Source organism: Equus przewalskii, chromosome 10, assembly GCF_037783145.1.
Source record: "Equus przewalskii isolate Varuska chromosome 10, EquPr2, whole genome shotgun sequence".
In the NCBI taxonomy this organism is placed as follows: domain Eukaryota; kingdom Metazoa; phylum Chordata; class Mammalia; order Perissodactyla; family Equidae; genus Equus; species Equus przewalskii.
This window is the reverse complement of record NC_091840.1, coordinates 33563446-33624675: the sequence shown is the minus strand read 5'-3', so window position 1 is coordinate 33624675 and position 61230 is coordinate 33563446. Positions and strand designations below refer to the sequence as shown.

At 37.5% G+C, this 61230-nt stretch overlaps 1 protein-coding gene across 1 annotated transcript; it reads right to left on the bottom strand.

Moving 5' to 3' along the window:
* Positions 1-1554: 1554 nt before the first annotated feature.
* DHX40 (DEAH-box helicase 40) lies at positions 1555-51373 on the bottom strand. The gene is made up of 18 exons (XM_008541445.2): positions 50510-51373; positions 49506-49673; positions 48302-48447; positions 46179-46298; positions 45756-45983; positions 45473-45539; positions 44385-44516; positions 34211-34310; positions 32057-32143; positions 31741-31923; positions 27515-27595; positions 26714-26871; positions 8179-8293; positions 7549-7657; positions 6749-6843; positions 4492-4561; positions 3991-4219; positions 1555-2838 (listed from the first exon to the last, which is right to left on the bottom strand). The coding sequence occupies exons 1-18, from the start codon at positions 50619-50621 to the stop codon at positions 2699-2701; spliced, it is 2340 nt and encodes a 779-aa protein (XP_008539667.1). The 5' UTR covers positions 50622-51373; the 3' UTR covers positions 1555-2698.
* Positions 51374-61230: the final 9857 nt, after the last annotated feature.

Below are 61230 nucleotides of genomic sequence, written 5' to 3'. Positions count from 1 at the left end.
CCTCTCATACTTCTCAAACAGCCCTCTCAATGGAAATCAATTCTTCTCATCGACACCATTATCATAATTACCTTTAAATACATATACTGTACAAAATAAGTCCAAATTCCATAGTTTGGCTTTCAAAGCCTTCCATAATGTGTCTTCAACCAACATTTTCAGGCTATTACTCTTCTGTGTATACTCTATGCACTAAAAATAAACTGGACTGTTTGCCATCCCTCTCAAATACCCCCTGGAGTTTCTAACTCTGTCTTGATGTATGCTACTCCTAGCAGCCATCTGTTTATTGGAAATTCTTCTTCAAAGAAAGCTCTTCTCTACAAATATAATGCCAACAAATAAATATAGGAAAGAATTAGAAAAAAATCATTTTGCAACCCTAACAATAAAACTGATTCAGGCAAGAATTATCAGTTGATGATAAATCTATAGGGTGATAATTTATGAGGAACATGCTATAGTTCACATAATCTCAAAGTATCCCCCCCAAAATTACTTATTAATTATACAAGTAACTAGATTGAAGAAATCAAAAAATACCCTAACCAAGTAATCAAAATTAGTACCACCAATAAGGGGCAATTACCATATACCTCCAGATTTGATGCCTTAGAAAAGACACTATCACTTATGCAGTATTCCAGTCAAAAGTGCATAACCATGAGGAAACATCAGAGAAACCCAAATTGAGGACATTCTATAAAATAACTAGCCAGTATTATTTAAAAATGTTATTCAAAAATGATTTTTTTTGTTTTTAAGGAAGATTAGCCCTGAGCTAACTACTGCCAATCTTCCCCTTTTTGCTGAGGAAGCCTGGCCCTGAGCTAATATCTGTGCCCATCTTTCTCTACTTTATGCGTGGGACGCCTACCACAGCATAGCGTGCCAAGCGGTGCCATGTCCGCACCCGGGATCCGAACAGGCGAACCCCGGCCCACTGAGAAGCGCAATGTGCGAACTTAACCGCTGTGCCACCGGGCCGGCCCCTTCAAAAATGTTAAATGTGAAAGACAAAGAAAGACTGAGGACCTTTTTCAGATTAAAAGAGATTAAATATAATACATGATTCTTGAATGGATCCTGAACTTGGAAAAATGTTATAAAGAATATTATTGAGACAACTCATAAAATTTCAGTATGGACTAAAGGTTTAGAATGTGTGCTTAATAAATATTTACTGAAATAAAAGAGCTTTAATTCCAAGAATCCACATACACCCCCACCACATCTAAGGAAATGCACTGACACATATACCTGGGGAGAGAAACTAATAGGACTAATGTCTTAAACAGTGTCTAGAGTACTGAAGATTAAAATGAACAAATTAACAATGTTAGAAATGTTCAGAGAAACCATCACCACTCACCTTACTTTAAGAACAAACACAGGGGTCCTCATGTGATTTTTCAATATAGGCTTCAAGTTTCTAATATTGAACAGAAACTGTTTAGATGCCAAAGGAAATAACTGCAAAAGAGTCAGTAGCCTATGAAATATTTAGATTCTTAATTTTTACAAAAAATATCTAAAAACACACAATATACTGCCTTTTGAATTTTAATGACACTAATAGCTTTATTTAACAAACATTGAGTGACTACTATGTGCAAAGCACTGTGCTAGGTGCCATGAAAGATACAAAGATGAAAAAGACACAGTCCCTGCCCAAAGGAGCGTATAATCTAGTGGGGGAGACAGACAAATACACAAATAACTAGAATACAAGGCAGTAAACAATAGAGTGAGCAAGTGCTGAGTGTGGCCTGAGTGTGATACTAACTAGCCTCAAGGTTCCAATTTGAAACACTGGTGATGTAGTGTTGGCTGCTTTGAAAATCCCATCTCAAGATCGGCATAATGGATGTTTAAATGGTCCTACCCAAGCAGCTGGAGGCAAGAGTAGGCCAGGTGGAGGGGCTGTCTGAAACACTGTCACACCTACATACATGGTGCTGATACAAGTATGTAGGGACAGCTAAAAAAGAACATATATATATCATCTGTCCTTTGGTTAATGGCTATAGCTACTGTTTTAAACAATATACTTTTATATAAAAAGGAATTTGTATAATCCCAGAAAAATCAATTTAAGGATTAATATTAATTCAACAAAGAATCTTGCCATAGGCAATTTTCTTATTTACTAACTGATTAAGTCTTTTCTCTAAATATCTATAAAGCTCTGTAGCAATTAAATGGTTAGACATCTAAGTATTGCTGAGTAAAAACCTCTTATGTTCAGCCTTCTGAAGGAAATGGTCACATACCTGATAACCTGATATATTACTATTCTAATAGCAACAGGAAGGCCTTAAAGAGATTTAAGGAAAATAATTTTTAATGCTTCAATGCAAATGGAATACACGCTGATTAAATACAATTTGACGTTCTTTGAAAATATCTCGATGACAGCATCTGATACCAGTTAAGGCCAGCAAAATAGAAGTGAGGAAAATATCACATGTATTGTCTTTCATTGGTTTCATACGTCATTGCCTGTGACTATGGCAATCCAATCTTTTCTTTGAAAATTCCACTTCTTGGTACGGATGAGCTTTGATTTGCTTTTAGCTGTTATGCTAATAAGAGCTGCTGACCACTTCCTCCTGGTAGTGCTGTCAGACATAAATGGCAAAGTAGAAGCACATTTCCTGGCTGCTTTTCCTACTTCCTGAATTGGAGGGTTCACTGCTTAGCCTGTTTCCTTCAGTGTGTCACTGTGATCCTGGGACCTCTGCTGCTTTCTCTCAAGGAAACGAGCACGTGCATCTGATATGGATTTATCATCATTTCTTCTTTGCATTTTCTTTAGGACTTCTTTTGATATTCCATCTGAAAACATCACAAATTAATCCAGTAAAACTTTTGAGTTTTGAGATTCACTACTAAAATTGTTAAGAGAAAGATATGGCCTGATTTTTCAATGTTAAGGGGAAAAAAGGGAAATTAAATTTTGCCCTTTCAAAAGAAATGATGTAGTCTATGGTTAAAAAAATAAGAGCATGGGGGACGGCCTGGTGGCGCAGAGCTTAAGTTTGCACGTTCCACTTCTTGGCGGCCGGGGTTCGCTGGTTCGAATCCCAGGTGCGGACATGGCACCTCTTGGCAAAAGCCATGCTGTGGTAGGCGGCCAACATATAAAGTAGAGGAAGATGGGCATGGATGTTAGCTCAGGGCCAGTCTTCCTCCAAAAACAAAAAAAGGAGCATGGTGGCCTAAGGAGTCAGAAAAATTGGCCCTAATTCAAGCATAAAGTACAGTTATAAACTGAAACAAAATACATAGTGACTAACATTTCTAAAGGCTCTTCTATCATCTTGGGCAAAATTCCTCACCATTCTATTTCTTAGTCATGTTAAATAAGGAAAATATAACTTGCTCCATCAATCAGCTTCAAAAAGCTTTAGTGAAAAGCTGTTTCTGCTCCTAACTAGGGAGATCTAACATTTCCTGGGAAAATTCTCTTTAAAAAAAGAAGATGTCCTGAGGTAGTAATTCACAAAACTTTATAAACAAAATAAAAATAAGCCACCACTGGGAAGCAGTATGGCATAATGGTTAAGAGAAAGGCCACTGAGTCAGCTTCCTTGGATTCAAAGTCCAGTTTCACCAATTATTAGCTATGGGATTTTCAGCAAATTACTGTAAACTGCTAATTATTTCCTCATCTATAAAGAGGGGTATGTGCTTATTTCATAGGGTTATTGTGAAAATTCCATGGGGTAATGCAAGTTGTTAGCACATAGGAGAAGCTCACTAGATGTTGTTATTAATAATGTTGGACAGAGGGGTTAAGGAAAACATGATTCATTGGAAGGCAAGAAGGAAAGCAAAATAACTAAGTCTGAGACTCATGACAACTCGTTGCTTTCTAAGGAGACAGAGCCCGACTCTAAGCCTCATAACAATATTTCTGTAATTATATGAGAATTTGGACACTTATGATCCCTGGACTTACATCACTACAAGAAGTAATTCACTCACCCTTTAGATGCTTTACATTTTCCTTATTTGTCCATCTCCTTCTTGCGTCTTCTCTCACTTCGCGTCGGGCCACACTACTCAAATCATGTGCATTAAATTCATGCAACTTGGGTAACAAGTCTCTCACCCATTCATAACGGATTGGACACACAATTCTTGCGTAGACTTTGGTGGTAACTAATACCTCATGAAAAATGATCCATTCAAGTTTGGTTTCCTGTTCATGAAGCTATATAAAAGAATTCATTTAAGGATGATAACTCATTAACCTGCCTTATTCCACATGAGACCAACCAAATACTAATAGCCCAAACTCTTCTGCATTAATTCCTATATTCTTCAATCAAACAGGAGTCACGGAGTAACCAATACCTTTACAGCTTTATGTAATGTAGATATATGCTAAACTTACCCTCAAAGTAAAAAGCAGAAGACATCTGTATATTACTTATTCCCATACCTTTACAAATTTCTTCGCTTTATTAAAAATAAGGTACTTACTGCTGAGGAAGGATGAATGTGAACTGGGCTTCCACGCCCATCCATTGTGCAAAATGTTCTCCCAACAGATCTAAAATCCAAAAAACCAAAGGATAAAGACAAGAAGTAAAACAATGAAATAAGTAGTCTAACAATGAGCAATTATTATATGTTCTACCACAAAGAGTAGTATAAGCAGAGGTTTAAATTTATTCATCTGACAATTAGAACATTTCATCTATCATTTTTCTAACTCATATTAACTTCAAATTCTTATCCTCTTTTCTAGACTTCCCTACATAAATGCTATACCAAAAACCTGTCAAAATAATAGCCCTAGTTCAATCATTACCACAACTGACTTCCTATAGTACTTTATATATATTCCTATTATAACCCAGATCAGACTGCATTATAATTATGTTTACATATCTGTACAGTACAATATATATTTGTACAGTAAAAAACCTTTTTTACTTGAACCATTTGAGAGTTGCCATCATCCCCAAATACCTAGGTATGCATTTCCTATAATCAAGGACATTCTCCTACATAACCATAATACGACTATCAAAACCAGGGAATTAATACTGACATATTACTAACATCTAATTCTCAGACCCCACTAAAGCTTTACCAAATGTCCTAATAATATCCTTTATATCAAAAGGATCTAGTTCAGAATCATGTATTGCCTTTACTTTTCACGTCCGCCTTAGTCTCCTTCATACTGGAATACTCCTCTAGTCTTTCTTTGACTCTTCATGATCATGACAACTTTAAAGATTACAGGCTAGTTATTTCACAGTACGTTCCTCAATTTGAGTTTGCTTCCCCAGTTTTTGACCTTCATAATCACGACACCTTTAAAGATTATAGGCTAGTTATTTCCTAGTACCGTCCTCAATTTGAGTTTGTTTCAGGATGCCTAGATTCACCTTATACATCTTTGCCAGAAATATCATAGAAATGGTGTTCTGTTCTCATTATATCTTATCAGGAAGAACATGATTTTGACGTGTTTTATTACTGATGATGTTCACTCTGATTGCTTGATTTAAGTAGCAACTGGCAGGCTTCTCCACTGAAAAGTTACTTTTTCCCTTCGTAATTAACAAAAATTGTGTGGAGAGGTGCTCAATTATGTAAATAATTCCATTTGTCATTACACTTTTAATTTACTCATTTATTAATTTATATGATTATAGACCCATGATTTCACATTTTATTCAGTGGGTTATATAGTCCATTACTACCATTATTTATTCTGATGCTCAAAATGTCTCATATTTTATCAGTTGGGGCCTATTCAAGGTAGCTTCTGTGTACTTCTGACATGGCCTCAACCTTCGTTGATCACTTCTTTGCTTGCTGGCAAAATAAGATCTTCCAGGCTCATCTTGTACTTTTCCAGCCCTTTTTCTCCAAAGAGCCCTTAGTCCTTTATGTGGTCGGGGGCTGTTCGAAGTCAAGATGTGGGCGCTAAGTATATTCACTGATATTATGGTGTCATTGCTCTGAGTCCATCTCAGAGCTAGGTTATATATGTATATAAGTATTTACACACACACAAATAAATATATATACACAGTAACATCTATTTTTATTCCCATATCTACCTATCTATTCATCCATCTAATTATATTTAAAACTGTAAGTTCACAATGATACCCTGAAATTCCAATCTAACACCATTGAGCTCATTCTCATTTTCTCCCTTTCAGTATTTCTAACTCCCTTCATCATTATCCTTAGGTACATTTATGTGGTCAATTCTTCTGTATATAATGAATCTCCTCTACCACCACTGTTACCCACCCTTTTCCTACAAAGATGCCATCCCTGGCAACACTCAGACTCTGACACTCAACAGCAAACAACTCCCATGTGAGTGCCTTCCCCATCCTGCTCAAGGTCTGACGTGCCACACCAAATCACCCTTCTTCAGGGATGCCATCTTCAATCTGTTTGGCTTTCACACTCCGTATAGAGCTACCTCTCTGCAAGAAAACCCTTGTCCTCAGCTTAGGCACTGATACCCCATGCTAGATAGCTGTCCTACAAGACTCCTCTCCTATTCCACTTGAGCTCCAATATCCTACTCTGAGCCACTGTAGTTCCCCCTGTACAAGTGACAATTAAGAAAAGGGTCATTGTAATTGACATCATCATAATCAGAGCTTAAATCAAACCATCAATCTTTAATATTAAATAGTTCAATACTATAGTCAAATACAGTGGTATTTCTTTATCCATCTCTCAAGCTCATATTGCCTACCTTCGAGCCACATTTTTGAAATAGCCTGCACAAAGACATCTTCGTAGTACTTCATGTTTAGGGCCTTCAAAGGTCTCTCTTGGGAAATCGCTTTGCTATAGAAAGAACATATATACAGTGGTAAATCTCACAGAACAATTTCAAATAATCTTTTATTGTGAAAAATTCACATTTCTAAAGACCTGTTTCTAGCTCATATGGATTAAGAGGGACCACATTTACCCTTGTGCTTGAAAAGAACAAAAACCAGACAAAACATATGAAATAATGATTTCCAAAACACCGTATATTAAGCAATAAGAGATAGTTATGTCTAAGAAATAAATGAAGTAAGGGAAATAAATGAAGCAAGCGCAAAAACTGCCCCAGCTTACAATCAACTTTGAGAGATTCTGGACCAAGGCACAGGGAAGGAAAAACCCAAGTGGAACCCAGAGAACTCCCTGAGTCAAAAGAGACACAGCTGAGAGTCCAGGAAGACCAAGATAGAGTTCACAGGCCAGAGTTCAGGAGAGAAGAGAAGTGCATAGGGAGAGAACTCCGGAAATCTGCAGAAGGGCCTCCTTTAGTGTTCAGCTGCATGCTGATTAGCATATGAATGTGAGGAAATTACCCAAGGCCAGGAAAAGAACCTCCCAAAAGGATGAGAGATAACAATGCTTGGTACTCACACAGGGTTAGGAATGGTGCCTGTTCCTATAAGCCAGACTAGAACACCTCATAACTCACATGGTTTTGGGTAGATTACTCAAAGGGTTTTGTCAAAATGCTACTCAAGAAAAAAACATTACAGCAATCACCTGTTTTAGCTTCCTGATCAGTTCTCGAAGTTGAGCTTCAACACGAAATGCAGAAAATAAGCACCTCCAATGAATCCAATGTTTTTGGCACCACGAAGCTGGAGCTCCACTGCAAAACAAAAATACTGGTATCTTAAAAATATCTTCTAGAAGTGAAAGATGGTCTAACATTGTCATTTCTATTACCAAACTAGAAACCCATAAGCAATTGTCAGCTCTTTTATGAGACCTGTGCAATCACTGAAAAAGCACTTCAAGGAATTTGAAAAAAAATTAATGTAGGTGCTTCTGAGTGAATTAAAAAATAATTTGTAAATGGATTTCTTTTTATACATATATCCTTTAACAAATATCCAATAAGTTTCTCATCTAAGCTACTTATATAGAACCAAAATTCTGTAAGGTCATTTTCAGGATAGGTTTAGGGAGAGAAGAAAGAACTAATATTATATAATAAATGCCTACTAAGAATAGTCACCTGATCTAGATAAATCTCACTAATGTTCACAAAAATACTTTGAGGTCAATATCATCCCCATTGAACCATACTGTCTAAAGTCACATAGTAAGTACATATTGGAGCTATATTTCAAACTGACACTTTCCAGTACATAGAACTATCTGACATACCTTGATTTGCACTGTTCAAAAATGACAGCTAAGGTTGCAAAGTCATTAAATCCTCCAGCTTTAGCTGCCAATTCTCGATGTCTCTGTTCTGCCTCCTTCTGGTACTCTGGATCAACTAAAATGACAATTGGAGAGGCAATTTTGTTCTACTATACCAAATGCCTACGTTTACTTTGTTTACTCAAGCTCATTAAAAGCTGCCTCACCCTCTGGGGTGGAGTAAGGATGGAACTATATTAACTCTTCTAGGGGGGCTCTAATTACTCCTGCGACCCCTTTTCTTCTTTTAACCACACTTCAGAGATTTTATCAGAATAGCAACATTACTTCTCCCAATCCATTTGCTTTTAAAATAGGATGTGGTATTTACTTTTTAAATTCATTTTTATCATAAGAGTAACCCATGCTCTCAGTAAAAAAAATTATGCACAAGTTCAATGTTCCCCACTTTGTCACATTACCCATAAACCAATCCTCAAGGCTAACCACCTTTAATTATTTAGTGTGTGTCCTTCAAGATATTCTCTATGTATATACAAGCATATGTATATAGTGGTTTACTTTTACATAAATGGGATATATATTCTAAAACTTCTTTTATTTAATAAGACCTCCATATCAGTAAATACAGAGTTATTCATTCTCAAAAATACCTATACTGTATTCCCTAGGGGTATAAAGAACATAACACAATTTAACCAGTCCCTCTTTATCCAATTCCTAATTATGGGCAGTTAGGACCACCATACATGCAGAACTAAACTACTAGAAACTTTTTCTTTTCTTTTTTAACTTTGTATGTATTGACATGCATACAGAAAAATACATAGAGGCCAGCCCTGGTGGCCTAGTGGTTAAGTTCAGCACAGTCTGCTTTGGTGGCCTGGGTTCGGTTCCTGGGCACAGACCTACACAATCATCTGTCAGTGGCCATGCTGTGATGGTGGCTCACATACAAAAAGAGAAAGACTGGCAACAGATGTTAGCTCAGGGTGAATCTTCCTCAGCAAAAAAAGAAAGAAAACTACATAGGTAATAAGTTACAGCTTAATGAATGTTCACAAACATAACATACCAATGTACCCAACACCCAGATCAACAAATAGAATATTATCATCATCCCAGTGGCCCTCATTTTGCTCTCCTTCCAATAACTTACCCGTTCCCCTCCACAAGGGTAGGCATATCCTGACATTCTAACCCCACAGAAGGGTTTTGCCTGTTTCTAAACTTTGTTTAGGTTTATGCATTTAGTTTCTCTTGCTCTTTATGTGTCTACTTTCTTTTGCTCAACATTATGTTTTTGAGATTTGCTAAGTTTGTACTTGATCCCTCTCAGGACTGGTATGCTCTCTGATTGCCCAAGTCCCTCATATAGCTCTTTACCCAGAGCTCTAATCTTCTTTCAGAGTCTCATTTTTTCAAAATTTCCTAGGGCTCCTTCCTTTATTTATTGTACCACATCATACCACAATTCCTATTCCTTTAGTATACCCATCACAGCTAGATTTAGCAGAGACACCATGTTGCCTGATTCCAGGGAGCAGCACTTATATAGACTACAATTTGAGTCTGCAAAGCAGCAGTTCCTGGTATTAGGAGGAAAGCAATTGATTAAAGAACACACCAATGAAGACAGAAAGTCTTCCACCCCAGGCTTTAAGTAGCTTCCACCTACGTTACCTAGGTAACAACCGAAAGGAGCAGCTAGGGACAAAAAGGGAGATAATGTGATTTATCACAGATCATACAAATGGCCCTACCAAGGTAAAGATAAAAGGCCCATCTTTTTGTGGTATATATACACAATGGAATACTACTCAGCCATAAAAAAAGACAAAATTGGCCCATTCACAACAACGTGGATGGACCTCGAGGGTATTATGTTAAGCGAAATAAGCCAGTCAGAGAAAGATGAACTCTATATGACTCCACTCATAGGTGGAAGTTAGTATATTGATAAGGAGATCTAATCGGTGGTTACCTGGGAAAAGGGGGGGTGGGGGGAGGGCACAAAGGGGGAAGTGGTTGTTGTGACCAACCATTTTGTTGTGACCAACAAAAATGTACAACTGAAATCTCACAAGGTTGTAATCTATCATAACATTAATAAAAAAAAAAAAAAGCAGACCAAAAAAGAAAAAAAAAAAAGCCCATCTTTTGGACCACTCAGGGATACTGATTTTTAAGCCAAAATATCTAATTTCAAGCACCTAATCACCACTGCCCAGAAGGTACTATGCCAAAAGTCAAATTGCACCAGACGTGAGCATCAACCCTGTCCTGGCTCCCAACATTAGGAGACAAGCCTACCTATCAGCCAGGGGCTCCTGGATCCCTGAATTGTGGTGTTCCCTGTCATAGAAATGCAGAGGCCCAGCAGCCTCGGACTCCTGGACTATGAAGCCTCAGAGAAGCTTCCTACTATGGTTCAGTTCCTCCCGTCTCTGCCTGCAAATGTTCGATTTGGCTATAATATCTACTACGGTAATTTACATAGATGGCTTACCATCTCTTAGTCAAATGTTGGAATAAATGAGCAAATTTTAGTGGATTACAATTTTAAACTCAACTCATATTTTGTGAAGATTAACTCTACATGGTTAGTGTTGGGTCTCTGTTTAGAGTGGCTAACCTGCTCACACTTTAAAAAATGTAGAGTACATTTCTTCTCTGTCTGTCTCCATATTGCTACTTTCTCTCTGTCTCTGTCTCTCTTTCCCCCCATTATTCTCAAAGTCAAGAGAAAAGACTGTGCATATTTTTGTAACTCTTCCCTCAAAAATAACTAAATTAATTAAAGTTAAAACTGGCAGAAGTCCTAGAGTAAATTCAGGATATGTACAGGAAAATTGAAGCCCATGTCACACACAGTTCCTACAATCTCAGCAAGTTTATTCTCTGACTAAACAACAGTTTGGCTATCCAACTACTTTTCCAGTAGACTTGTCATTTTCTTTTATTATTATCTTTCCCCAGATGAAATTCTATTATCAGTTTTACTTCATGCAAATAAGTGGATGCTACTGAGGCAAAAACTATAAATAAGAAGCTGAAGCAGCAAAACAAGTCTATATCAGCTGACCTTCTCCCTCTGGGAAAATAATTCAATACTTTTCTACACAGTAATCAATCAGAAAACACAACTGTTCCACAACAAGGGTTTCAATAATAACATTCCTCAGAGGAATAAGGCTATTAAGTGTTACATACACATAAAATCCCTTTATTTCTAAAAATATCACATTAAAATTAAAATTAAAACTTTAAAACAAACTCAATGCTATTTTAAATGTATTCCATTTTAAGGCAATGCTGTTTACCATCTAAAAAATATATAACAGGCCTCACTCCACTGTCTGACTTCTAAAGCAATATCTCTACTAGTAGACATCGTGTACACTATTTGCTACAGCAAAAGAGAGATTATTAAACGTGTTGACAGTATCACCATTGTGATGTTTAAAATCTTTATTCAATGTTGGATCTGAGAATACTAGCCAGTTTTACCAGTAAGTATATAATAAACTAAATCAAGTGATCTACAATGACTAAGACCCAAGTGAGAAAGGATTGCTTAACCTCTAAAGATTATAAATACACTTAGAAGCAGCTGGAAAGCTAATACACATTTTGGGTGTAACAAGATCTCAGCAAGTCACATGGTCAAAAACTAAAGCTGCATTTTGCAGCAGCTGAAGTTCTTGATGATCCAGGTTTAAAAATTAAGCCTATGTCATATATGTATATACTGTAAGAGTATCTCTCTAAATATGTCTAAGAAATTGGTAGCAGTGTTGCCTCTAGGAATCAGACCTGGGGACATGTTTAGGAGGGGAAGCCTTACTTTTCACTTAATTCCTTTTGTAGTGTTTGAATTTTTAACTATATACAAATATTGGGAATGGGGGTGTGAGGAGTCAGGTGAAACCTCTCTCCCAGACAGACATCTACTAAACTAATCAAAATTGCCCAAGACAAGCTCTGTGTGTGGAAGAACTATTCCAGGGGGCTTGGCAGACTGGAAGTGGCACCCTTCTCCTCACCCCCAGCTCCTACTCTGTAATGAGTACAGTAATGAATGGGGTAATAGCTAGTGACAGTGCAGTCCCCCATTCTCTTACAGCTGTTCCAGTGAGTTCAGCAGCCAAGCGGTGGCTCCCACTACTCCCAGTTTCCTAGAGCTATCCAGGTATTTTGGGTGGCAGAGGGGGAAGAGGGGCAGCTGGTGAATACTCACAGATCCCATCCTGCCAGACTTTGTGCTGAGAAAGATGCATACTGGGCAGTAGTGGTAGCTGAAGCACCAGTTCCCACCACCTCCCACCCCAAGCTTCTGCTCTATAGGGAGGATCCAGGTAGGGTAGCCACTGAAGAGCAAGTTCCCAATCAACACCCTGTTCCTGCTCCGTATAACAGAGGTTCTTCCCAGGGGAGGGTAGAGACAAGCACTGTCAAAGACAGGTAGTGCTTTACCCTGCCACGGTGCCCAACTTTATTTGGGTCAGACTATGGAGCAATTTATGCCCCAGGGCACTGTCAAAAACAAGACAGCAATCAGCTAGCAATCAGTAGAGACTAACAACCTTGTGTGATACCAGCAGAGGCAGACTAGCAAAAAACTTAGCAGAAATATCAAAGAAACCTGTTAAAACTATAGCTGTCCTGATGTTCTAGAAGACTGTGCAGATGCCCAAGGTTGTACCTTCTGAGGAGCAAAAGGAGAGGGAACATCTGAGCCTCTGGCCTTTGGTTGAACATAGGACTAACCCATAAACTCCATGAACTGTGAAAATAGTCTCCAAACCACAGAACACAGATCCAACAGTAAAGGCTGAAAACATCACTGGCTTAAGGGGCTTAGACACAACCTCTCACCAATCAGTAGCTGACTGCTGGAGTTGAAATATACAAGAAACAAAATAAAATCTTGCCTAAGTGAGGCTCAACAGATTTGGGCTGGCAGAAGAAAGAGTCAACGAAATACAGATCAAGAGAGATTATGCAATCCAAAGAACAGACAAAAAAAAGAATGAAGAAAAATGAGCAGTCTCAGACAAAAGTGGGACACTATTAAACACACCAACATGTGCATAATGGGAGTGCCAAAAGGTGAGAAGAGAAAGAGGAAGAAAAAATTTCAAAGAAATAATGGCTGAAAAGTTCTAAAATTTGATGGAAAACATTACACATTCAATAAGCTTAGTGAACTCTAAGTAGGATAAAAGCAAAGAGATCCACAGACATATAGCAGCCAAGACACTGAAAGCAGCAAGAGAAAAATGACATTGTGCACACGAGAACTCCAACAAAATCAATAATTGATTTCTCATTAGAAATGATGAAGGTCAGAAGGCTGTGGGACGATATATCCATAGTGCTGAAAGAAAATAACTGTCAATTAAGAATACTATATCCAGCAAAACTATCTTTCAAATGAAGGCAAAATAAAGACATTCCCAGGTAACAAAACCTGAGAGAATTCATTGCTAGCATACCTGCCTTACAGGAAATAATAAAGTTATTCAGGCTGAAAGGAAGTGACATCAGATAGTAATTTGAATGACAGTAAAAAAGAGCACTGGTAAAAATAAATATGTAGGTAAATGAAAAAGAGAGTATAATGATTATTTCTTCTATTCCTTTATATGATTTAAAAAGAAACTGCATGAAACATTATCTATAAAATTGTATCGTTGGGCCTACAACATAGAAATGTAATGTATGTGATAATAACAACAGAAACATTTTCTATTTTTTAAAAAAGAGACCTACATCACTATCTAAGGAAAATAAACCCAATCCTGGGTCTGATATAACAGTAGAAAAGGTCACTGCTTTACAGTTTATATTTTCATTGTGTGGAATTTAGAAACACTGATAAGTCTCTGACCTTTGGGCGTAATTCATGTTTCATATCCATTAATATCACTGACATCAAGTGCTTCACAAAGGCAAGACCTAATTAAAAGTTTTTCATCAAATCAAAGCACAGAATACAAGACATATTCCAATTGGCTATTATCTTAATATTATAAAGAATGAGATTGAAAAAAAAAGATTGGCAACAGATGTTAGCTCAGGTGCCAATCTTTAAAAAAAAGATTTAGATTGACCCATGTCCATAGAAATCTAAGGCCAAGTATTAGGCTAGCAAAAGGAAGTTTCCTTTTTCCTGTGCCTACAAATGTATTCCACTTTCAAATAATGTTTTGCTAGAGTGTAAGTCCCAAATAAAAGCCTTCAAGATACCAAAATCCACCTCAAAAACCCAAGAAAAAAACAAAGTACACATAATTAAAACCAAAGACCAGAACAACCTAAAAGACTAAAATAGTAAGAGTTGACAGACCATCCACAGACAGAGGATTCTAAATAAAACTTTAAAAACCAATACCTGGACTTCTACTTGCAGCTCTAGAAAAGACTTAATTTTTCTTTTCTTCTCTTAAATTCTTTCAAAGACATATGAAGGTTTAAAGGAAAAATTATAATACTGTATTGTGGGGTTTATAATACGTATCAGTGAATATACGACAACGATAGCACAAATGATGGAGTAAATGGAACTGAACTGTTGCAAGGTTTCTTATATTTACATGAAACAATGAAATATTAATTTTGAGTAAATTGTGATTGGTTAAAAATGTATATTATAATCCATAGAGAAAGCATATGTTAAGAGATAGCAAAAAGCCAATAAAAAGTTCAACACAATCCCTATTAAAATTCTAGGAGGTTTTTTTTGAAGAAACTGATATGCTGATTCTAAAATTCGGATGGAAATGCAAGGAACACAGAATGACCAAAACAATACCAAAAAAGAAACACAATGTTGAAAGGCTTATACTATCTGATTTCAAAATTTACCATAAAGCTATGTAATCAATATAAAGTGGCACTGACATCAGGATAGACAAACAGATCAGTGGAATAAAACAGAGTTCAGAAATAGACACACACATATACAGTCCACAGATTTTCAACAAAGGCAACAAAGCAATTCAATGGGGAAAAGTAAATCTTTTCAACAAATGTGCTGGAACAAGTGGATATTCACAGAGAAAAAAAATAGCCTGGACCTCTACCTCACACCATATACAAAACTGGATGGATCACTGTCCTAAAATTAAAAGCTAGAAAGTGTGAAGCTTCTAGGTCAAAACATCAATAGAGATATGAGAGAGAAGTAAATTTTCACAATCTTGGGGGAGAAGAGATTTCTTTTCTTTTTCTTTTCTTTCTTTTTTTTTTTTTTTTGAGGAAGATTAGCCCTGAGCTAACTACTGCCAATCTTCCTCTTTTTGCTGAGGAAGACTGGCCCTGAGCTAACATCCATGCCCATCTTCCTCTATTTTATACGTAGGACGCCTGCCACAGCGTGGCTTTTGCCAAGCAGTGCCATGTCCACACCCGGGATCTGAATCAGCAAACCCTGGGCCGCCGAGAAGCAGAGCGTGTGCACTTAATCGCTGTGCCACCAGGCTGGCCCCAGGAAAAGATTTCTTAACATACAGAAAGTAATAACCACACACACAAAAATAATAATTGATATATTAGACTTCATCAAAATTCAAAACCTCTCTCATCAAAAGACATTGTTATAAGAAAGTAAACAGAAAAGCCACAGACTGAGGAAAAAATATGTGAAATCCACATCTAACAAGTAAGTTGTACCCAGAACAAATAAAGAACTCCCATATTCAGTTTTTTTTTTTTAAAAAACATAGGTAGAGGCTGGTGTCAAGATGGCAGCATAGGCAAACTCTGAACTCACCTCCTCCCATGAACACAAGTAGGATACAACCATTTTTGGAACAATTACCCCTGAGAGAGAACTGAAAACTGGATAAAAAGAACCCCCAAAAGGGAGAGTCTTGACTGAGGTGGAAGAGGCAGAAATTCCTGTCTGCAGAGAAAAAAGCCACCTTCACGAGCCATGGAGCTTCACAGCTAAGCGAAAGCAATCCTAAAGTAAGAAGCCTTCCCTGGAGGAGTGGGGGAACTGAGCGGGGCAACATTACCACTAAAAGCATCCTTCAGACTCAGCACAACTGAGACGAGGGTCATAATATTTGACTTTGCTGGCTATTAAACAGGAAATACCCCTAAAATGCTATTGGACATAAGCAGAAAAAAGCCAGCTCTTAAAGGGTCCATGAACAAACTCACTAATTTCAGAAAGCAACCTAAAATCACCAGAAGAAAAGGTGCATGGTCCTTTGGTGAAGAGACTCACCTGAGAGACTCTGGGTGCATCTTGGTGAGAGGTGAGACCTCTCCAGGGACTGAGACACTGGTGACAGCCATTATTGCGACCTAGTACAGGCATGCTGACACACACGCTGGCAGACGCCATTCAAGTTCTTCCCCTTGGCCTCTTAGCCCGGGGTCTACCCCACCCACTAGAGCACTAATTTAATCCAGGTCAGCCAGGACAGGCAGCCCACTCTAGGGACTGGCCACACACAAAAGCAAGCCCTCAGGGTACTTTTCAGCCTACACAGACTGGCTGCCTGGATCCTCTGCAGGCAGGCAAGTGAGTCCACCTCTGTGGGGCAGGGTGGGCATGAGAAACTGTGGAGTGTGTGGGGCATTGGTGCAGTGTGTGGGGGCCTCTGCAGTGGGGCGACTGGGTCCACTCAAGGGGGTTGGGATGTGTGCACAGGCCAGGACTTTGTTGACAGTGGGTGTGGAACTGTGGGCCATGGGGCTTAATAGAGGCAGAAGACCTGTGCTTCTCAAACAGCCACATAGGGGATCAGCCCCACCTTCCAAAGCCTGAAACAATTGAGCACTCCTGTGCCTAGGGCTGGCCCCACTCAGCTGCAATTCTGAGGGAGCAGACAACAGCCTTGCAGGCCAGAGGCCTACAGAAATTGTAAGCCCCTGAACCTAGCAATCAGCCACACTGGGGGCCTAGCCACTTAACAGAAAAACTGCAACAAGAATGTGCTATTAGACCTTGCAGCCAACTGTGTTGGGGCTCCCCAAACCCAATAAACTGACTGAAGGGTCTATAGCAGCAACACACAGCTGAGCATTACAACCAGCTGACTGGGGGAATAGCTCAGACTCCCTGGGCACCTGCAGCAATAGCAACCCTGCTACAACAGAATGACACACATAGCCCACACAGGGGTCACTCCTGGAACATTTGGAACTGGTGAAGAGAAGGAAGCACACTGCTGGGCCTCAAAAGGGGTCTCCTACATAAGGCCGCTTCCCCAAGATCAGGAGACACAGCTGACCCACCTAATAGAGAGATAAGCACAGAGAAAGAGGGAAAATGAGGAGGCAAAGGAATATGTTCCATGCAAGGGAACAGGACAAAACCTCAGAAAAAGAACTAAATGAAACAGAAATAAACAATCTACCTGACAAAGAGTTCAAGCAAAAAGTCATAAGGATGATCACTGATTCTGGGAGAAGAATGGATGAACTTAGAACATCAACAAAGAATTGGAAAATATAAAAAAGGACTGATCAGAAATGAAGAACACAATACCAGAAATGAAAAATGCGCAGAGGGACTCAATAGCAACGCAGATGATACACAGAAGAACGGATCAGCAAGCTGGACCAAAGACTTCAGGAAATCACCCAAGCTGAACAGATCACAGAAGCAAGGATTAAAAAGAAAGAGAACAGTCTAAGAGACCTCTGGGACAACATCAAGCACACTAACATTCATATTATAGGTGTCCCAGAAGGAGAAGAGAGAGACAAAGGGGCATAGAATCTATTTGAAGAAATAATAGCTGAAAACTTTCCTAACCTAAGGAAGGAAGCAGACATCCAGGTACAGGAAGCACAGAGCACCCAAACAAGATAAACCCAAAGAGGCCCACACCAAGACACATTATAATTAAAATGTCCAAAATTAAAGATAAAGAGAGAATCCTAAGAGCCTCAAGAGAAAGGCAACAAGTGAAATACAAAGGAAATGCCATAAGGCTATCCGCTGACCTCTCAGCAGAAACCTTACAGGCTAGAAGGGAGTGGCACGATATATTCAAAGTGCTGAAAGGAAAATATCTATAGCCAAGAATACTCTATCCAGCAAGGTTATCATTCAGAATGGAAGGAGAAATAAAGAGTTTCCCAGACAAGCAAAAATTAAAGGATTTTATCACCAAGAAACCAGTTTTACAAGAAATGCTAAAGGGACTTATTTAAGTGAGAAAGAGAAGATCATAAATAGCAATAAGAAAATTATCAAAACAAAAAAAAGGCAATAAAATCCCCGTAAAGGCAAAAATACATTAAAGGTAGAAGATCAACCACCTATGAAGATAATATGAAGGTCAAAAGATAAAAGTACTAAAATAACCTATTTCAATAATAAGAGGGTAATGGATACACACAAAATAAGAGGTTAGATATGATATCAAAAACATACAACATGGCTGGTCCTGTCTATCGCATCCTCATCTCTCCCAGACCACGGCTTCCCACTAATAAAGTGCCAGGAGTCAGCAGAAAAAAAAAAAACATACAACATGGGAGGAGAGGAGTAAAAGAGTAGAGCTTTTAGAAAGAGGTCAAACTGAAGAGAGCATCAACTCAATACAGAGTGCTATATGGGTAGACCTTTATACATGAACCTCATGGTAATCACAAACCAGAAACCTATAATAAATACACAAATAATTAAGAGAAAAGAACTCAAACATAATACTAAAGAAAGCCATCAAACTACAAGGGAAGAGCGCAAGAGAAGAAGAAAGGAACAGAGAAAAACTACTGAAATACCCAGAAAAAAAGTAACAAAATAGCAACAAGTACATATTTATCAAAAGCTACTTTAAATGTCAACGGACTAAATGCTCCAATCAAAAGGGATACAGTGGCCGAGTGGATAAAAAAACAAGACCCTTATATATGCTGCATACAAGAGACACACTTCAGACCTAAAGACACTCACAAACTGAAAGTGAAGGGATGGAAAAAGATATTCCATGCAAATGGCAAAGAAAAGAAAGCTGGGGTAGCAATACTTATATCAGAAAAAATAGACTTTAAAACAAAAATTGTAACAAGAGACAAAGAAGGACACTACATAATGATAAAGGGAACAATCAAACGAGAGGCTATAACACTTCTAAATATCTATGCAACCAACATAGGACAACCTAAATACATAAAGCAATTATTAACAGACATAAAAGGAGAAATAGACAGTAACACAACAATAGTAGGGGACTTCAACACTCCACTTACACCAATGGATAGATTATCCAAACAAAAGATCAATAAGGAAACATTGTGTTTAAATGACACGTTAGACCAGATGGACTTAGTAGATATATATAGAACATTCCATCCACAAACCACAGAATACACATTCTTTTCAAATGCACATGGAACATTCTCCCAGACTGATCACATATTAAGCCACAAAACAAGTCTCAACAAATTTAAGAAGATTGAAATAATACTAAGCATCTTCACTCAGCACAAAGGTATGAAATTAGAAATCAACTACAGGAAGAAAATCAGAAAAGCTGCAAATATGTGGAGATTAAACAAAATGCTACTGAACAACAATTGGGTCAATGAAGAAATCAAAGGAGAAATTAAAAAATACCTGGAGACAAATGAAAATGAAAATACAACATGCCAAAATCTATGGGATACAGCAAAAGCGGTTCTAAGAGGGAAGTTTATAGAAATACAGTCCTACCTCAACAAACAAGAAAAATCCCAAATAAACAATCTAACAGTGTACCTAAAGGAACTGGAAAAAGAAGAATAAACAAAGCCCAAAATCAGTAGAAGGAAGGAAACAATAAAAACCAGAGCAGAAATAAATGAAATAGAGACTTAAAAAACAACAGAAAAAAATCAATGAAACCAAGAGCTGGTTCTTTGAAAAGATAAAACTGGAAAACCTCTAGCTAGACTTACCAAGAAAAAAAGTGAGAAGGCTCAAATAAATAAAATCAGAAATGAAAGAACAGAAATACAAAAGATTATAAGAGAATACTATGAAAAGCTATACACCAACAAATTGATAATCTAGAAGAAATGAATAAATTCTTAGAATGATACAAGCTTCCAAAACTGAACCAAGAAAAAACAGAGAATTTGAGCAGACCAATCATCAGTAAAGAGATGAAAACAGTAATCAAAAACCTCCCAAAAGGGGCTTGCCTAGTGGTATAGTGGTGAAGTTCACAGGCTCCACTTCGGCGACCCAGGGTTCACTGGTTCGGATCCTGGGTGCAGATTTACACAGCTTTGGTCAAGCCATGCTGTGGCAGGCGTCCCACATATAAAATAGAGGAAGATGGGCACGGATGTTACCTCAGGGCCAATCATTCTCAATAAAAAGAGGAGGATTGGCAGCAGATGTTAGCTCAGGGGTAATCTTCCTCAAAACAAAAAACCTCCCCCAAAATAAAAGTCCAAGACCAGACAGCTTCTCTGGTGAATTCTACCAAACATTCAAAGAAGACTTAATACCTATCCTTCTCAAACTCTTTCAAAAAATTGAAGAGGAGAGGAAGCTTCCTTATTCATTCTAAGAAGCCAACATTACTCTGATACCAAAACCAGACAAGGACAACACACAACAAAGAAAATTATACGCCAATATCACTGATGAACATCGATGCAAAAATCCTTAACAAAATACTAGCAAATCAAGTACAACACATTAAAAAGATCATATACTGGAGCTGGCCCGGTGGTGCAGCAGTTAAGTGCACACCTTCCGCTTCTTGGTGGCCTGGGGTTCACCAGTTCAGATCCTGGGTGCGGACATGGCACCGCTTGGCAAAAGCCATGCTGTGGTAGGCATCCCACATACAAAGTAGAGGAAGATGGGCATGGATGTTAGCTCAGGGCCAGTCTTCCTCAGCAAAAAGAGGAGGATTGGCGGCAGCAGTTAGCTCAGGGCTAATCTTCTTCCAAAAAATAAATAAATAAAATTAAATTAAAAAACAATAAAAAGATCATACACCATGACCAAGTGGGATTTATTCCAGGGATGCAGGGATAGTTCAACATCTGTCAATTAATCAACATGATGGACCACATTAACAAAATAAAGAACAAAAACCACATGATCATCTCAATAGATGCAGAGAAGGCATTTGACAAGATAGAGCATCCATTTATGACAAAAATGCTGAATAAAATGGGTATAGAATGAAAGTACCTCAATATAATAAAGGCCATATATGACAAGCCCAAGCTAATATCATTCTCAATGGAGAAAAACTGAAAGCTATCCCTCTAAGAACAGGAACCAGACAAGGATGCCCACTTTCACCACTCTTATTTAACACAGTATTGGAAGTCTTAGCCAGAGCAATCAGGCGAAAAAGAAATAAAAGTTATCCAAATTGGAAAGGAAGAAGTGAAACTATCACTATTTGCAGACGATATGATTTTATATATAGAAAACCCTAAAGAATCCACTAAAAAACTTTTAGAAACAATAAATGAATACAGTCAAGTAGCAGGATACAAAATCAACATACAGAAATCAGTGCATTTCTATACACTAATAATGAAGTAGTAGGAAGAGAAATTAAGAATACAATCCCATTTACAATTGCAACAAAAAGAATAAAATACCTAGGAATAAATTTAACCAAAGAGGTGAAAGATCTGTACATTGAAAACTATAAAACATCATTGAAAGAAATTGAAGAAGATGGAAAGAAATGGAAAGATATTCCGTGCTCTTGGATTGGAACAATTAACATAGTTAGAATGTCCATACTTCCTAAAGCAATCTACAGATTCAATGCCATCCCTATCAAAGTTCCAATGACATTTTTCACAGAAATAGAACAAAGAATCCTAAAATTTATAGGGAACGACGAAAGATCCCAAATAGCCAAAGGAATCCTGACAAAAAAAGAACAAAGCTGGAGGTATCACACTTCTGATTTCAAAATATACTACAAAGCTATAGTAACCACAACAGCATGGTACTGGCACAAAAACAGACACACAGATCAATGGAACAGAATCGAGAGCCCAGAAATAAACCCACACATTTTTGACAAGGGAGCAAAGAACACACAATGGAGAAAGGAAACTCTCTTCAATAAATGGTGCTGGGAAAACTGGACAGCCACATGCCTAGAATGAAAGTAGACCACTATCTTACACCATACACAAAAATTAACTCAAAATGGACTAGAGACTTGAATGTAAGACCTGGAGCCACTAACCTTCTAGAAGAAAACACAGGCAGTATACTCTTTGACATCATTCTTAGCAGCATATTTTCAAGTACCATGTCTGACCGGGCAAGGGAAACAATAGGAAAAATGAACAAATGGGACTACATCAAACAAAAGCTTCTGCACAGCACAGGAAACCGTTAACAAAACGAAAAGACAATCTAACACCTGGGAGAAGATATCTGCAAACCATTTATCTGATAAGGGGTTAATATCCAAAATATATAAAAAACTCATACATCTCAACAATGAAAAAGCTAACAACCCAATTAAAAAATGAGCAAAAGATCTGGACAGACATTTCTCCAAAGAAGATACACGAAAAGATGTTCAACATCATTCACTATCAGGGAAACGCAAATCAAAACTACAATGAGATATTACCTCTCTCTCATCAGGATTGCTATAATTAACAAGACAGGAAACAACAAGTGTTGGAGAGGATGTAGAGAGAAGGGAACCCTCATACACTGCTGGTAGGAGTGCAAACCGGTGCAGCCACTATGGAAAACAGTATGGAGATTCCTTAAAAAATTAAAAATAGATCTACCATATGATCCAGCTATTCCACTGCTGAGTATTTCTCCAAAGAACATGAAAACACAAATGTATAAAGACACATGCACCCCTATGTTCATCGCAGCATTATTCACAGTAGCCAAGACTTGAAGCAACCTAGGAGCCCGTCAAGGCACAAATGGATAAAGATGTGGTGTATATATACATAATGGAATGCTACTCAGCCATAAGAAATGATGAAATCTAGCCATTTGTGACAACATGGATGGAGCTTGAGGGTATTATGCTAAGTAGAATAAGTCAGAGGGAAAAAAATCAAATACCATATGATTTCACTCATAAGTAGAAGATAAAAACAATGACAAAACAAATACATAGAAACAGAGATTGGATTGGTGGTTACCAGAGTGGAAGTAGGGAGGGAAGAGGGTGAAAGGGGTGATCAGGCAGATGTGTGTGGTGATGGATTGTAATTAGTCTTTGGGTGGTGAACATATTGTAATCTACACAGACATCAAAATATAAAACGATGTACACCTGAAATATATATAACGTTATAAACAATGTTATTGTAATAAAAAAGGAAAAATTTAAAAATTTAAAAAATTAAAAGAACATGGGCAAAAGATTTTAACAGGCACTTCACAAAAGAAGACAAACAGCCAATAACCACATGAAAAAGTGCTCAAAATTATTACTTATCAGGAAAATGCAAATTAAAGCCACAAAGAAGTATCACTTATACATATCAGAACGTATACAAAGAAAACGATTGGCAACACCAAATGTTAAGGAGGACATGTAATGCAAGCTGCACTCTCAGACATTGCTGCTGGGATTTTAAAACGGTACAGCCACTTTAGGAAAAGGGTTGGCAATGTCTTCAAGTTAAACATACACCTACTCAATAATGCAGCAATTTCTTTCCTAGGTATTTACCTAAGAGAAATAAAAATACACATCTACAAAAGACTTGCTCAACAATGTCTGAAACAGCTGTATTCATAAATAGCACCAAACAAGAAACAATTCAAATGTCCATCAATAGGATAATGGATAAACTAACTGTAGTATGTTCACAGAACAGAATGCTACTCAACAATAAAAAGAACAAAGAACGGATACCTAAAACAACATGGATGAACCTCACATACACTATGTAGACCAAAAGAAGTCAAACACAAAAAAGTATATATTGTACAATTCTATTTAGTTTAAATTTCAGAAGATGCAAAATTAACCAAAGAAAAAATCAGACTTTTCAGAGGTGGGATGGCATTTGACTGGGGAGGCCAACTGAGGGAATTTTCTGGAGTAATAAAACTGTTCTGTATCTTGACAGCGGTGTGGGTTATATGGGTGTATGCATTTCAGAAAATTCACTGAATTATACACCTAAGACTTAGACATTTCACTACATGTAAAGTGAAATTTTCCCTCAAAAAAAACCTGTAAGCAAATATTGAACTCCAGTTACATATGGCTTCCTTTCACAGTGGTATAGTGTAGCAATTCTGAAACCACTTCTGTATATCCTAGAGAAAATGGCCAATTTGAATTACGGACTCTGGACTAAATAATAGTATTGTATCAATGTTAAATTTCCTAATTTTGATAAATGTACTATGGTTAAATAAGAGATTGCCCTTGTTCTTAGTAAATATACATGTAAATATTTTGTGTTAAGGGAACACACATGTTTTCAATTTACTCTCAAATGATTCAGAAAAAGAAATCAAATGCATATTTATAAATATATATATATATACATAGAGAGAAAAATAAAACAAATGCAGCAAAATGTTAAAAACTGCTGAAACTAGATAAAAGGTATAAAAGAGTTCCTTCATTATTCTTTCAACATTTGCGTAAGTTTGAAATTGTATTACAATAAAATGTTACCCCTCCACCAAAAAAAGGCTAACATCAGATTGGTTTCATCTATTTAAATAATCCAACAAGGAAAAACATGTCCTTTTTTTAGCCCTGCAACACTACTAGAGTTGAATCACCTTAATCTAACTCTCTGGCTTTACAAATGAAAAAATGAAGTCGAGAAACACTAGGTCAAAAGTCAGATAATGGGGCCGGCTCCGTGGTCGAGTGGTTAAGTTCGCGCGCTCCGCTGCAGCAGCCCAGGGTTCAGATCCTGGGCGCAGACATGGCACCGCTCGTCAGGCCACGTTGAGGCGGCTCCCACATCCCACAACTAGAAGGAGCCACAACTAAAAATACCCAACTATGTACCGGGGGGCTTTGGGAGAAAAAGGAAAAATAAAATCTTTAAAAAAAAAAAGAAAAAGACAGTCTTTTGACAAATGGGGATGACACAAATGGACATCCAACTCCTAGAAGATAATATAGGAAAAAATCTAGATGACCTTGAATATGGCAACTTTTCAGATATAACACCAAAGGCATAAACCATGAAAGAAATAATTGATAAGCTGGACTTAATTAAAAGTAAAAACTTCTGCTCTGTGAAAAGACAGTGTCAAGAGTAGGAGAAGATAAACCATAGACTGGGCGAAAATATTTGCAAAAGACATAGCTGATAAAGGACTGTTATCCAAAATACACAAAGAACTCTTAAAACTCAACAATAAGAAAACAACCAACCCAATTAAAAAAGACTTGACTTCATCAGAGAACTGCAAATTAAAACAACAAGATACCACCACACACCTATTAGAATGGCCAAAATCCAAAACACTGACAATACCAAATGCTGGTGAGGATGTGTAACAACAGGAATTCTCAGACTCACTCCTGGTGGGAATGCACAAATGGTGCAGACACTTTGGAAGATAGTTTCACAGTTTCTTACAAATCTAAACATATTTTTATCCTATGATTCAACAATGAGTTGAAAACCAGTGTCCACAGAAAAACACGCACATGGATGTTTACAGCAGCTTTACTCATAGCTCCCAAAACACGAAAGTAATCAAGATATCCTTCAATAGGCGAATGGATAAATAAATTCCATACAATGGAATATTATTCAGCAATAAAAAGTAATGAGCTATCACGCCACAAAAAGACACAGAGGAACCATAAACACACATTGCTAAGTTAAAGCAGCCAATCTGAAAAGGCTATGTTTTTTTTTTCTTTTATTATTTTATTTGATAAGTATTTTTTGTTTTTTTTTTTTTAAGGAAGATTAGCCCTGAACTAACATCTACCGCCAATCCTCTTCTTTTTGCTGAGGAAGACTGGCCCTGAGCTAACATCTGTGCCCATCTTCCTCTACTGTATATGTGGGACACCTGCCACAGCATGGCCTGACAGTCGGTGCACAGGTCTGCACCTGGGATCCGAACTAGTGAACCCCGGGCTGCCAAAGCAGAACGTGCGAACTTAACCACTGAGCCACCGGGCCAGCCCCTGAAAAGGCTATGTTCTGTATGATTCCAACTCTATGGCATTCTCGAAAACGCAAAACTTTGGAGACAGTAGAAAGATCAGTGGTTGCTAGGGGTTTGCAGGAAGGGATGTAGGGATGAATAGGTAGAGCATAGGGGATGTTTAGGGCAGTGAAACTACTCTGTAAAATACTGTTAATAGTGGATATGTGTCATTACAGCTTTGTCAAAACCCACACAATATATAACACAAACAGTGATCCCTTTAATAATGTACCAATATTGGCTCATCAACTGTTAACAAATTCACTACACTAATGAAAGATGTTAATAACAGGGGAAACTGTGTATCTAAACTTTCCCTCAATTTTTCCATAAGCCTAAAACTGCTCTAAAAAAGTAGTTTATTAACTTAAAAGAAAAACTCATCAATAAACTTTTTACCAGGTCTAATGAAGACGTTTTCCACAGACAACATTGCTGCTATTGGAAGCAGTAGATCTTCACAGTCCAGAGAAGCAGCCTTTATTACTGCACATGTCAGATGTGGAGGAAGAGGAAATTCCACCATGGACAAACCCAATCTGGTCACATGGCCACTCCTTAAGAGAAAGAAAAAGTTCTTAAGTCTTTCTACCTTGAGAGTGTACAAATGAAATGTTCATCATTCAGAATAAATCAGATATAATTTAGATTACCTTAAATCACTTCCAGAAACTCAACTTAATATGAGAAACATGATACACTGTGGTCATTGATAAGAGAAACATAAAGACGATAAACTCCCTGCGGTCAAGAGCCAATACATCCAAAAAACTAAACAACAAGGCAGAATAAAGCAGTATAATAAAAGACACAAAATGCTACAGAAGCATAGAGGATGTCCTTGAAGAAATCAGAGAATGATAATTATCAAATCTTTCCCTATCACACAATCATGAGAACAAAGACTCTTGGCTCTCTGATCATTTTGATTTACCCAGCATAATGCCTGGCACTGAAATGGTTCTCAGAACCTGCTTGTTAAATAACAGCAATGTTTAACAAAAATAGTTTTATGGTACAATTTTTAAATTCAGAATTGTGGTGAAGAAAGATTAAGATTAAGGACAAATTCTAACTTCAGTTAAACAATCCATTCAATGCAAACAAATCGTTTTACACTGATAAATCAAAGTATTAAGAATCCTATTTTAAAAAGAAATTAACATCCGCTGTGGTTGGGTTTTTGGGGGTTTTTTTTACCTGTCAATAGCATCACACTGGTAAAGTTGTTTAAGAGCTTCCAAAATAAGTCTCTCATTAGGTGGATCCAAATAGGGAAACCTGTGTATTTAAATGAGATATGAAATGAGATTCATTTCTTGAACATGGTAACATTTTATACAGACTTGAAAACCTATTCAAAAGGTTTTACTTCTACTTTTCAAGTTCTCCTACTCCTTTTTTTTTTAAGCATTCTATGATTATGACCAGCACTCAGCAAAGGAGGAAACAATATTTTCTGAATCACACTCTTTAATTCAAGAAGCATTTCTTTTTGATCCCCCTTAGCTGGAACACTCTTGCCATTCCTCTCCACTCATCTTAATCCTGCCCCTTTCTTCACAGCCAATATCAAGTCTACTCTGTTCTGTAGTCCACAATTTTTATAGAGTTTTATAAAACAGCGGGGAAAAATTAATTGAAAGTGGCCAAAAATTACAAATTGTTCAATAGTACCTCAAAATGGCTTTTTATAAAATGGTAAGTACATTCAATTAATTTTACCATATTTGCTTTATGTATCTATGTATGTATGTGTATGTGCTTATTTTCTCCTGATATGAAAACAAGTTGCAAATACAATACCAATTCACCCCCAAAATACTTCAACACGTATCTCCTGAAAATAAGAACATTATATTACATAACCACAATACCATTAATGAACATAAGACAATTAATAATATTCACAAAGGATAGCAGAGTGGCATATAACCAAGCATGAATATTATATATAATTTTTAAAAATAAGAATAATTACTTAATATTATCATCACTGGATTATTCTTTTCACCATAGGTCTTGAGATGATAAATCATCTACTCCAATTTCTCACCTTGAAAAAGGTCCAAAAAGGACCAAAGGTCCAATATCTTACACAAAGTCTATTCCAGGATTGATAGCTCTATTTAAAAACAAACAGGGGCCGGCCTGGTGGTGCAGTGGTTAAGTGCACACGTTCCGCTTGGGGTAGCCTAGGGTTTGCTGGTTCAGATTCCGGGTACAGACATGGCACCGCTTAGCAAAAGCCATGCTGTGGTAGGCGTCCCACATATAAAACAGAGGAAGATGGGCACGGATGTTAGCTCAGGGCCAGTCTTCCTCAGCAAAAAGAGGAGGATTGGCAGCAGATGTTAGCTCAGGGCTGAGCTTCCTCAAAAAAAAATAATAAAAATAAAAAAAATAAAATAAAATAAAAACAATCAAAAATCCTGGAGACTGCTCTACAGTCAGCATTCCTACAACTTGTACCAACGAGTCCTGGTATCTTCTAGAGCAAAAAGTCGGCAAACATTTTCTGTAAAAGTCCAGATAGTAAATATTTTAGGTTTTGCAGGCCATATGGTTTCTGTCACAGTTACTCAACTCTGCTGTTGTAGCAAAAGTCACCATACATACATGAATGGCTGTGTTTCAACAAACTTAATTTACAAAAACAGTCAGTGAGTCTGGACCATAGTTTGCGACCTCTGTCCTAGAGCAATACCAAACTAGTCAGCTACCTCTTCTAAATAAAAACCCTTTCAGATTTGTAAAAACTACAATTGTTTTTCTCTCTTCATTCTATCAATTGCCAATTCTGTGAAGCACTCCTCATATTATTTGGTTTCTAAGAGACCCGCCATACCTAATTACCATCTTTTAGAAACACTCTATCTAGTTTGTCAAACTCCTCATAAAACATGACAACATCCAATACTGAACTCCAAATGTAGAGTGACCAACTTAGAACAGAAGTGCTATAATTGCCAGTCATCTGGACTTTGCAGTCTATCAATATAACCAAAGTCTATGCCAATGGGAATTTTTAAAAAAATTTTTACAGAATAATAATTGTAAGCTTATATTAAGTTTGTGGTGATCTTATAGTTTTAGATCTTTTCCATATGAATTCCCTTAAGGTACAACCAAAACACAGAATAAAAGATGTATCCTTTCAGACTTTTACCACTGATTTTTGCCCAAGGTTCTGGCCTATTGAGATCATTCTAAATCTTGGTTTTAATCATCTACCAACTAGATATCAAGACATTTTCCAGAAATCTGATAATCATAACTTCCATATCTTTATTTAATATTTTCATTAAAAGTGCTTATCAGGAGAGAGCAAAGGTCAGCATGCTACAAGTAAAACTTCCATCTAGGCTACACTAAGCAATTAATACTTTCTGGATTTGGCTATTTGGCAACTATACTCTATTCAGCGGTACTGTCACTTCCTTATCCACAAAGATGTCAAATGTAATCATGCTAAATATTGTGTTGAAAACAAGAGACATTAAGGTTATCATTCAATAAATTCTTGTGGGGCACCCATTATGTGGATGGTCCTATCTTCAAACTGAAAAGGAAATGGTTTATAATGACATATTCTTTGTGAACCATTTTTATTCATGCTATTATATATCACCATTAAATTCTCTAAAACCATTTTCCAATAAGCTATGCTGAAATTTACTACGAATCAATGCAAGCGTACTCAACAGTTGTTTCCAGAATCTGCCCCTTTTCTAAACAGAAAAATCAAGACATTTGCATTTCTTCTGGTGATCTGTTCTACATAATTTCTCATAAACAACCCACAATACCTCTGACGTTAAATCTGCAAATTCTTCGTGTACCATGGAAATAATGTCTAAAGTCTCAAGATAAATTCATTTACGATCGTTAGGTTTTCTCTCATTATTTCCTAATCCATATTGGTCATCAATTCCTTCTTATCTAGACTTGTTCTTATCTTTTCAATTTTAAAATCATTCTTGATGGAGGAGAAAGGGGAAGCAAAATAATAATTTAAAAGCTCCTTTTTCTTTCTGTCATCTATAAACACTATACCATCTAACTCAAATACTGGTTCTATCACTCCTTATTCTACACACATCTTAAAAAGAGTGGGAGACAAGTTTGGTTTTTTAAAATTTCTGGTCTCTACCATTTTGGGGACTTTTAGTAGACTCTAAGTCTTAAAACTTAAGATGGAAAAATAACTCAGTGCAGATGATATTAACTAATTATTGTTCCTATTTTTCTAATATATATTTATTCTCGGTTACAGGCCGCTCTGGTATCCTTTGTGAATATTATTTTTTTTTTTTTTAAGATTTTATTTTTCCTTTTTCTCCCCAAAGCCCCCTGGTACATAGCTGTGTATTTTCAGTTGTGTGCCCTTCTAGTTGTGGCATGTGGGATGCCACCACAGCACGGCCTGATGAGCAGTGCCATGTCCGCGCCCAGGATTCAAACCAGAGAAACCCTGGGCCACCGAAGCAGAGCACATGAACTTAACCACTCGGCCATGGGGCCGGCACCCATGAATATTATTTTTAAATCTGGGTTCATTTGAAAGCTTTCTATTTGGCCTCTTGGAGTTCTTCAAATGGCTCTTCTTTCTCATTGGTATCATTTATGGTTACAGTTAGTATTTTATGTATTACATGCTTTCCTCTTTCTAGGATCTATAGTCTTATTTAGAAAATATCTAGTCTTACAATAACTATCCAAAAAATTTTTGAATTGGCTTTCCAAGAGTATACAATACATATTTGGATGCACCTAATAATTACTTCCCCTCTTACTATGAATTTAAAGAATGCATGGTCATCTTCTCTCAAAGTTCCTCATATTTTTACATTTCCAGACTATTAAAACCAAAATTAAGACCAAGACAGTACTTTCCTTCATTACTTCCTCTACCATGTATAACACGAAATTTCAAGCCCCTACAACAATACTATGTCCTATACCACTTAATTATATAGCTAAACATTTTATTAATTTAACCACTGTTCTATTCTTTGCTTCTTGTGTCTGAATCTTGTTTCCCCAATATAACTTAAGGTTAGTGAAAGCAAAAAGCTACCACAGAGTATTAGTGTCTCTCACAGGACTAGGCACAATGCTGGCCACACAAAAGATGCTGCAAAAAAACACTTTCTGACTGATCTAAGGTCATTATATACTTTTGATTATAGATAAACAGTTGTCACTAAATGATCCAAATAAACATCAGGAGGAGGCACCCCATGAAGCCAAGGTTAAAATATGAGCAAGGGATCAAATCACAGTAAAGCAATGCAAAGAGCCTTTTATTTGGGTTTAGTTGAACCTTGAACTGTAGGGATGTATGAGTCAAATACTTCAGAAGAATTTCTGAGGAGTAACCTGGCTCCAATCTGACAAATTTTTTTTTCAAGTTATCTACATACCTTATAACATCATGTATGGCAAGGCACTTTAAGGTCAGAACCACAGATGTCAAACTAGTTCTCTTAATCTCAGGGATCACATGGTCAGGCATACACTGGTTCCAAAAATCTTTACTATAGATCCGAAAGCACTTTCCTGAGGAAGTCCTGCCAGCTCGGCCACTTCGCTGCAGCGCCTCACTCCTTTAGAAGAGAAAAAACAGGTCCCCAAAATGTTCTGTGGGTTTCCTAAGTAATTAACTTCCTACCGCCAAACCAGCTAGAAATTATCTAATCAACTCTTCTTCGAACAAAAAGGCTTGACATAGAGACTTACTTTGAAATTGGAACCACTTCCAGGATGTCCAACCCTAACCTGGGATTGTGATTTAACTGTTTCACGAAGCCACCATCTACCACGTATCTAAGGAGAATGAAAACAAATTAAGTTTCTAGAAAATAAGGAAAAACATCAATTTTTAACCACTTGGGTTCTCCTTTTCTACCAAAATAACAACACGGGGACTTTTGCTAGGTGTAGAACTCGAAAGTCAGGAAAGTGAGACCCTCATACATTGCTCGTAGAAATATAAATTGGTTCAGCCAATGTGGAAAATGACTTGGAGGTTCCTCAAAATGTTAAATGCAGAATTATTATATGACCCAGAAATTCCATTCCGAAGTATACACCCAAAAGAAATGAAAATAAGTACTTAACAAATACTTGTAGACATATGTTCATAGTATCACTATTCATAAGAGCTAAAAGGTAGAAACAACCTGAATGTTTATTAACAATTAAGGGTTGAATGAACAAATTATATTATATACATATCATGGAATATTATTCAGCCATAAAAAGGAATGAAGGACTGACACATCCTACAATGTAGATAAACCTCAAAAACACACTGAGTGAAAGAAACTAGACACAAAAGGTCACATGTTGTATGATGCCATTTATATGAAATATCCAGAACAGGATATCTACAGAAATAGAAAGTAGGCCAATGGTTGCTAGGGGGCTAGAGGAGAATGGGGAGCAATGGCTTAAAAGGTCTCGGGTTTTATTTTGGAGTGATGAAAATGTTTTAGAACTAGATAGAGTTGGTAGTTGCACAACATTGTAAATGTGCTCAATACTACTTAACTGTTCACTTTTAAATGTTAATTTTAGGTTATATGAATTTCTCTTCTTAAAAAAACTTGGAAGCCAGCTCTAGATCATTCTAACAGGTTCAGAATCTAATTCCAGCTAGCCTTTAACAATACTATTTTAAGACGATTAATCAGAGAACAAGTCAGGTAAAAAATTAAGTTAGGAATAGCAGTGAGTCTATCATTCACTAAGGGAACATTCTGAAACATGCTATTTAATGACTTTTGCCTTTGCTGGAAACAGAAAATTACAGAGGTTAATTTACTCAGGAGAGCTACTCCCTTAAGCCCTGAATAAAAACATTATTTTTAAAGTAAAGGAGAAAAACAGAGGAAATTAAACTTCTTCTCAGATCTGGGTGATCATTTTACCCAAAAGAAATACATAGGATCTCTTGGGATTCAGGTCCAGCCTTCCTGTGGCAGACAGACAGATTTAGTTAAGTATATAAAATACACCAAGTAAAAGATAAATATCCAAAGGGATTTAACAGTCTGAAAGAACTTTACATTAGCTATCAGTCTAGACTTAAAATTTCCAAGTGTTTCTCCACTAAATTTACTCAAAAATCTGATGGTACAATTGATTACATGAAAAAATAAGAGACCAAGAGGCTAGCCCGGTGGTGTAGTGCTTAAGTTCACATGCCCTGCTTCAGCAGCCAGGGGTTTGCAGGTTTGGATCCTGGGCGTGGACCTACACACCACTCATCAAGCCATGCTGTGGCGGTGTCCCACATACAAAATGGAGGAAGACTGGCAAGGATGTTAGCTCAGGGACAATCTTCCTCAAGCAAAAAGAGGAAGATCGGCAACACATGTTAGCTCAGGACCAATTTTCCTCACCAAAAAATACAATTAGAAACAATAAGAGACCTGCATCATCTTCTCATCTTCACAAAAAGATGAGAAGAGAGAAACAGTATTTCCTGATAAACCCTTGGATATACAAAGCTTGCTCTATCAAATGGAGCTGTCAGGTGAGAAGGGAATATCAGATCATCTTAGGTATATACTGGTAACGGGAGTATAGAAAAACAGGTTTGGCTTCCTATCTAATGAAACTCATGAAGCATTATGCATAATCTTAAATTTGGGAAGAGAAAGCTACAAGTTGCCAAGTACAAGTAGTTAAAAAGTGTGAACAGAAATACTATGCGCACCTCCTACTCCATTTCCTATTTACAGCAATCAATAATTACAAAAAATGATAGGTGATCACAAGCTAAGTAGGTGAGAAGGGAATTAGAGGAGGGCACAGAGAAGCAAACTCAATGTTTTATGATTAGTTAAGTGGCTTCCTTGGCTTTAAAAGAAATTTTAAAAGTTGTACCTGATTCCATCTATTGTCAAAGATGTTGCCGAAATATTGGTGGATATGACACACTTTCTAATTCCAGGTGGAGGTGGCAAAAATATTCTCCTCTGTTGATCTAAAATAAAATATATGCAAAGAGAAAACACTAATTTACAACGTGCATTTGTCAAACTCGAGTTTTGAAAAACTCATTTCATTAAAAGTTGTTTTCTCCACCTCTTTAATTATCTTGAACTCAAAATATAATAGCAAAAACTACTTTCTCCTCACCTTTCACTGTTAAGATTTCTAGATCCATGGCATCACAGATTATCACTGCTAAAATAAATCCTACAGCAGAGTCATTTATGTAGGTCATAACTCCCTTTAAGAATATTTAAAAACTACGGACCTCTTCTCCATTAAAAGGCACGCATGTACACACAACAAAAGAAATCTCCAACAATTTCAGGGTGCTCAGGGACTCTCTGAAACTCATCCATGGACTACAGATTAATGACCTCTCTCTGCATGAAAGACTGATTAACTAAGCGGTTTTTCCTTTTTCGGGTGTCTTCCCAACTCATGATTACCTCTCTAAACAAGTAATGCCGCACTCATTTCTACTACCCACACATCCCAAAGGGTGGGCCCCAGCAGCAATGCTTATAGTATGGTACACCTTGCTCCTCTGGCCATAGTTTATGGCACCAAGGATAAAAACATCTCCCCCAAGCTGGGCCAATCTGATTCTCCTGTGAATTTGGAATAATGTCCAAGAGATGTTCAATTTGATTAGGCTAGTCTCTTGCAAAGAGGAAAAATAAACTTGTGAACCACAGGGAAGTGACTAATATACATGGAAGAGAGAAAGCTAGTCTAAAGAGAGAAAAGAATGAATCAGCCATGAGAGTTGACAAAAGCATACTTCTGGGTTCCTGGCACTTCCCAGGCCTGGGTGTAGAATAAGTAGAAAGATATATTTGGCTAGACTTGCTCTCCTGCCAGGTTAAGCAGAGAACAGGACAAGAGAGTTAAGAATGTGTACAAGGAACTCATTGCAGTAAGGACAAAAGGAGATAGTTAAGGACAGTAACCGACAGGTCTCAATGCATTGTGAAAATTCTTGAATTAGGAACAGTAGAGTGAGTTGGCAGAACCAGGAAGTAATCAACAGAAAGATGTTTAAAACTGAGATCAGAAATGATGTTAATGACAAAGTCCAGGAGGTAACATTTTGAATGGGCAGCTGATGTAGGATGAAGGAAAAGATCTCTTAAGCTAAAGAAGTCAAGGAACTTTAAAGCAAGGTATTTGGGTGGACCATCTATTCCAATGATCTCCAAAAATTAGGAGTAATCACTCCAGAGAGTACAAAAGTCTATCTACTGGGGTATGAAAAGAAATTATTAGTATTTATATTTTTCATAACATCCTTTAAACTTATGTGTTTACTACTGTACATTACATATTAGAACAATAAGTACATAAATATTTTTAAAAGAAAAAAATTTTTAAATGCCTTTTGATTTCCATGAGATATGCCCATATTTGTTTAGAAAATTCACTTTTTCTATTTGAGCAACTTCAAGTCGTTTTTTTTTCAGCAGGCAAGAAAATCTTAACCTGTTTTCAAATAAAATCTTGCAAAGACCCATGTATTTCCAATATATACAACAGACTAAAGTTGAACTATTATGAGGAAGAAAAGAAGTGGCATAGATGAGTGCAGTTTTAAAATCATGGAACTAGGCCAACGATCCCATTTTACAGGTGAGAAAACTAAAGCCCAGAGAGATCAAGTGGCCTGCCCATGATTTACATATAGACAGGCAAATTTAAAACCAAGTTGAGTAACGTTGCTATTCTTCCACATCATTCTGAAATTAATTTCACAAGTAAAAAAGTGCTGAAAAGCCAGCTTTTTTTTTTTTCTTAAAGGTTTTATTTTTCCTTTTTTCTCCCCAAAGCCCCCCAGTACACCCTTGTGTATTTTTAGTTGTGGGTCCTTCCAGTTGTGGCATGTGGGATGCCGCCTCAGCATGGCTTGATGAGCAGTGCCATGTCCACACCCAGGATCCAAACCGGCGAAACCCTGGGCTGCCAAAGCAGAGCACACAAACTTAGCCACTCAGCCAGGGGGCCAAGCCCCGAAAGGCAGCTTACAAAAGATACCTGTAGAGAAATTTTTTTTTTTTTAAGTGTCTTATGTTCTCTGGTCTTTTATTCTGCAGGGTGTCCTGCAGAGAAATTTTGACATAAATACAAAAATAATTCTAAAAAGATCTATTACTTCCAGATTTGAAGATCTGGTGAAAAACATTAAGCGTTAAAAATTATTTTTTAGGTATTTCCTAGATTTAGGCAACTCACTTCTTCCAGATGGTTCAAAGGAGTTATATACTACTTTGTAGTCCAAATTACGCCAGGTGGTCTAGGGGTTAAGATTCAGCACTCTCATCACTAGGGCCTGGGTTGGCTTCCTAGTCAAGGAATCACACCACCCATCTGTCAGTGGTCATACTGTGATGGCTGCATGTTGCTGCAATGCTGAAAGCTATGCCAGTGGTATTTCAAATACCAGCAGGGTCACCCATGGTGGACAGGTTTCAACAGAACTTCCAGACTATGACAGACTAGGAAGAAGGACATGGACATCCACTTCTGGAAAAATTGACCATGAAAACCCAATGAATAGCAGTGGAGCATTATCTGATATAGCACTGGAAAGTGAGAGGATGGCATGAAAAGACCGAGCAGAGCTCCCCTCTGCTGTACACAGGGTCACTAGGGGTCAGAATCAACTTAACAGCACTAACAACAAACAAAAGTTTGAATTATAGGTTTATACATTTATTTATTATTTATTTACTACAATGTAGCTCTATAAGAACAAGGACTTTCTTTCATTATGACATATCCCCGGTAGCTAGAACAATGCCTGGACCATAGAAAGTGCTCAATAAAGTTGAATGAATTGATAAATAAAAAAATGCATTATATAAATAATAAATTAAGATCCTTCTACCTTTAAAATTCCACATTATTTATAAAATTTTACATAAATTAGCAATGTCCTTTCTGAACATATTTATCTATAATCAAGTCTGTTTTTCAATCTACCCATTTCTAAAAGTACCTAATTTGTTTTAGCCTTCAGTTCAAGTAAAATTTCAGTTTCATTTACCATTCTGTTCACTGTAATTAATTTAAAAGTCCTGAAACTGCTGTTTTGACATGACTCACCTTTACATTTCACATTTACATTTCACCTACATATTTCAAAACCATATTTCACAAGTCTGAATGCATGCAGTTTTATGTTTGTTCATAAAGGTTTGGAAAAAAGTTAAATACATATATCCTAAAGTACATTCTCACTCTCTAGAAAGGAAAGGGGAAATTGAATACTTTCACTAAGATGTAGCAATTCTCAGGCTGGCCCATGGCCTAGTGGTTAAGTCCGGCATGCTCTGCTTTGGCAGTCTGGGTTCACAGGTTTGGATCCCAGGTGCGGACCTACACGACTCATCAAGCCATGTTGTGGCAGCAACCCACATACAGAAAAAAAAAAATAGAGAAGATTGGCACAGATGTTAGCTCAGGGCTAATCCTCCTCAGGTCAAAAAAAGAGGAAGACTGGCAACGGATGTTAGCTCAGAGTGAACCTTCCTCACCAAAAAACAAAAAAAAAGATACAGCAATTCTCATGATCATCTCCATTTTCTGATCTTCCTGCTGAAGAAAGATTCGGATATACTTTACCCCATCTATGCCAGTACCTAACAAGATATTAGGATGTTATTAACGGGAGGGGAAAATTGGCAAAGAGGTAGAAAGATGCTCCAAGTCTACCAAAAAATAAGGATATTGAGGAGAGATCACTCAACACTCTTAAAGGAGTAATACTTCTAAGATACATGTATATGATATATTTACATTATATGAAACTCCCTCACAGAATTTCTTGTCCCAAATTCCCCCAAAAAGATCCCAAAGCAGAAATGTGTCTGAGAGAGAGAGTGTGTATACGTGTGTGTGTGTCTGTAAAAGGAATATAACTGAAAGCAATAAACAGAAACCGTCAATCAAAGGGGTGAAAAAGATGACTATTTTGGACCAGAACAAAGAGATACACTGCTCAGCTCAAAATCTATACCCCTCCCTCAAAGTTATTTTTGGGTGAGTCAAAAATATCTTGAGAATTCTTACTAATATAGCTAAAAATCAAAATCCTGACACAGAGAAAAGGCTTGAGATAATCAGTAAATGTAGTTGAAAAAGATAAAGTAACTAGAAGGAAGTTAAAAAAATATGGAAGACAGGCAACCCAACATAAGAATAATTGGTATCCTTGAAGTAGAGAAGCCAATAAATAGACAAAAGTTATACTCAAAAATAGAACACAAGAGAATTTCCCTGAAATAAACAAAAGAATTTGCAGATCAAAAGAGCACATTAGAAAAGTTCATCTTGTTTGTAGGGTTTGGTTACACCAGCATGTACATTTGTCAAAACTCACTGAACTGTATACTTAAAACAGGCACAGTTTATTGTATATAAATTATACCTCAATAAAGTTGATTTTTAAAAAGAGCACATCAAATTCAGGAAGTTTTAATATAAAACACTCAACACCAAAAAATATCCTAATTAAAACTACTGAACTTTAAGGATAAAACAGAAATTTTCAGGCAATCAGACAGAAAAAGCAAATCACTTACAAGGAAGGGAAAAAAAATCAGGCTGGCCTCAGACTTCTTCGCAGCAACATTCAATGCCAGAAGACAACTGGACAACGTCTACCAAGTTCTAAGGAAAAGAAAGTGTGACCCAAGAACATAAAACCCAGCCAAGATGTAGTTCAAGTACAAAGGCAAAAGCCAGACATTCTCAAACATAAAAGAAGAACAAAAAAATAACACTCAAGAACCCTTCTATTAAAAAAGAAGTTAAAATCCAGACAATCTAAAATTAACCAAAAGTAACTTAGGAATGGAAAAACCATGGTAAAAGGATTGATGGCTAACACTGAATGCATCTGAACAATGTAAAAATAACTAACAAAAATCATAAGGGGAGAATATAGAAGAGCAAAAGTACTTAAGTCTTCATCTTTCAAATCAGAGTCAACAGATAAGATCTCCAATCAAATATGATCTAAAAAGAAGATATTACCCTCAGCTTAATACTTTCATCTTTTTAAACTTAAAGCAATCTTTTGTAAAATATTTCATGTGGTAAAGAAAGATTTACTTGAAGTTTAGTAATTCCTTTAAGTAAATTCAAATAAAATTAAATACTTTTTTGAAAAGCAACTAATAGTACAATCTCACTTGTAGAAAGTGTTTCTATCAACCTACCTATCTACTTACATACCCTTCTAGATGTATACACACATGTACACAGGTCTGAATAATGTTTTTCCTAGTATTAAAGATGGTTATTTCTGGATGGAGGGATTTGAGGCAATTTCTTTACTTTTACCTTCGTATTGTACACTGCTTGCATTCTTTATAATGATACTGCATAATTTTTCCTCAATTGAGTACTTTTTCTTAAAAGAAAATTGGAGCAAATATTTTGACACACTAACAGTGTTCATTCTGCATGGTGGGGAATGGATTTTTTGTGTGTGTACTTTTCTATACTTTTAGAATTTCTACAAACAGCGAAAAAGAAAAATGTAAAAGAGCATATATAATATAATCCCATCTTTTGTTAAAAAAACTAAACAATAAAAACACATTTAAATGTACAAATAAAAAGTTCAGAACAATATACCTCAAAATATTAATAGTGATTATCACTTAATCATGTTGCTGGGATCTGAGTACATTTATTTTTCTTACTTTGCTAATTTTATTTTCTTTTAAAGTATGTATTTTCTTCAAAAGAAAAATTTTCCCATTTGGGGAGACTCCACATAGAGTAAAATAGAGTAAAAGTTGTTAGGTGAAGCTCACTAGCCTTATTCACCAACATTTTTAATCTTAACATTTAAGGAAATTGTCATAGACAAAGTCAAATTCTAGTTACTTGCCATATGAGGTAAAATCTTTGTTTTGCAGGAAGAAGAAAGAAAGAAAAGAAAACTATTTTTGGATTTATGCAATAATCTAAGTGGCAGTTTTTCCTCTTTTAAAATGTTGTACACTATGGAGCCAGCCCCGTAGCCGAGTGGTTAAGTTCACATGCTCTGCTTCAGCGGCCCAGGGTTTCACCAGTTCAGATACTGGGCACAGACCTAGCACCAGTCATCAGGCCATGCTGAGGCAGCATCCCACAGAGCAGAGCCAGAAGGACCTACAACTAGAATATATAACTATGTACTGGTTTGGGGAGAAGAAGAAGAAAAGAAAAAAAGAAGATTGGCAACAGATGTTAGCTCAGGTGCCAATCTTTAAAAAAAAAGAAAATATGGCAACTTAAAATGTTGTATACTAATCCAAGGTAAAGTTCTTTTCCTTTTCTTCATGTGTTCTGGAAACATATGTACTATCATATCAGCCATTACGGAATAAATAACCAGTTATCAAATGTAGATTTACCATGTGACCTCAGGAACATCACTTAGCCTCTATCTGTAAAATAAAGAAGTCCAATTATGCAAAAACATATATATGGGTATATGTGCATTTTTCTAGAGAAAGAAGCCATGGCTTTCCTTACTTTTTTAAGAGAATCTGAAACCCCACCCTCCAAAAAAGGCTGAACTAGATAATTACTTTCAGTGCTAAAATTGTCTAACTCCATGCAAACATTTGTCACTTATGAACTAATAGGTATATTTCAGTTCATAAATTCTTGTGCGGCTCAGCTTTCCCTAGATGCATGACAAACATGAAGAACTGCAATATCTTGAACAAAAGGTGGGAAGTCAGAAGAGCAAAAAGTTTTAAGAGAAACAAGAATAAGCTCTAGACATAGTGTTTGACGCAAGACATTAACAGAATGGCCAGCACAAAGCCAAAAATCTGGAATTCAGTTCAACAAATATTTAAGCAGGACATCGTCAAAATATAGTACTTGCCCTCAAAAAGTTCATGATCTCATAGAGGGGATGAGACAACCATAACACGAGGTAGAATGTGTTACGTGCCATAAGAAGTACAGCAAAGCACAACGAGGTTCAAATGAAGAAGAGATCAGAGCCAGCTGTGAGGAGTGGGATCAGGAAAGGTTTTCATAAAGCTGGTTGTGCTCGTGAAATGAAATAGCATCAGACAGTGAGAGGAGACGCTAAAAGGAAAAACGGGAGTTCAAGTTAAGGAAACAGCAAACACAGTCACAAAAAAAAATGTGGGAGGAAAAGGAATCAAAAATACCTCCTACATTTTGAGCTTGACAGAACATCACCAACAGAGGTTAGAGGGAGTTCAACCCAGAGAGCAAGATCATATAACCTTGGTAATAGAAGGGATAACACTGCACCTCTTCACATCTGACAGATGAGAATTTTCTATGTCAATTAGGGAGATATTTTAAGATGTCCCTTTAAAAAAGTCAGTCATCATCATGGCTAGTCCAGAAATAAGAGCAAATATAAAACATCCACCTCATAATTTTTACCTATTCACTAAACCCAAGTATGGGTCATTTACGAACCCACTTCACTACAGGCTACAAGCAGGAAATCCTTCTTGCCTCTCTTCACTCCCAAGTGCAAGTTTTTAGTTCCTGAAGCATAATAGAAAATAAAGTGGGGCAGCCTGGTGGCACAGCAGTTAAGTGTGCACATTCTGCTTCGGCAGCCCAGGGTTTGCCAGTTTGGATCCCGGGTGCAGACACGGCACCGCTTGGTAAGCCATGCTGTGGTAGGCATCCCACATATAAAAGTAGAGGAAGATGGGCACGGATGTTAGCTCAGGGCCAGTCTTCCTCAGCAAAAAGAGGAGGATTGGCAGCAGATGTTAGCTCAGGGCTAATCTTCCTCAAAAAAAAAAAGAAAGAAAGGAAATAACCTAATAGTGTCTCTCCCCATCACCCAAAGTAGCAATAATAAAGAAGTAAGTGCTGTATTATATTAACCAGGCTTAAAAAGAAAGTCTAAGATCCCAGAAACCTGCCACTCGCTCCCTTCTTTATCCAACTCCACCTCACCCATTACTCAGTACACTTCATCAGCTCTATCCGAATGCCTCTTTGCACTGTTACAAACCAGTGCAATACACAGTATTATGCTCATAATGGATCACCATGGATCACCCTTATAGTGCCCCTGGAACCAGAAAGGAAACTAAAATAAACAAAGAAAACCCTTCATTAATGGCTCTACTCACCCACTCCCATATCTTTACTGTTTACACATGTATGCCAACACAGAAAATCACACACACTAGAAATTATGGCTGAAGGCATGTTGACGTCATGGTGGAAGGACGATGAATGCCAAGTTACTAAGTTGGCATTTTAATTCAGTTGGTAATAGGGAATGGTTGAAGGTAGCCAACAGGAGACTGACACATTAGAGCTGTGCTTTTGGAAGATTACGCTTACCACTGCAGGTAGGATGGTAAACTTAATCAGAGAAAACAGGTTAGCAGGCTACATTAACAACTCAGGAAAGCAAATTGAGGATCCCAACTCTAACAGTGACAATAAAAAAAGGAAAAGAAGATCTAGATAAGACAAGGGTAAAAGAAAAGCTGTAGGAGTTGCCCCATGTTTGGATTGAAAGATCTAGGATGATATGACGCACAGACCAGAGAGCCCTGAGGAGACCCAGGAGGTCTAGAGTGCAGGAGAACGAACTAGAGACAGCTTTCAGGAGTCATCCACAGAGAAGTGACAGGTGAGTCTTAGGAGCCAACCGCTCCAAAACAGAGAATTCCAGGAAAAGAGCAAGCTAAGGATGCAACCTCAGGGAGCAGTCACAGTTAGAGGGAAACAAAGGCTGGGGAGGGTGGCAGGGCAGCAGCTTTAGAGAAAAAGTGGTAACCAGATAATTAAATATTATCCCAGAGGACATTTCAAGGAGACTTATTATTATCACAAAACCAAAATACAAACTAATGGAAAAAAGCCATAAGATTTGAGAAATAGGTCACTGGAAACCTTTAATAGTATAAAAACTGGATTTCCAGAAGTTTAAACAAGAAGCAATAGCAGATACAGAACATTATTTTCAATGTGATAGTAAGAAGGAAAGAATAAAATTCTTTACTTTATATAGAAAAAATATGTGTATATTGTTAATGGTTAATAACAAAGCAACCATAATGGGTTTTGAATTACTTGATCAGTTACAAAGTAAATTATAAAAGAGTCAATGGATCAATTCTCCAGAAAACAATGAAAACCTTAAATATCTAATAATGACCCTAAGAATTCCCTTGAAGACGTAAAAATCTAAAAATAGACTTCAGTATTGAGAGCAAGGGCCTAACATCATCACAAAAAGATTTCCAAAACAGCACATGGTCTATGGTTATTTATCAACACATATACTCCCAAACTTTTTTTGTTAATGTAAGGATAAGAACCACTTACTCAACAAAAACACACAAAAAATATAAAAACATTTAAATGCTTTTTACATTACATTAAATGCTAATCCCATTCAAAACTCCAAATAGGAGGCTACAATTAACTTCCCTTTAGTTTTAGAAGTCCAATTCCATAATAGAATAGTGTTACAAAACAAATTCTAAACCTCATTCAACAACATTTATTATGAGCAAATATCAGAATTATAAAAGTTTGCATTTGCTCTCTGAATTTACAAAAGAACAGCATTATTCTTGAAAAGCAGACTGTGTGGCTACTCAAAAAGAAAACAATCCACTGTGTTTAGTCTCAGATATATCTGTATATATACAATTTCTAGAAATTCGGTGACAGTAGCAAATTAGATTTGACCTATGGTACTATAATCAAGAAATTATAGTCCTCATTTCAAAAAATTACCAACAGTATTTTTGTTCTGCTGGGAGAGGACATAGCCTACTCTCAATACTAAGGAGGACGTGTCCGAGGCATTTGAAAAAGTAAACGTGAAAAGACCTCAAGAAAAAAAATCACTTCTCTCAAGGGATATTCGTTCTCTTAATGCTCTGTTTTATGATCTAGGTGTTAGTTACAAAGGTAAGTTCAGTTTGTGAAATTCATTGACCTAAACACTTACAATCTGTGCACTTTTCTGGACGTATATGATTAGTCAATAAAAAGTTTTTTAAAAATCAAATTTTCTGTTCTAGTGAAGAATTACCTGTTGTCATAGATCCATAACACGGCAGTATTAACAAGCCATCTAGAGTGGTGTCTTGAACATCGTAATCATAATCAACAGACTCTGCCATCTGAAAAAGTAGCTCACAACTTTTTTCGATTTCAAACTGACCTGAAATAAGGGAGGAAAATAATGTCAGCAATTGAACAGCAAAATTAATTTAAGAATGAAAAAGTCTTCTGGATTAAAATTCCTTTTGCATAATGGTTATTTTAAATCTCTCATTTGAGATAAAGGAGATGAACATACAAGTTGTACCAAATCTCAACAATAAAATTAAAAATAGTAGAAATGCCAGTTTCCAAGGAATTTAAATCTCTAAAAAATTAAAAATGTTTCTAATCTTCAAGGCTTTCATCTTGTTAACAAAGTATTTGAGGAAGACTCAGTAAAATTAACACCACAGAGGAAGCTAATCCAGGAGATACTCCATTTAGGTGTATTTTAAAATACTTAAGTAACCACAAAAAGGCAAGAGATTGTTACAATGTCTCACTTCCAACATCAGTACAAGGCAGAGTAGGAGGTGACTGATGAAATGACTCATTTCTCTTAGCAAGATGCTGCTACTTAAAGAATCACACTAGTCTGAGATTTAACTATTCTATTTTTGACCTCCAAAAAAGGCTTGTCTATGAGACATGGATTCCGCACCGTATGTACTGCTATCACACAGTACCATTCCCCTGCTCAAAGAAGAAAGGAGCTGGTAGGATGCCTCTTGAAATAATGGAGTTAATCATTCAGATCCAGGACCATTTAGTGTGGTAACAGCTCTATATAAGACAGACTAATAAAAATATCAACTTTACCATTTAACATCTTTCTAATAAAAGGTCAGCATGTTTTACATATGTTTATTAATAAGACACGTTTTTTTACGGCAGTGTAGAATTAGCCTATATTTCTTACATAAGACATAATACCTAACACCATTCAGATAATCATAAAAAGCTAGGGCAACATGAGCAGAATTTAGATCTCCAAAAAAAGGTAACCCTCTAGTGTGGTGCCACATTCTCCTCTTATAAAAAGCAAAAATTTTAAACCTGACACTGAATGCTTACCAGTCAGAAAAACCAAGATGTCTCCAGCCATTTCATTCAAATGGATATCCATGGTCACTTTCACAATCTAAACCAAGAAACACAAGCATAATATGCTAGTGGAAATACAGCCTTCCCCCCGATACCTCTCCTTGTTCCACAGAAGAATTAAAATTGGTTATCAAAAGTCCTAGGACGTATGAGTGCTGCCACTAAAATAACAGGGAACAAATGAATTATCAAACTACTCAGTCAACTAGAATCATAGATATAAAAAAGACATAAAAAGGATGCCAAGTAGTACCGCTTGAATATACGCAGTATTTTCTCTGTCTCGTGGGCCAATCAAATTGCAGAATTTTTCTCTGACTGGATAAAGCCTTCCAGGTATATCAAATATTGGACAATTTCCAAAAAATGCAGAGAGCTTAGCAAGTTCCATAGTTGCTGACATCACCACGACCTTTAAATGTTCTTTCCTATTAGGAGACTTTTCCTGAAATAGCTTCTTCAATAAACCAAATAAGATGTCCTGAAAGAAAAGTAAATTTCTAGTAAGTCACAAGTGTACCTAACAACCACCTTATTTTAAATATTTTGCTCTCCTAACCAAAGAATTCCCATTTCAATAGATTAAAATGTAAGTAAGAAGAGACAATTCTCTATACACTAAAAAGCTACCCCGAGGAAGTAAACTAATAAATAACCAATATATTAAAATACTCACTGTAGTTAGAGTTCTCTCATGAGCTTCATCCAAAATAATGACACTGAATTTGGTAAGATTTGGATCTCCCAGAATATGTTTCAGTAAACATCCATCAGTCATGTATTTGATCGCTGTTTCCTAATGTTCAAATAGTAGAATACATCAACTCATACACATATAGTATCACAGAAATTCATCCCTGCTTTGCAAACCAAAATTTCCCCCAAAATGAACAGACATTAAGTGATCACACTAATTCGACTAAATAAAAGAATACATAAAATACAATCATGCGTCACTTAACGACAGGGATATGTTCTGAGAAATGTGTCATTAGGTGATTTCTTCATCGTGCGAACATCATAGAGTGTACTTACACAAACCTAGATGGTATTGCCTACTACACAGCTGGGCTATAAGGAGATACAATGAAGTCAGTGGAAAGTAGTAAGATAATGTAATGGCTTCAGGTGAGCAAGTTGTGGGAAACAACAATAAAATGGGATTCATCTCCCTCTCAGCTATCATTTTAGAGGACCCAGGAGATAAGGTAGAAGAAATGGTTAGGTGCACAATTTCCTCTCACTCTCTTCTTGCCTACTCATTCTCCTATTAAAAAAATAGCGTCAGTCAACTAGCATTAAAACAAGGTGAGAATAAGGTCCAAAGGTTAGGAGTTAACAGTAGTGGCATCTATAAAACCAGGGAAGAAAAAAAGGAAGAAATATCCCCAGCAGTGACCACTAGGGAGACAAAGATAGTATTTTAAAGAGTCATTCTGTGCCGTAATTGATAGCCATTCCTTAAGGACCATAGGTAAATCAGGGATTCTTTTGTATCTAGTACAGAATTAAGAAATCCTGAGGGAATGTGAATTTTAACTATTAACAAGAAAACAACTTTAGGGGCTGGCCCCGTGGCCGAGTGGTTGAGTTCACACATTTTGCTTTGGCAGCCCGGGGTTTTGCCAGTTTGAATCCTGAGTGCAGACATGGCACCACTCATCAAGCCAGGCTGAGGCAGCGTCCCACATGCCACAACTAAAAGGACTCACAACTAAAAATACCCAACTATGTACCGGGGGGCTTTGGGAGAAAAAGGAAAAATAAAAAAATAATAATAAAAAAAAAAGAACAGAACTTTAAATTTGTTAGTGCCATGAATATAGAAGATGCTCAATAAATACTTGCTTACTGACTTTGTTAATTAAGTTGTCAGTTTTCCACTGACTTCAAGAATACAAACATACAAAATGGATGAACCTTGAAAACATTATGCTAAATGAAATAAGCCAGACAGAAGGACAAACTATTGCATGATTTCATTTATATGAGGTACTTAGAATAGTCAAATGTGTAGAGACAGAAAGTAGAATAGAAGGTACCAGGGGCTGGGGGGAGGAAGGTGAGGGGAGTTACTGTTTAACAGGTACAGAGTTTCCATTTGAAATGATCAAAAAGTTCCAAAAACAGACAGTGGAGATGGCTATGCATTCTGAATGTACTTAATGCCACTGATGTATAAACCTAAAAATGGTTAAAATGATAAATTTTATGTTATGTACATTTTACTACAACAAATTTTTTTTAAAAAACACAAATGTAAGTTACATATCAAGGATCCTTACAACTAAAAAACTAAAATAAAGAATCCTAAGAAAAATAAACATAACTTACTTAAAAACTAATTGAGAGGAGGGCCCCAGGATATAGTGGTTAAGGTTGGTGCACTCCACTTCAGTGGCGTGAGTTCACAGGTTCAGATTCTGGGTGTGGACCTACACCATTTATCAGCCATGCTGAGGCAGCAATCCACATATAAAGTGGAGAAAGACTGGCAAAGATGTTAGCTCAGGGCTAATCTTCCTCAAGCAAAAAAAGAGGAAGATTGGCAACAGACGTTAGCTCAGGGCTAATCTTCCTCAGGGAAAAAAAAAAACTAATTGAGAAGGAAGAAAATGGGATAAATATTAGATACTTCAGAGCTAAAACATTAACAATGGGCAACAAAAATTAATTATAACCTGAAGCTTTGTTTCTTTAAAATATAAATGGAATTTTGAAGTTAAAATCTTTCATAACTTTCTCTACTCTTTCCCTAAGTTTACAGTACTTAAACAAATACTAACAAAACTTTTGTACCTTAGAACTGCAATCATCAAAACGAACTTGGTATCCTACTTTGGATCCCAAAGTGCATTTCATTTCTTCAGCAACCCTCTGAGCAACTGATATGGCAGCTACTTTTCGTGGTTGAGTCACACCAATCATACCATGTTGTGAAAACCCTAATAGAACCAGAGGTAAAAAACACAAAAATGTAAATAATTGCTTCCTATTAGAGCTAAATTGTTTCTGGTCAATCAATATAAACTGTTCAAGTGTTTCCAAAAGAAAACTCTGCAAATTAACAACACACTGTATTACATTTGCACTGTGGAAATTTAAGTATTAATCAAAAATAAGAATACATATTAGTAACCATCTAAAATGTACATATTTTAGTTAGGTTTGGTTTTTCTCCAATTTCAGTCTAAAGATTAAGTCTAAAGGCCAAGAATTTTTCATCCCTAGGAATCCACAAAATTCCACATGCTTCCCAAAATAGATTTACCTTTGCCACAGAAGTTAAATATACCACCTTTCATAGATTCTATAGGCATTTTTTACTATTTTAGTATCTCTGAAAGGAAGATGCATCTTACAGCTGATGGCAATTTTACTTCATTAACAGTATGCAAAATAGTGGTATGCCTTAATAGATGGCATCTTAGATTAGATGCCTTAGAACAAGTTAGTATAAGCTAAGAAATTTTTGTTAATTTTTGTATGAATTATATCCAATATAATTTTGCTCTAGGCTAACCTTATAAAAGAAAGTTTTACCATATCAAAGGGAAAGACACTTTAAGGGTAATTTGTTAGCTGGCTTGGTATTAGCAGAATTGAGGAATAAACACTTACCTGTTAACACTCTGGAGAAAGAACCTATAAATACTAATGCCAGCAAAGTATATCAATATATCCCTTCCGCCTGAAAATTATTTCAATACCCAATGATTATAGTCTACTGCCAGACAAACTTATTCTATAGCAGAGAATCAATATCTACTTATAATTCTATTTGGGATTATTAAGTAATTAAAAGTGAAAAAACTGCCATTTCAACTAATTCCTGAGTCTGAAATAAGACTATAAAGAAGCAGGGAAGATGTAGGAAGGGTGTGCCAAGAGAAGAATTGGGACTGTAAAATAAATGATGGGCATTTGTGTAATACCCAAGTCCTATTAGCTTTTAAGAGGATATCTTTTAAATACACACAATATTATCCCAGAATAAAATTACCTGCTTCATATAGATATTTTGGGAGTTGAGTTGTTTTACCACTTCCTGTATTTCCAGTAACAATAAGGAATGAATTGTCCCTCACAGCTTGAATAAGCTTTTTTCTTTGTTTTTGAATAGGAAAAGTTGGAGTAGTTCCTCCCTCCTGTGATGTGCATCCTTTCTCTTCTGTAATAACAGAAAAACAATTGTGCAATTAAAAGGCCTGTAAAGATATCACTGACTCAATTTCCAGAACTGAGAAGAGAAAGACAACAGAATTTTAGGGCTGGAAGGGATCAATCCATGACTTCTTAGTTAAATCAGCTATGTCCAATTTGTAAGTAAGGATTTATAAGCCCAGAACAACTTTTTAGTGAAATCTAACAACTTGAGCACTTGCCAATGAATGACTCAAAGTATTTAACAAAGTAAGCCTAGCACAAGGCAATGTATGTGCAAGCATACCTATACAGAAGCTCACCTATACAGAAGCACAAAGCCCAATTTTATTAAATAGACCAAAACCTGGAACACAGCAGAAAACTCTCAGCTGAATTAAAAGCCACCTGTGTTTGCTTCTGATTCATGGTTCAAGTTAGGTCCCTGTTCAGAGTGACTGATATCCCAGAAGGCCAAGTGGTGGGTAACCATGGAAACTGGCTCCTGGAAACTGGCTCCCTTCATACCGTACCCAAAGGCAGGCTGGCGGCCCGACGAAGGTGGGGGGGATGGAAGAGTAGAGAACAAAGGCTTTATGAGCCTGTTTAAGAGCAGAACGTGTTTCGGCGTTGGGGTTCACTTTTTTGGCCCCCAGCAAGCTTTTCACCCAACTTGGGTCTGGGACCGCCCCCCTCTAGACCGAAGTGCTCATTGGACGCAAAGTTCGCCTCCAGCTTGGAAGGTGAGGAGAACACTGCGGCCCCCTCACCACTCCTCTCTGCCCGCCGAAGGCGGACTTTTATCCCCCCAAAACCCCCATGCTGTAACTCCCGCTGGCCTCCGTAGCGTCCCGCGGACCGCACCTCTATCAGCGACGGAAACAGTCGAAGGCCGCTCTTCCTGGAGGTCTCTTGACCGCTCACCCTCCTCCTGCCGCCTTGGCGCCCTGCCCGCGACGGCGGGAAACCGGGACATAGACCTGGCCCCGAGCGGAGGTGAGCACGTCCAGCGATCTAGGGAGATGGGAGGGGAAAGGAGAAGACGCGGCCTGATGACGTTGAGGTGTTTACTTCCGCGCGTGCGACTCGAAGCGAGGGGAGGGAGAACTGTTCGATGACGTGGCGCGCGGCGGCCGGAAAGCTCGGCCACCCCCGCGACCCAGCTGGGCCCAGATCCGAGGGCCCACCCACCGAGGGTTTCCTTCCATCCTCTGGTGTGCGGCGATGCTGTCCTCACCAAGGTCCTGAAGGGCCCCCTCCTGTTTCTCCTCTGGTGTGCAGAACAGCTAGGCGACACCCCTTTTCTCAGCCGCTATGGTCACTGCAAAGCTGTCAGACTTCACACGCCTAACGTGATGTGATCCTTTGCCGGGAGCTGGAACTTTCCTCGAGTGCGGCGTTCCACAACACATTGTCACCTCGCTCATCCTCAGATGACCTGTTCAAGGCACACAGCTACTGAGTTGCAGAGCGGAACTTCTAGTTCTGTAGTGTCCGAAACTTAGGTTCCCCATGCTGTTCATTTCTTTCATAAGACCCTGCATTTTAATTTATTTCCATGTTGATTTTCTTCCGCTTTTCCCCAAGTAGACACGAGGGCGGGAACTTTAGAAAACCACGGTACACTCGGAGCCCAGCAAAGTGATTCAAAGTGGACCGTCAATATTTGTTAAATTTGCTGAATGGGTGAATGAATGCTTGATCTCCAGAGGAATTAAGCTCACTTTTAACGGATGTGGAGTCCTTGGAAACCACAATAGCTGAAAAGTTAAACAGATAGATAGCAATCAGAGGCAGGGTGACTTTTTCAAAAAAGGTACTTCGGGGAGCAGATTTTTCTGTTATACAGCCTCCCAATTTTGTAAATAGTATGAATTGTAACAAAATCAATGCAAGTGGAAGATTGTTTCTTGGATTTTTCAACCGTTCCTGCTGTTAGAATTAACCAACACTTTCTGCCAAGGAAGACAACTCAAAGTTGTCACTTGACCGTTAACTAAAGGCCGCTACTCTCCTATCTGACCAGGGTTCAAAAGATGTCATTGAACCCCAAGATTTTTCTGTGCTCGTTGAAAATGTACTTATACCGACTCCTTTTAAATGGAACTAATTAACATCTAGTAAGATGCAAGTTTATCAGATTTTGTTTGACACGAAATGAAGTGCAACTTTCTAACAACTTGCTGTCTCCAAAACCTGGGTACTACAGGAATAAATCTGGCAATAGGAGAACAGCTCAGACTTTTCTCATGCATAATGGTAATCTCCCAACCTTCTGGATCCTGTTAGAAATTTAAAATATTAAAAATCAGGAAAACAAACCAAAAAAGCAAAAATATATTTGTAGTACAAGCAAGCTATTGGTGAGTACAGGGCAAAGTATTTCAATACAAGGTAGCTATATCAGTGACATGATAAAATCACTTTCTAAGAAAGTGGACAGAATCATTTCAGACCAATGAGAGTTACCGTTTATTGAGTACTTAGTAGTCAAACATTTAATATAAATTTTTTCATTTATTCCTCACAAAAACCCAGAGAAGTAGGTTATTATTTTCCTAATTTTCACATGTGAGAATCAAGGCTCTCATACTTACCTAAGACAATGAAACACAGAGGTAATAGGACCAGGATTCAAAGTCACTCTAATAACCACTATACTTTAATGGGAGATGGAATGATCAAAATCTTGGTGCCTACTATATTTTATTCCAATGTTTGTAAATGAACTATAATAGAAAGACTCCATTCTTGTATGAGAACCACCTAATGCAAGTATCCAGAATAAAACCTGCAAACCAAGAATGAAGAAAAGTAAGCGAAAAACTCAAATGTTGTTTAGCATTATTGATTTTAAAACCAAGGACATTTAAAACATGTTACTGGGCTGGCCGGGTCGCGGAGCAGTTAAGTTGTTGTGTTCTGCTTTGGCAGCACCTGGTTCATGTGGTTCGGATCCCGGGTGCGGACATGGCAGCGCTTGGCAAGCCATGCCGTGGCAGGCGTCCCACATATGAGGAAGATGGGCACAGATGTTAGCTCAGGGCTGGTCTTCCTCAGCAAAAAGAGGAGGATTGGCAGCAGATGTTAGCTCAGGGCTAATCTGCCTCAAAAAAAAAAAAAGAAAGAAAAGAAAAGAAAAATGAAAAAAAAAATGTTACCATTTATAACCATGTGCTCAGAGCTACTCCAAATTGAAAGATCAACAATTATTTCCTGCCCAGTGAGTTTACAAATTACAACGGCAACGGGGCTGACCCCGTGGCCCAGTGGTTAAGTTCGGGCGCTCCACTTTGGTGGCCCAGGGTTCGCCAGTTCAGATCCTGGGCGCAGACGTGGCGCCGCTCATCAGGCTAGGCTGAGGCGGCGTCCCACATAGCGCAACCAGAGGCGCTCACAACTAGAATATACAACTATGTACTGCCAGGCTTTGGGGAGAAGAAAAAAAAATTGACAACAGTTGTTAGCTCAGGTGCCAATCTTTAAAAAAAAACCAAAAAAACTACAATGGCAAAGAAGATACAAATTGCTGTTAGTCCCATTGAGTCAGTTCTGACTCCTAGTGACCCTGTGTACAGCAGAGCAGAACCCTGCCCAGTCTTTTTGCCCCATCCTCTCACCTCCCCAAGCTATCTCAGACAATACTCTGGTGCTATTCATAGAGTTTTCATGGCCAATTTTTAGGGGAGTGGCCAGGTCCTTCTTCCTAGTCTGTTTTAGTCTGGAAGCTCCACTGAAACCTGTCCACCATGGGTGACCCTGATGGTATTTGAAATACCAGTGGCATAGCTTTCAGCATCACAGCAACTCGCAGCCACAACAGTATGACAACGGAGGACAAACAGGTGGTCTGGTTCCCTGATGGGGAAACAAACCTGGGCCAGGGTCATGAGAGTGCCAAATCTTTTTTTTTTTAAAGATTTTATTTTTCCTTTTTCTCCCCAAAGCCCCCTGGTACATATGTGTATTTTTAGTTGTGGGTCCTCCCAGTTGTGGCATATGGGATGTCGCCTCAGCATGGCCTGATGAGTGGTGCCATGTCCGCACCCAGGATCCGAACTGGCAAAACCCTGGGCCGCCAAAGCGGAATGTACGAACTTAACCACTCTGCCACGGGACCAGCCCGAGAGTGCCAAATCTTAACCACGAGACCACCAGGACTGGCCCAAGATACAAATGCAGAGTAAAAATAAAAAAACATGTGGGTTGATGGTGGCATAGTGGTTGAGTTCAAGCACTTGGCCCGGCCGCCAGGGGTTCACAGGTTTGGATCCCCGGCGGGACCTAGCACCACTCGTCAACCCACACTGTGGTGGCATCCCACATACGGTAGAGGAAGATTGGCACAGATGTTAGCTCAGCGACAATCTTCCTCCCCCCAAAAAAGAAAAAAAGTAGGTTGAATCTGAAAAGAAAGATCAGTGTTCTCAACAACATTGAATCTATCTCTTGTTATCTTTGGGTCACAAGAAAAACCTAAAAGAAAGATATTTAAAGAAGTGTGAGAAGTATGAATCGCACCCTGCTGCTATTGCTTCATAAGCAGTCTTTCAAAATGTTCTTGAATCCAAGCAGTGTGTTTCTGAGCATACAGAAACAGGAAGGAGGCTCAATATTAAAGATTTACCAAAATGCAATCGAATTTTTAAATCATCTTTAGAAAAGAAAGGAGAGAATAGAACAACTGTTATAATTTAAAAGAAATAACTGAAGCAGAAAGGAAAATTATCAAAGATATTAATATAATAAAATCCGGAAAGTTAACAATGCCAGACAAATGGCAATATGTAGAAAGCTAATCACAACAGGAAGTCACAGAAAGAGAGTGAGCAATGGTGTCAGAGTACATGGATTTTTTTTTTTTTTTTTGAGGAAGATTAGCCCTGAGCTAACTACTGCCAGTCCTCCTCTTTTTTGCCAAGGAAGCCTGTCCCTGAGCTAACATCCGTGCCCATCTTCCTCTACTTTATATGTGGGATGCCCGCCACAGCATGGCCTGCCAAGCGGTGCCGTGTCCACACCCGGGATCCGAAACGGCAAACCCCAGGCCTCGGAGAGGCGGGATGTGCGAACTTAACCGCTGTGCCACCGGGCCGGCCCCACATGGATTTTTTTTCAGTTCGTGAATCTAACCAAAACAATAGCTGCTTTGGTAAAGAGAAGCAGGTAGAAGCCAGATTGTAGGTGGGTGAGAAGAGAATTAGAGAGCAAATCAAAAATGTACTTAATGCATTTGGAGATGTCTGGTTAGAATCAACTAAGGTAAATGAAAGAGAGAAAAGAATAGCCAGAAAAAGATGCCACTGCTACGGTGTATATATGATTTTTAAAATACTTGGTCAACGAAATTATTGGGGTACAATTAGAAGGTGACTTTGGGAGAGTTGAAACAGAGGTACTGATGAGGGAGAAAATACAAGTTCACATTTTGAGAAAGGATGCTGGACTGGAGGAGAGAAAACAAACTTTTAGTCAAGGTGGGTATTATAAGTCTGGATTTGTGGCAGATTTGTATCCCAAAATATGAATCTGATTGTTTCTCTGTATTTCCCTCCCCTGTTTCTATCTTACTTATAAAGCAAGGACTTCGTCTTCTTCCCCAGCCCTCACCAGAACAGGAACAAAGATCCCAATACACTGCTGACCTAAGGGCCAAGACCAGAGCCTCCTGCACATGCCTGAAGAGCCAATTATTTCCGCTCTCAGACGGAAAAGACTTGGCACTAAGGAGAGGGCAGAGAGAAGGGAGAATGTACTGAGAAAGTAAGAACTGATAGAAGGAATATAGAGCCTTCAAAGTGTGGAAGAGAAAGAGGATCTTTTGTTAGAAAGTTCTTTTTTTTTTTTAAAGAGTGGGACCTGAGCTAACAACTGTTGCCAATCTTTTTTTTTTTTTTCTTTCTGCTTTTTCTCCTCAGATCCTCCCAGTACATAGTTGTATATTTTAGTTGTGGCACGTGGGATGCCGCCTCAGCATGGCCTGATGAGTGGTGCCATGTCCAAGTCCAGGATCACGAACCAGCAAAACCCAGGGCTGCTGCCCCGGAGCACGCGAACTTAACCACTCGGCCACAGGGCTCACCCCTCTTAGAAAGTTCTAATGGAAGGAATTCAAGAAGATGAGCCATCCTCAAGTGTGGACCACTCTTCCTTTAAAATTAAATCAAAAACCAAAACCTATGACCAGTTTGTCATTTAGCAGTCCTGGATGCATGTCGGCCTGGAAAGAGAGAAAGGGGAGCTTGTACATTCTGGAGGGAATGGAAGCATGAAGAAGACCCTCATTCCCTCAACCAGGTGGAACTAGACAGAAACAATTGGGAATTTTTCTATGATTGAAGTGGTGGTGGAACCCATGCTACTGCTACATATTCTATTAACATGCCTGTAGGAGGTTAGCAATTTGGAGATTTGGAGGAAAATAATTAGATGGTCATATCATAGAACTTAGAGAAGTATCCACCTTCTAGTCCAAAAGGAAAAGACATCATCATCACACTTTCTTCTCTTTCTTTTTAATCTTGTTTTCAGGTGTCCAGATATTAAGATTTGAGTTAGTATCACAGGACCAGTCACCAAGTAGTCATTAAATCATTCATCAATGGTATAATTTAATTGAGAGGTTAATAAAGATTGAGACACTTCCAGCCATTGCCAATGAAAATTGATGCTTTACACATATGCATATAATCTTGAATAAATATGTGAAATTCATATTATTCTGTTAGTAAAATAGGGCCTCTTTCAAGTGAAGGCTCAATGATTACTCTAACTTCCTATTCATTCACTCATGTATTCATTCAGTAAGTAATAGAATGCACAACTCTTATATGCACCCTTTTTAATAGCCATACAGAGGCTTAAAAATGTGTGTAAGACATGATCGCTACCTTCAATGACATTACGGGTGTTCAAAGAGATAAAATATTTGGAGGAGGAAAAACTAGCTAGAGTGATCAGGGAAGACTTCTTGGAGTTAGTAGCATTTGAACTGAGCTTTGAAAGTTGGGAAGATTCTAATAAATGCCAGGGAAAGATCCTGAATAGAGGAAATCTCATAAAGGCTAATAGAGTGATTCCAATATTATTAATTAGGAATTATTGAGAAATCTGCAAAGTTAATGTTTTATCTCTGGTGATGATCTCTGTAAATCTTTCACTTGCCTGAAGGTGGCAAGCTGGGTTTATTTGAGAAACTTCAGCATCAACATTATTTGAAAGAAAAATGAAACAGTACTATTTCTCTGAAAAAAATTGTTTTCATTGACATTTAACTCATAAAATCAAAAAGTGAAAAAGATCAAAAATTACTAACATAATTATTTAAATACTGTATATACTTAGTATTGCTGATTTTAAGGCATATAGATTTTATATTGCAAATATATGCATTTTATTCTTTTAGTTTTATTCTCCTTATTGATTTCTCAGTTATGATACAATTTTTTCCACTGGAGAAAAAAGGAGCTTATACCTTTAAGTATTACCATTAAAATCTGTGATAAGCACTGTTTATAAGTCTTTTGGGGTGGTCAGGTTTATTGAGGTATAATTTCCAAATGGTAAAACTCATCCTTTTTAGTGTATAGTTATGAGTTTTATGAATTTTGATGAGTGCATATAGTTTGTAACCACCACTACAATAAAGATATACAACAGTTTCTTCACTCTAACAAATTCCCTTGTGCTCCTTTGTGGTCAACCTCTTCCTTCACATCTAGGCCCCGGCAACCACTGATTTGTTTTCTGTCTCTATAGTTCTGCCTCTTCCAAAATGTTCTATGAATGAAATCAGATAGTACACAGTACTCTTATTTGATCTGGCTTCTTTCATTCAGCATAATTACATTGAGATTCATCTGTACTTGAATATAGTTGTAGTGTATATCAATAATTCAGTCCTTTTTATTACTGAGTAGTATTCCACTGTATGAATGTACTGCAATTTATTTATCAATTCATTAGTTGAGGGACATTTATGTTGTTTCCAGTTTTTGGTGATTATACATAAAGTCACTATAAACATTCACATACAGGTTTTTGAGTGGCCATACATTTTCATTTCTCCTGGGTAAATCTAGAAGTGGAATTGCCGGGTTGAATGATAAATGTATGTTTATAAGAAACTGCCTATTTTTCCAAAGAGGCTGGGCCATTTTGCACTTCTTACCAGCCCTGTGTGAGAATTCCAGTTGCTCCACATCCTTGCTAGGACTTGGTATCGTCAGTTTTTTTGTTTGTTTGTTTTACCCATTCTAATAGGTAGTGGTGGCATATTATTATGGTTTTAATTTGCATATCCCTGTGACCATGATGTTGAAAATATTTTTATGTATGTATGTGGAGTCCATGGATTTTCTGTTCAAATCTTTTGCCAACTTGTGAGTGGGGGGGAAGGATTGCTTATTCTCTTCTTATTAAGTTTTGAGAGTTCCTTATAGATTCTGGATTCAAATCCATTATCAGATATGTGCTTTGCAAATATTTTGGCCTAGTCTATGGCTTGTCTTTTAATTTTCTTAATTGTGTCTTTCAAAGAGGAGAAGTTAATAATTTTGATGAAGTCCAATTAAGCAATATTTTTTCTCTTGATGGTGCTTTTGGTGGTATCTAAGAAATCTTTGCTTAATACAAGGTCACAAAGATTTTCTCATACGTTTTCTTCTAAAGTTTTTGTAGTTTTATGTTTTATGTTTAGGTTTTAAATAAGTCATTTTGAGCTGTTTTTTGAGTATGGGTCAAGGTTCTTTTTTTTTTTCATGTAGATGTCCAATTGTTCAAGCACCATTTCTTTGTAGGAGAAAATTTAGCAAAGGAAGGGACTTACACATTTAAATTATACAGTTAAAATCTGTGACCTTGTTTGAGAGTTTTTTCAACTTTTTTTTTTTAGATTTTGTCACTTTGTTTCCCAAATGTTATACGCTATTTAAAAAGAGCAATTTGCATCTTGGTTCTTCTAGCTCTCATTTTATCCCACTTAGCAGCGTCAGGATTTTGAGGCATTTTCAAATGGCACTGTCTATCTCTGCACTATCTAGAATTACAGGATTTTAAACTGTAGAGAGTGCCAGCTCTGTTTTTAGAGATGAGGAAACTGAGACTTAAAGATCTTTAGTGACTTTCCCAAGGTTACACAGCTAGACAGAGCAGAGCAAAGTCCAAGCTACAGCTTTCCAAGTCTCCAGGCCATTGCTCTTTCCAACAACTGTTTGTGCCCTCCTTACTGAATGTGTCACTAACTTTATTTCTATTAATTAAATATAGATATTTGCTGCAACAGTAGGCTTTTGTCTAAAATTTCATTTTCAGTGCTTTTCCATCTAGTATGTGAAATTTGACTAAGCAAAATTAAACCCAATTCTTACAAAATACCTCTAAGCTTTATCCAATGCCACTGGGTTTACAAATCTCATCACAAAGTAAATACACACACACAAAGGAAACATAATCTACGCAAAGGAAACAAATCTAATTTAGTAATCTAGAGATTACTAAAATGCTGAGATTTTAGTTGATAATTCTAACACTTTACACAGATGAAGAGTTTTTACTTTACATTAAATTCACTGTGTCTCTTTTCCCTTAATTGTAAATTAGGCAGAAAATTCATCTTTTTTTACTTCATGGGAGTTTCAGCAACCTGGTGGATTAAATCTGAATGATCCGTCTCGCCTTATGCAACAAAAACATACATATGCTTGATAAAATATAAGAAAGAGAAATCTCTAGATGTCAGAAACAAACAGGGTATGCAAATCTACAGGAAAATTAAAAACTGCTCTGTGTTGGGGCCGGCCCAGTGGCACAGCGGTTAAGTGCACACGTTCCACTTTGGTGGCCCGGGGTTCGCCAGTTCAGATCGCGGATGTGGACATGGCACCGCTTGGCAAGCCATGCTGTGGTAGGCATCCCACACATAAAGTGCAGGAAGCTGGGCATGGATGTTAGCTCAGGGCCTGTCTTCCTCAGCAAAAGGAGGAGAATTGGCAGCGGATGTTAGCTCAGGGCTAAACTTCCTCAAAAAAACAACAAAAAACTGTTCTGTGGGGACAGTCTTGTGTGAGGACACTTTCACGGTGCAAGGAATTCCCATACAGTAAACATCCCCTCATGACAATGAGCTCATAACAGCAAAAATTTATACATCACATGAAGAAATAAATCATCTTGAGAGAGATCAGGAAACCCAACAGACAGGAAAACTGTATCCTAAGAACTAGAAATAGGGGCAGGCCTGGTGGGCAGTGGTTAAGTTCACATGTCACGCTTCAGCGACCTGGGGTTTGCCAGTTCAGAACCCGGATGCGGACCTACACACTGCTTGTCAAGCCATGCTGTGGCAGGCGTCCCACATATAAAGTAGAGGAAGATGGGCACAGATGATAGTTCAGCACCAATCGTCCTCAGCAAAAAAGAGGAGGGTTGGAGGCAGATGTTAGCTCAGGGCTAATCTTCTTCTTTTTCAAAAAAACAAGAACTAGAAATAGTAGGAAAATCTGAAAGAGAATATAAAATAAATGTGTTTTAAATTCTTAAAATGGCAAAAGAATAGAAACCACAATGAAACAAGAGAATGTTATAAAACAAACAGGGAAATTTGAAAAAATACTAAAGTGAAACATTTAAAAATAAAAAATAGATATATTCATTGAAATTAAAAACTCAATGGGTTGTTTAAAGAAATCAAGAGATTTAAAAATGAAGTAGAAGACAGAGCTGAGGAAATCACCCAGAATGTAGCACGTAACTACAAAGAGATAGAAAATATGAAAGAAAAGTTAAGAGATACGGAGGATAGAATGAAAAGGCGCAATATATGTTTAAAGGGAGTTCCAGAGTGATAGAATAGACAGGATAGGAAAGACGCAATATTTGAGTAGGTAATCACTGAGCCACACACTGGAATATATTAAAATCATTCACACCCAAACAAAGTGAAACACAGAACATAATGGAAAGAGAGAAAAATCTTTTTTTTTTTGTGAGGAAGATTGACCCTGAGCTAACATCTGTGCCGATCTTCCTCTATTTTATGTGGGCTGCCACCACAGCATGGCTTGATGAGCAGTGCTAGGTCTGTGCCCAGAATCTGAACCTGCAAACCCTGGGCCACCAAAGGTGAGTGTGTGAACTTAACAACAACGCCACTGGGCTGGCCCCTATCTTGTGGCTTTTAAGATTTTTCTCTCTGGGGCCAGCCCGGTGGCATAGTGGTTAAGTTCACATGCTGCACTTCAGTGGCCTGGGGTCTGCAGGTTCGGACCCTGGGCATGGACCTAGTTAAGCCATGCTGTGGCAGCATCCCACATAAAATAGAGGAAGATTGGCACAGATGTTAGCTCAGGGCCAATCTTCCTCACACACAAACACACACACACACAAAAGCGACAAGACAAAATGACTTCCCTCAAGGGAACAATAATACCTTATCAGCAGATTTCTCATCAACAAAAATTGAGGAGAAAGGACAATAGAATGGTAGACACATTATTAAGAGAAAATAATCAAGAAGTCTGTACTCAAACTATCGTTCAAGAGTGAGACTGAGGGGCTGGCCCCGTGGCCGAGTGGTTAAGTTTGCA

Coding starts and splice junctions, on each gene's coding strand:
- DHX40 (XM_008541445.2), bottom strand. CDS start 50,621: ATGTCCCGGTTTCCCGCCGTCGCGGGCAGGGCGCCAAGGCGGCAGGAG. Junction 34,311..44,384: donor TTATGGATCTATGACAACAG/GTAATTCTTCAC, acceptor ATTTTATTTTAG/ATCAACAGAGGAGAATATTT. Junction 26,872..27,514: donor CAGTGTGATGCTATTGACAG/GTAAAAAAAACC, acceptor CTTTCTCTTAAG/GAGTGGCCATGTGACCAGAT.